Consider the following 72,089-nt stretch of genomic DNA (forward strand, 5'->3'; position numbering starts at 1 on the left):
TAAATCCCAAAACCCGACTTGATGGACATCCATTGATTTTAGGTAGACCTTGGCTTGCCACTGCCGATGCTTATATCGACTGCCGGCAAGTAAATATGACCATAACCAGAGGACCAAATATCAAGAACTTAATTCTATATCCTCCAGCACAGCCAAGTGTCACAATAATCAAAACTAATAGGCACCTTGTATCATACCTTACTGATAACATTAGATCTCCATTAACTATACAAGAGGCACTTGATTTCAAAGACCAAACAGAAGACGATGCCATTAATAATTTTATTAGTCAAACTAAACTCACATCCCGTACACAATGTCACATGATAAAGTAGCATTTGATAATGAATTAGAAGAAGATCCTCTTAAAGATACACATGATCAAACAATACCTGTTACTTTTGTTGCAAATAGTAAAATTGTGGAAATTGAACTGGGAAAAACCTTAAATATTAATGCCAACCTCACACCCGAACAAGAAATGAAGCTCATCCACTTGTTAAGGAAATATAAAGAAGCATTTGCATGGGACTACCCTAATATGAAAGGAATTGACCCTCAATTATGTACCCACTACATTTACATAGAAAAAGATGCGAGACCTGTTTGCCAGCCTCAGAGGAGACTTAATCCTCATCTAAAAGATGTGGTAAAAGCTGAACTTCAAAAACTTTTAGATGTCAATTTCATTTATCCTAACTCTGATAGTAAATGGGTCTCTCCGCTTGTGGTGGTACCAAAAAAGAATGGGAAATGGAGAATCTGTGTGGACTATAGAGAGCTAAATAAAGCAACAAAAAAGGACCACTTCCCTCTCCCATTCATCGACCAAGTATTAGACACTTTGGCAGGAAAGAAATTCTTTTCTTTCCTGGATGGCTTCAGTGGATAAAATCAGATTCAGATTGCCCCTGAAGACCAAGACAAAACTACTTTTACTTGTCCTTGGGGAACATTTGCCTACCGAGTTCTACCTTTTGGCTTATGCAATGCTCCTGCCACATTCCAAAGGGATATCCTTATCATTTTTGTAGATTTAATAAATGAAGGACTTGAAGTATACATGGATGACTTTACACCATACGTAGATGATTTCAATCCAGCATTGGATACCCTAGAAAAAGTCCTACAACGCTGCATTGCTACCAGGCTTTGTTTAAGCCACGAAAAATGCTATATGATGACGATTGAAGGACTTATCCTAGGACATTATATTTCAGCAGCTGGGATTTAGGTAGACCCAGCCAAAATCCAAATAATTTTTCTTATTCCCACTCCTACCACTTAAACAAAGGTACGCAGTTTTCTTGGATTTTCTGGTTATTATAGGAGATTTATAGAACATTATTCGCACATTGTTGCACCTCTGTATGCACTAATTGGTAACGTTGATTTTTTTTGGACAAAAAAATGTGAACATGCTTTCCAGGATCTGAAGAAACTTGTGTCCACGGCCCCAGTCCTTCGAGGACCAAATTGGGATTTTCCATTTCAGATATCATCTGATGCCTCAGATACAGCCATTGGAGCAGTCCTTGGGCAGGAAGAGGATAAAAAACCATATGCAATTTATTACATCAGCAAAAATTTATCCCTTGCTAAATTAAACTACACTATTACTGAAAAAGAATTTCTAGCTGTAATACATGCTATCAATAAGTTTAGACATTACATTACTGGATATCCTGTTATCTTGTACACAGATCATTCTGCCATAAAATATTTAGAAAACAAGCCTATCACAAATGACAGAATAACTAGATGGTTGATTTTATTGCAGAAATTTGATATTGCAATCAAGGATCGACCTGGCAAACAAAATCCTGTAGCCAATTTTCTCTCAAGAATGCCAAAGCCAATCGATGCAGAAACAGTTGAAGACCAATTTCCGGACGAGCATCTGTTCACTGTGGCTGTTCAAACACCCTAGTATGCTGATGTTGCCAATTACCTAGCAGTAGGTAAATTACCAAAGCATCTAACCCCTAATGAGCAGAAACAGATTGTTCAGCGGAGTGCTCGATTTTCTTGGATTGGGGGCTATTTGTTCCACACAGGGGCAGACATGCATATCAGGAGATGCGTTCGAGAAGATGAAATCTTTGACATTTTAAAATCTTGCCATGACGGACCATGTGGTGGACATTTCGCCGATCGCAGAACTGGACATAAAGTGCTGCAGACAGGGTATTATTGGCCCATGATTTTCAAAGATGCAAAGAAATTCATCCAAGCCTGTGACAGTTGCCAGAGAGCAGGACACCCTGGTCAGTTCGATGAGATGCCTCTGAAACCACAACTAGTCATCGAACCATTTGAGCGATGGGCCCTTGATTTCGTTGGACCAATTAATCCATTATCAAACCAGAAAACATATATTTTGGTGGCAACAGAAAATGTCACCAAGTGGGTTGAAGCAGAGGCATTGCCAAGAGCTACAAAGGACTCTGTCATACAGTTCTTGTTCCATCTATTTGTACGTTATGGCCTTCCAAGAGAAATAATTACAGACGGTGGACCATAGTTTCTGGGAACAGAATAGCTGCAACACTCAACAACTATCATGTCCAGCATAAATCACTACTCCATACCACCCACAGGCAAATGGGTAGGTAGAAAGCAGCAATAAAATAATAGAAGCAATCCTAACAAAAACCATTGTGTCACATAGACGTGATTGGGCTGCCAGACTACCTGAAGCACTGTGGGCTTATAGAACAACATGGAGAAGCACCACTAGTTACTCACCTTATCAATTAGTGTTTGGAAAACAACCCATTTTCCCCATAGAATTCGAAAAACATTACGAACAGCACAGGAAGTTGGCTTAGATCTAACCGAGGCACAGATTAATCGATTGCAGCGGATCAATGAGCTAGATGAAATTAGGCTCTCTGCACTTCAAAACACTGCCCTGATCCAATAGCAGCGAGCTAAATGGCATGATGCTCTCATTAAAAATAAAGTCTTCCACGAAGGAGACTGGGCTCTTTTGTATGACTCCAGGTTTCAGGACTTCCCCGGTGTTAGCACCTAAATCTGCCTTAGGCTGAAGGAAGGCAAAATTCAGGGTAACCACAAACCACGCTCAGTCTGGTAGCTAGCCCTACCAAAACAGGAGAGGGCTCTCTTCAAGTCACACTCAGCGAATAAGTAAACGGAATGGTCTGAGATGACTAACAGTGAAATATTGATCTTAGGCTAGTAAGTAAATATGGATACAAGAAGCAATTTTTTATGAATGACTGAGTTTCTGGGATGGTATGGGACCAACGGACAGCAATGAGCAGAGAATTTAATACAAAGGCACAGATTACTTCGTGAGGCAAGACAGGCGGAAAGTCTAGCAATTTAGTTTGAAATAACACGGAATGGAGGAATTGCTTAGGAGGGTGAAAAGGGCATAAGTACATGAATCCTTTTCAACAGAAGAAGAACACTGAACATGAAATTTTCCCACAGGCAGAGCAATAAAAATGAATTCTACCTTATCTAACTTAGAAAATTTCACTGGAAATGAATATGAAATGAACTGTGAAACATTACGAAATGCATATGAAACATAAGAGACACATTTGCTACACTCACAACCACATGAATCTCATGAAACAGAGCCACTGCCTTTCATTAATCCTCTGTCAAAATATACAATGAAGAACTGAGTTTCTCTCCCACAGTCTCCCAGAAATTACAAGCCAACCCTTTGCAAATGGTTTGCATACAATAAATAGACTATGCCATGAGGAAATAGAATGACCAAGAGTTTGGGAGTTTTTCGAATCATTACAAAGTGGAAGTGGAAAGCCAACCATTAGTTACAGGTGCAGTGTTACAGAAATGACAAATGGCTTGGGTGACTGCTCGCCTTCCTTTGCCACTTGGATAGGAGCCCACCTTTAGTGAAAATATTTTTTAAACATTGCCTTAATTGCTGAGAAAAATATAGTGTAAATGAGCGGGCCCACTTGGAGAAAATTGCGAATCGAAATTTCACGAAGCGGGCGTGATTTTTGCCTTTTTCTCTATATGCGCCGCACCCAAATTTATACACGTCGTGCCACTTTGGAGGTGATTTTGAGGTACCTGCAGGAGTCCAAATTGTACCCAAGTGTGCTTGTTGGAAAGCCTGGCCTGTCTACTTTCCAACCCCAATGGAATTTCTGAATTTGGTGCTCATTTGCCCCTCCAAAACTTCATTCTCCCAAGACTGCTTCCTATGTGTCAAAATAGGGGCAGAGAGGTCATTTTTTGAGTGTTTTTGACCTCATGGGGACTCAAATCATGCCCAAATTTCTTGTCCATGCACCAACAGGCATGATTTTTCATGCTAAATCCAAAAATGAAAGCCATTTGTGATTTGGAGTTCCCAATCCTAAGCGCCGCGCCAGTGGCGCTGGCACGGCGCACAGGGAGAAAAACCCTGTTTTTTGCACAAAAATGTCTAGGTCCACAGTTTTTCTTCACATTACCTGCGGTCCCGCACCTAATGGTCATAGATCCTGTGGACCTGAGCACACCTTTTCTTTGTGACAGGTGCGGACCCCTAAGTGCGCCGCACCTTTTTGAAGATGACTTTTGGAGGCCTTCTCGGTGTCCAAATTGGGTTCAGGATAGCTCGTTGGAAAGGTATTTGAGTCTACTTTGCAACCCAACTAGAACTTTTCAAGTTGGAGTTCATTTTCCCTATAAAAGTTCAAATATCCCAAGACTGGTCAAAATGTACAGAATGAGGCTGCCTCAAGGCAGAGTGATGTTGCAGTCAACTTTTGAAGGTCTTCCTCAACTCCAAATTGAGCTCATGATAGCTCATTGGAAAGATATTTGTGTCTAGTTATAATTTTACTCATCATGCAAGTCATTATGCCAACCAAGCTAGGAGAAAAATTGATTTTCCCAAGGTCACTTCAGAGGTGCATCAATTCTCCCAAGGCAATTGTAGTTTTGACATTTCTATAACACCATGACACTTGTGTAAAAAGTGAAGGAGGTTTTTCTTCCTTGGCCTAGTTTAGACAAAAACCTCTCTCAGTTTTCCAAAATGCATCTTTTCTTGCTCAGAAACATCATTTGAGTGAATTATTGAACCTTCCTCTAGCCTGCAAGTATTATTGAAGCACTTTGAGAACAACAATTTGCAAACCCTAGACCTAATGACTGAAATGAGTCTTATCCATTAAAATATCAAACATTGACTATCATGGATTTTAATAACTTTGATGAAAATACCTAAGCCAGTAGGTACAAGACATGAGGGGAATGAACTGACCATACCCTTCCGTCAGATTATGGCATGCCTCTAGCAGAATGCAGCTGAGTGAATGGAGTGATACACCTAAAAATGAGATGCAGAAAGAGTTTTGATCTCTGACGGAGGACTGATGAGACCGACTCTAACACCTGGGAAACTCCAGACTCGTTGGTTGGGACCATACGAAATCTAGAAAGTACATGACAATGGTACCCTTACTCTAATCACTATTGACGATTCTGGATATGCCTTCAAGGAAAATGGCCACCGAGCTCGTCTCTACCGCAAAACACTCACTCGGGAGTCCTTCTACCAGCAGCTACGCTTAGACTCTGATATGGAGATTTTGGGGGAGAAAGAGAAGTCTTCCTCACCTGTAATTCATTAAGGAATTTATTTCTTTTTACAGTTTGTACATAATTTTTTTGAATCATTTTTGTACATATTTTTGAATCAACGTTTTGCCGTTATTATTTTTGTTGTTCCTTTTTTTTCAAAAGAACAGCATTTTCTTCTGGCTGTTCCTTTTTCAAAAGAGCAAACCCCTTTGGATCAGCCGTCATTTTGTTGTAATTTGGTTCTTTTTCTTTATTTTTGTGTTCTGCTGTTCCTTTTCCAAAAGAACAACATTTTTTATTTCTGCTGTTCCTTTTCCAAAGGAATGACATTTGTGTGTTTTTGCTGTTCCTTTTCCAAAGGAACAACATTTTTTATTTTTTCCGTTCCTTTTCCAAAGGAATGGCATTTGTGTGTTTTTGCTGTTCCTTTTCCAAAGGAACAACATTTTCGATTTCTGCTGTTCCTTTTCCAAAGGAACGACATTTGCCTGTTTTGTTGTTCCTTTTCCAAAGGAACAACGTTTTTTATTTCTGCTGTTCCTTTTCCAAAGGAATGACATTTCTGTGTGTTTTGTTGTTCCTTTTCCAAAGGAACAACATTTTCGATTTCTGCTGTTCCTTTTTCAAAGGAACGGCATTGGTATGTTCTGTTGTTCCTTTTCCAAAGGAACAACGTTTTCGATTTCTGCTGTTCCTTTTCCAAAGGAATGACATCTGTGTGTTCTGCTGTTCCTTTTCCAAAGGAACAACGTTTTCCATCTTTGCTGTTCCTTTTTCCAAAAGGAATGGCATTTGCGTTTTCTACTGTTCTTGTTCCAAAGGAACAACATTTGTGGTCTTTTGTTGTTCCTTTTTCCAAAAGGAACACCACTTGCATGCTTTTGCTCTCCCTGTGAAACAGTTTATTCCTTTTACTGTTCTAAATTGAGGATGCTTATTGCTCATGTTCTTTCAAGTCTTTTAGAATACAACTATGCACTTATGCAATGGATACAAAATCACAACATACTGAAATCAGTCAATCGTAAATCGCTATCTTTATAAGAAATTGCTCTGAATTGGTAAGAGGACAGAAAGAAGGACACGCTTATTTATCATCTTTTGCTGTCATTGTTCTACTAATTTTGCTTTGATTGGTTATCTTTATCATGTTGATCCCTTTTATTCCTCTTTGATTATTATTTAGGAATAAGAGCAAAGGGTTTATATATTCCTATTGAGATGTTAAGACTTCTTCCACCATTCCTACTCTTAAGGAGTGTTGAACCACCCTTTGTGTATAAATGGGATAGTGCTTTATGAAAAAGAAAAGAAAAGAAGAGAAAAAAGAACAAACAATGATGTCTTAATGACTTATAAGTTGTCAAATGCAGGATAGGGGGTCTCATCAAGAGCCAGCCTACCATGATCATGAGGACGAAAGTGAAGTGGCATTCCCACTATGGCCACCACACCAGGGATATGGTCCAAAAGGTATATCAAATAAAGAACCCTTGGAACAGGAGGTCTCATCATGAGCCGGCCTGCCCACCTTTCGCTCCTTCCTCGTGAATGGCATTATGGCTAACTGGTCACCAAGCCAGCATAGTGGCCTACATTTTGACATCACACAGCACTTCCTAAGCATACACACAGGATCATGGTTCCATGGGTGAAATAAACAACTCTTCCAAGGTTATGGACACCTGTCGGCAGCAGAGCACTGTTAATGGTATCGAAGTCACATTATTTACACCAATAGGTAGTTATTACCACCCTTCTGTTTCTTATACCTTAGTAATTAATCATATAAGATGAATGCATATTATTTTCCGAACCATACAACGCATGAAGTCTATTATCACCAATCATGGCAGAGCAGTTGACAATGACCGCATGAGACTCAAAATGTATGGCAGATGTCCTATCCTCCTAGCCTCGCATCATATCACAGCAGTTTCTTACGTATTAAGCGATCCAACTCTACGCCTCGATTTCGGTAATTCGCTGCTTTTGTAAACATGACATATTGCCACATGCTGTTCCTTTATGACTCTGCTTTAGAGCGGGCACTGCTCCTTTATTTGACGGCTGGGACAACCTATCACATTGCGGGGGGGGGGGGGGGGGGGTGGAGGTTAACCTCATCATTCCCTGGATTATGTGTTAGCTCACTATTCGGGAAGTTGTGTACTAGGGTATAGCACGACTCAACGGTATACTATTTTTTATTTTTTCTGCATGACTTGCTGTTCATAAGCCATTTCTATTGTATACTCTGCAGCATTAGATTTTGAACAAGTCTTGCGTCTATCAGCCTCTCTGTGTTTCAACAACACGAACAGTTGTCATTCCATTGAGAGTTTACAACGAAACCATGGGAGGAAGATCGATTTGGAGAGAACCGTAGGTGTTAACAATCTCTGCTGCTGCCCGAGAAATCCTGGCAAGAGCAGGGTGGCTGACTTATCTCAACCGCTTGCAGGAGTCTAATGAGACTGTGGCAATTGAATTCTTATAGAACTTGCAAGAAGATCACTCCACAGTGGGGGGGAGACGCATAGAAGTCACCGACGACATAATCGCAGAAGTCTCGGGACTGCCAGCCACTGGACCTGTATGGACGTTAAAAAAGGAGAGACTGTAGAAGATTATAGAAATCTTCCAGGACGAAGGCCAGAGCCTGGCAATTGGAGGAAAGGGGGTTTTGCCAGAAACATTAGGAGAGCCATGGGCGGAATTGGCAAAGACCTTTCAAAGCTACATCACCTGTGAAGGCAAAAAAGACGTGGTAAGACCACGAAATCTCAAACTCTTAGCTGTACTAAAGCAAAAATTCTCTGTAAATTTACCTGCATTTTTGAATTCGTTACTTCATGACATTGCTCGGAGCATAAAAAAGGCATAGCATGTAGAGTCAATTGTTAGTCATCATGGGTTGATTCGGTTAATAGTCAACCACAGCCTCACCCAGCAGCAGAGCAGCTGGGAAAAGCTAATTGCCATGATAAATGGGGGATTGACTGCACCATCCCCAAAATGTAAACATGCCACCAGTACACCCGAGCATCCAGAAAAACGCAGGAAATTAGCAAAGCGTAAACATGCCACCAGTACACCCGAGCGGCCAGAAAAACGCAGGAAATCGGTCCAGCTAGCACGGCTACGAGGGAGGCTGGAGAAGCCCCAAGAATACACCAGCCAGCCATTAGAAATAGAAGAGGAGCAAGCCCCACGGCCAGAAGGGGAGGACGATGAGAAAGGAGTCCAAGAAAAAGAAGAAAACGAAGAAGAAGCTGAGCAATCTGAAGAAGAAGAAAAAGAAGAAGAGGCCGAGCAATCTGAAGAGGAAGAAGAAAACGAAGAAGAAGCCAAGTAATCCTAGTAGGAGGAGGAAATAGAACAACAGGAAGGTAGCTCATTGCAGGACCCAGTGGAAGAAGATGAGTTGGCTGAAGTTTTGGCCAATATGGGTGAATATGGCCAACCTTCTAGTCCATCAGACCTCCATGCTGAAAAGAAACCCCAGGAGGAAAATGCACCTGAAGAATCACATTCAAAGGAGGCATAAGAAGAGAATCTGTCTGTTCATGATGAAAATATGACAGGAGATGCTGAACAGGAACAATCCGTTCCTAACCAGAAGACACCAGAAGAAATTCCGGAGGAAACAGGGGCAGAAAGAGAGGTCACCCAAGAAATAACAGAACCAGTTAGGGTTCTTGCCCTGGAACAGCTAGAGCAGAACAGTGAAGAAACACCTCAGAGAGAAAATCCAGGAATTAGTCACAGTCCAGGCTGCAGTGAACAGCTTGCTATTCCTTCTAAGAAAATTGCGGAAATTAGGGAATTGCGAAAGGAACAACAGAGATTACTAAATATAATAGTCCAGCTCCACCAGCAGATTAGGATTCTAAAAGCAAAGTAAAGGGTAAAAAGGACTTCGGGAAGGAAAAATGTGACCACTCCAGCAAAAACCCTCAAGGCAAAGGGGCGGAGGACCAGAATCCATCCTGCTGTTCAAAACCCTGTTGAAAACCAGGCTGTTGTTCCAAATGATGCTGAGAAACAGACTGTTGTTCCAATTGAAAAGGAACAGCAATGGACTGATGTCCACGTTAAGATAGAAATGGATGAGATGTTGACCCGTGATAAGGAAATTTAGACAGAGGCACCACTTTCGGGAGTGATAAGGGTTATGAACTCAAAGCAATGCAATAGGAAAGTTCAGGTAAAACTCCCGGCCTCCACTGCCACATGGAGAAGAGATCCAAAAATGGTAACCCTACGAAAGGGTTTGAAGCAAGCTCAACAAGAAGCAGAAAAGCTTAGAGAGCAAACGGTCCCTCGAGAAAAGTATGAAGAGCTACAGCAGCAGCTTAGGAACGTCAATCTATCCGAAAGCCAGGCCTTTGAAGGGTGGCGAAGGGAACAAGAGAAAGTCGCGAAGGTAACTCGTAGGTTAGATATAGTTATCAAGCAGATGGATACCTTGTGTTCTTTATACAATGACGTCCTAACATGTAGAGCCCTTGCTAAGAATTATGCCTTGTTTTTACTAGAACGGTATTTGCAATTAAAAATAAATGCTGTTAAAGCAGGTGCTCCCATACAATTTAACACTGTCAATGATTTTATAGACTGCTGTAAGCACTATGGGGTAAAAGTCCAGAGACTACTGTGTGAGTTCTATTTACATAACCTTGTATTAGACCAGGAGACCGAGCTGAACCCTAGCCCTTTTGCTGGGGATATCCAATTGCAGGCATTTATTTCATTTGGGGTTAATCAAATTAAATGGTTTAAAGCCTATAATACTTTCCAAAGGCAAGAAAATGAATTAGATTTGTGGGTAAGGGTTTAGCCTAGGGACCCAGTACAGTTGTGGAGAGCACATAGAAACCTCATGAAGACTCTAGGTGTAATTGAAGCATTAGGACCCATGCATGAGGCACTCATTCGACAGGGATTATAATACTTTTTCTCTATCAAAGACCCTACCATTGATGCAGCTAAATTTTGGTATCAAATCTCTAATCTGAATATCCAGCTCAGGGAACCATTTAAGTATGAGAATTTTAAATTAGCTTCCAACCGCTTGCACCTCTATGGCGAAATCATTTTGAGGGCAGGGCCATCCTGGTTAGGATATAGGTTCTAGAGTCCAATTATTTGGCACCCTGTACCCAGATACCAAGCCCTGTATGAGATGCCTGAGGGCCAGACAAGCCATTTCTTTGAATACCTAGTTACGCATCATGGCTGCAGGCCTCCACATGAGATTCCATCTCTAGCCTATTCTCTCACTGCCTTACATGTCAACTACAATGTTTTCATGAGGGCATGAAACAGGGTAAGCAGGGGGGTGTGTGGAGTACTAAAGGAGGTATGTTTTTGATGATTATTTTAGTATCTTTTCATTAGAACTTACAAACCTTTTGGATCATGAACTAGGAAAATGATAAAGAATTGTAATAAAACATGTGAGATTAATATGCAAAACGAAAACGCTGACAATTGTCATTTCCTTATGCAGGAAGGAGGAAAAACGAGAAGTTGCCGTTCCATAGGAAAGGACAAGGATGGGTTAACCGCTGTCCCTTTGACGGGAGACCGTATGCAAACAAGGCAAAGCAAATCAAAGCGAATCCACCCGGGAAAGGAAGTGGAGATATCAACTCGGTGCAGGAGAGACAAGAAATGACTGAGGACTAACGGTTCGGTGAATCCCTCAGGATCCTTGATCTTGAGGGATCGCTGTTTTATCTATTTCTGCACTTAGATATCTCCGCCATCACCCTTATAAAAGGGGCAGCACTGTTAGCTCGAGAGAGAGTTAGATACTGTTATGCTTTTATGTAATTTCTTTTAAGATCAAAACTTTGATCATCAAGTCTCGTTAAGAACTGGTTTATTGTAATTCTACTCTATGCATTAATACAAACTTGGTTGATATTTCATTTCTGAGTCTGGAATAACTTCAAGCGGTGTACCCCTGGAGGCTAAGGGCTTGGCCCTGGAGGAAACTTGCTCCTGTATTATTACGTTTGGTTTATGCGTGGTTTGCTTATCGATGTTATTTGGTAATCTGATGTGTTTTATAAGTTTACATCAGATGCTTTGTTATGTTTAATTTATTAAGGTTTCTACAGACAGAACTATTGTATTAACTCTACATCATATTACTGTTCTTTTAGGAGTTGATATAATACTGCTAGTCTTTACAGAGTACTGTTACTGTTCCGTTACAGAGCCTTTGTGCTGTGCACTTGTTCATTAACATTACGAAATTCATTTTGGAAGTTATGTTCTTTGCAATTATTGGATTTATGAACAACGCTGTTCTATTTTGAAATGTAGTCGTATTCTTTCTAACTGAGATCAATACTTGGATCAGATTACTATTTAAGTGTGTTGTGTGTGTATATGGTTTTCAAGCACTGTTCCATAATTTATCAGTAATCAGTGTTGTTCCATTGGTGTGCGTTATTCAATCGGCCCTTAAGAGTGAAAGATTTCCGTTTGATTCCTGTAGATTATGATTAATGCATTTGATCTGATAGACTAAGATGATACTGCCTGTGAGACTTAGTTGCTGTTCTATTTCTTAGCTGCCGTTCCATTTCGGATTTGCTGTTCCATTTTAGATTTGCTTTTCGATTTCTTAATTGTTGTTCCATTTCTTGGTATTGGCGTGAAGAACGATCTCAGGCTGTAGTGAGCATTGACATCTACTGTCCGGCTCCCAGATCCACGATTTATTCTCTGATTTCTTTTTCCATCAGTTTCCAAAGGGATGGGTTAGTGCTACCAAACCCTTGACTGATAAGTTGCTTAGTATTTTGAATGTGTGATTTAATCTTTTGAAGTAGTTAAGCTGTAGACAAGCATCCATTTACTCTTGTATTTCTGAACACTGTACTACCAGCATTACTCTGGCAAATGATAGCCTCAAACTGAGACACTCTTTGAAATAATGAAACGTTCCCAGATTGACATATTAATGTGAGGTAATTAGAGGTGAAGAGACCCTTTTTATAGCTCCACAACAATCTCCTCGAGTGCTGTGTTCGGTGTATCACAGTGTACAAAGCGGCCAACTCACTTACCTAAGGATGGATAGAAACCTAGTGTTGTCCTCCCATATATACCAAAAAGTACGTGGAGGCCCAATCTGTATTGGCGCTATCTAATGCGAAACTGCACAGTCAGAGCATTCCCATATACTTTACGTACTGTAACACCGCCCCATATACCCGAATGTACGTGGATGAGCTATGATATACTCACATAGGTGGAATGAGGTATCACACTTGGAATGTATCGCAAACAAGTTAGCGACAACTGCTATGTTTTACGACACCAGAATACGTCTCTAGCCTAGAACCTCTAAATATTTTGTGTTAGGTGACAATGCTCCATTAGGTTAATTGATGTTAATTTTAATTTGATCTTGATTAAGAATTTTCCTCTCAAGGTTCACCACGTGATGTATTTTCAATTCGTCGAATGCAACTAATATGATAAGCATTCTTTTCATTCAATTTTGATAATGAAAAACCTTAGCTAATAGGGATAGAGCAATTAGATTTCTTTCAATCAAAGAGCAAAGAGCACAATCTAATGCAATTTCCCTAAACTATTCCTATGAGCACACAAAAAATATTTCAATGCACAATGCAAGTTTTTCTTTTCGATTCCCTTAATGTTATGATGGACAAAGCAAACTAATGCACATACAATCAATCAATCTTTTTACAAGAATGAAGACTTTATGACAATTACGTTTCGAAAGAAAAGAAGACTTTTACGACATTTTCTTTTGAACAAAGATCGATTGACTATAAACTAGCTTTGACAATGAATTGATAGTGATAAAGAAATCATCTAAGAAACACTAAAAAATCATGACAAAGTAGGGCTGGCAAAGGAAACACAAATTGATTTTAGAGACACAAGCATCATTGACCTTTCAATAAGAAGAAACTGAAGGAAATTTGGCAAAAAATCAACTCAAAGGAGGGATTTTTTTCCTAAGAGGGATCAACGTAGCCTTGAATGGGAGATAGTGTGCTTCAGAGCACTGTACTCAAGCAAGGGGTGCTCTGCAATGCTCTGTCTCTAGACCAAGCCTGTGCTAGTGCGAGAGAGGCCATCCTAGGGGCTTACAAGCACAAATTTCACCAAAAAAACACTTTAAAAGGCTGAAGGAAACTCAATGGAAGTAAGTAGAGTCTACTAGAGGGTACTAGGATGAAGGTAAACTACTCGGAACAATGATCGTTCCCTAGCAGAGTTGCCAATTTGTTATGAGGAATTTGGTATCTACGGATAAATACTAATTCCCTAGGTAGGTAGCTATACCTAGAACAACAGATTTAAAGTGCTTATCCTTTTTCTATAAATGATAAATAAGACAAAGGGAATCAAATGACCTACTTGTTCTTTCGCTTTCCTTTTGTCTCCTTTTTTTGACTCTCGTCACTCCTTCTCAAACTTAACTCACTCAAAAAGTACCTGCAAGCATAAACAAAAGACAGAGAACCAATCAAAGCAAGAGATCTATCGAATACAAGTAAATGGAATCAGATACATTCACACATATAAACATCATATATCAAGATAAGCATATGGAAAAAGGTGTAAACAACTTTATTAAGTAGAAGGAAGAATTACAACCATGAAGTCCAATCCATTGTCACTCATCCAGCTTGGGTTCCAACCAAAATCACATCAATAGCGTAGCACTCTGGCAGCATAACACTACTCACTTACAATCTCAATTCTCACTTCAATAGTATCTCCTTACAAATTCTCAAATTCCAACCCCTGATCACTTAGATGAGTGCTCAATTTATAGGCAGATGGAGGAGATTTTTTCATAAATGAGGGTATTGAATGGCCTTCCAAACTTAGAGTTAGTTTCCATGGAGGAAGGGATGAGAGGGTAGGAGGTAACTTAACTCATTCCTCATCCATTTTCGAGTTCATAGGAGATGATAATTATGGGAATCTTCTATATGAATCTAGAGGATAAGAATATTCCCAGAACCCTATGTGAATTTCGCTCAATCTTGCCCAGCGTAGGTCAAAGTGGGCCTAGGTGCTCTGCAGAGCACCCTAACATGGCCCTACTTGCACGAAAGTGCACGTACCCTTGTCCAAAACTGTGTTGGTCCCTCGAGGAGGCAATTTCGGAGGGTTTCAGGCCAAATAACTCTCAGGGAAGGAGGCATTCAAAGAGGTGACTTTTTTAGGGCATGTAGCAGCTGAATTAGGGTTTGATGAGCCCTAATGACAATGATATGAATGATGAGAGTGATGTGCCCAAATGGATCTGTAACAATGCCTTTGCATGGGGTTATGAAGATATGAAAGGCATCCCTCCTAAAACTTGTACACACCATATCTATATTCAGGATGGAGCTTGAACTGTCTGACAACCCCAAAGGCGAATGAACCCAGCTGTAAGAGATGTTGTAAAGGAAGAATTACAAAACTCTTAGATGCTGATTTTATCTATCCCATTACTGAAAGTCATGGGTCTCTCGATTAGTATTAGTCCCAAAGAAATATGGGAGATGACACATTGGTATTGACTACAGAGAATTGAATAAAGCCACTCTCAAAGATTACTTCCCCCTTCCTTTCATCGATCAGGTACTCGATACCCTTGCTGGTAAGAAGTAATTTTCTTTTCAAGATGGCTTTAGCAGATATAACCAAATACATATAGCACTCAAGGATCAGGAAAAAACCACTTTTACATGTCCATGGGGTACATTTTCTTATTCACTGCTTGCCTTTGGGCTATGTAATACCCTGGCTACCTTTCAAAGGGTAGTATTGGTTATTTTTTCTAACCTTGAATGCATAGAAATCTATATGGATGATTTCTCTATGTTTGGTGATTCATTTAAGGAAGCCTTCAAGAATCTAGAAAAAGTTCTTCTTTGTTGCCAAGAATCTCATCTCGCTTTGAGTGACAAGAAATGCAGATTAATGTGCAAGGTAGGAGTGGTTCTCAGCCATCTTATTTCTAACAAAGGTATCTATGTTGACCCTGCAAAAATAGAAGTCATTTCGAGTCTTCCTATACCCAAAAATCAAAGGGAAGTGAGAGGTTTTAGAGGACATGCGGGCTACTAAAGGAGATTCACTGAGAATTTCTCAAGGATAGCGACCCCCCTTTTCTGACTTTTGGCTAAAGATAGAGAGTTTTCTTGGTCCACAGCTTACCAACAGTATTTTGAGACATTGAAGGAAAAATTAGTTCAGGCACCAGTATTGAGAGGACCAAACTGGTCCCTACCATTTCATATTTCCTCTGATGCCTCTGATATTGCTATAGGCACAACTTTAGGACAAGAAGAAGACAAACAATCTTATGCTATTTATTTCATTAGTAAAAATTTGTCACCCGTTGAACTCAATTATATGGTTACTGAGAAAGAGTTTTTAGCTGTAATTTTTTCCATCAATAAATTTAGACATTATATTACAAGATATGAAGTTTTTGCACATATTGACCATTCCGCTATAAGATATTTGATGAATAAACCATTAACTAGCGGTAGAGTGACTAGGTGGTTGCTATTATTACAGGAATTTAATATTACCATTGTTGATAGAACAGGAAAGTCAAATGTAGTAGCAGATTACCTTTCAAGATTAAATAATCATGGTGAAGCAATCCCTGTTGTTGATGATTTTCCCAACGAACATATTTTTGTGTGTCAACAAAATCTCCATGGTTTTCTAACATAGCTAACTATTTAGTCACCGGAAAATTACCACCTCACTTATCCGCTCATGTAAAGCGGAGTATCATTCATAAAAGTGCTGCATATTCCTGGATCCAAGAAGACCTCTTTTACTCTGGAGCAGATCTCATTATCTATAGATGTGTAAGAGAGGACGAGGTGTTTGATATCTTAAAATCTGCCCATGATGAAACCTGTGGAGGTCACTTCGTTGATAAGCAGACTGCATACAAAGTGTTATGAGCTGGCTATTTTTTACCTTCCTTGTTCAAGGATGCCAAACAATATATCAAGCGGTGTGATAGCTGTCAGCAGATTGGACAGCCTAATCAGGCTAATGAAATGCCTTTATGTCCTCAAGTTATGATTGAGCCTTTTGAAAAATGGGCCATTGATTCCATAGGACCAATAAATCCTGCATCATCAAATAAAAAGCATATTTTGGTTTGTACAGATTTTGTTACAAAATGGGTAGAAGCTAAAGATGTTTCTTTTGCTACTGAAAGAGTTCTTGTTGATTTTCGTTTTACTGAAACCTTTACTAGATTTGGTGTGCCTAGAGAAATTGTTTCTGACAATTGATCGCAGTTATTTCTAATCTGGTACAGGGTGTGATGGAGCAATACAAAATATGACATAGGAAATCTACACCGTATCACCCGCAAACAAATGGTTAGGTGGAGTCCATGAATAAGGTGATTGATTCCATCCTCACAAAGACGGTAAACATGCACAGAAAGGATTAGGCTGACAAATTATCGAAAGCATTATGGGCCTATCGAACCACTTGGAGAAATAGCACACACACCATATGAGTTGGTGTACGGGAAACAAGTCCTCTTGCCGCTAGAATTCCAAATCAATACTTTTAGGACTGTAGTCTAATTGGGACTAGATCTCTCTGAAGCACAATAGAAATGCCTTCTACAATTAAATGAGTTAGATGAAATCTGAAGGGATGCTGTTCAACAGAACATCTTGGTTCAACAATAGCACAAGAAGTGGCATGACAAGTCCATTTAGAAGAAGTAGTTCCAAACAGGTGATTGGGTAGTCCTTTACAATTCAATGATGGATGGAATTTTGTGTTCCTGGTAAACGAGCATACACTGAAGGTATATTTTCAGCCCCTTACTAAAGGAGATTTTATGTAGCAAGTCCAATAGCCATTTGAAAAGGAGTTGGTAGGTGGTAACACCAACCTGTTGAAGAATTGATTCCTTCTTGTCCTTATTAAGAAAAAAATAATCAAAGAAAAATTAAAAATAAAAATGACAAAAATAAAAAGTATAAAAAGAAAAAAAATCCTGTAATTATGAAAATCAGTTGACTAACATGATTACAGAAGGATCAACCTGAAAACCAACATGCTGGTAGGAAGATCAAAATTTTAATAAAAAGGGAATGTTACTTGATTTTTAGATATGCTGGCTGCCACCAAGAAGAAACAAGTTCATGAAACCGAGTTCTTACCCAAGTTTCGGGTAACTAGTGTGGACATTTTTATCCAAGTAAACACTTACTTCCCGTTGTAGTTATTTTTTCCTGCACCAGTGTAGGAAGATTTCAAGGTAAAAATATTTTCTTTCTTCTATTTCCCATTTCAAAATTTCCCACTAGTTTCTTTTCTAAATTCCCCAATGAATTACCTTCCTCTTTCTTCCGAGAAACTACCCTTACCCAATTTCGTAAAATCCCTCTTTTCCCTTGAATTTTTTTCCACATCCTGTTTTGTTTATCCCTCTTGGTGATATTGTTTCTGAAATCCCTGTTGTAATATTCCTTCCCATTCTAAAATTTTTACCCCTTTCCCACTTCTTTATTTCCTCATAAATTGATTGCAGAATTTGATGCAGTCAATCCAGAAGGCATGTTCAAGAAACACCAAAGGATGGCGAATAAATTTTTCTTGTATAATGAGGCAATTTTTTTTTTTAAGTCCAGCTATAGAAGTATGTCCTATCAGATTCTCTATTTGGTAAAAGTCTCTGGTGCAAGCACAACACAGTGCAATCATAGCGCAATGCAAGCACAGCAGTGCAAGCAGGTTTGGTGCAGAAACACAATTGACTGTGAAAGCAATTTACACAGTCTTGGAGTGGTTTATCAGGGATATTTATGGGCCTGTACTTTCCTGCACATGTGTTAATATGTTATCTCATTCCATGTTTTAATTGATGCTTTGTTTCATTATTTACTAATCTAGGAACAAATCTTTAAAGTGAAAGATGTGTAAGGTTTGAAATCTAATCTTTTTAATAAATGCTGAAGTATGTCTGATTGAATTATGATGCTGACTGCGGGATGGTACTACTGTCCAATAACCTACACACCCTCCTTGAAATGATTCCGCACTGCCTGACCATTATTAGCTTACCCGCAATCCGATCATTGTAGCCATTGCGCCACCGCCGCCTATACCACCATTGCATCCAATCATTACGATTCACCCATAGCGGGCTGACATGAATCAACACCTGATATGGGGGGTTGTTCCATCATAGTTGGGTGAGTGGGTCTGAAAAGACGGAGGGCGATGAACCTCTGGCATAAAACTCTCGGTGAACATTGGAGTCACTCAGAAATTCCTTCGAGGGTGTGAACAGAGTGAAGTGGAGTGTGGTTCAAAATGGCACCTGTGAGGAGTGAACCGTTGTCTTTGCAGGAAATTGAACAAACCACCGAGTACAGGAATAGTCTTGCACTATTGCAAGAATCTGGGTTCCTGCCATTTCTACAGAAGTTTGACGGGTTCGACATGGTGGTGGCATTAGAGTTTGCAAGGACATTCAAAGAAGGCCAAGTCAGGGTCAGGTCCTTAAAATTCAAAATTATAGAGGAGTTCATTGTACAAGCCACAGGCTTGCTACTTACAAGGGAGCACTGGTTTAAAAAGGAACAACTCGCGAAGAAGCGTTGGTACCGTTTTGTGGTTGACAAGAAAATTAAGGTCGATTAGAAAAAGGGACTTCCACAGACTGCCATGATCAGGAAGTGGCGAGATCTACTATTTATATTACAGAAGTTTGTAACTGAGAAGGACACTATATGACAGCAATTGTATACCACCTTTGATTGTCGTTGCATTTCAAGGCAGGAAAATTGATCAATTTTCCTCACTTCTTTCTCAGAAGCCTTGAGAAGATGGCAAAAAACGTGTAGAGTGGAAGTGCAAGCTAGGTTGCGAACAAGCTCTGCCATCACAGGCTTATTACGATTCTGGTCAAGAAGAAGTTAGAAGAAAAGGGGATAACGTGGGGAGTGTTTCTGAAAGAATTCCAAGGGAGGGGTGCAAAATAGTCTGCTAGCACAAGTATAGGTAAGAAGGGAAAGGTGGGGACATTCTCTCCTGCCAAGTCTCAAGGTAAAAGTTCACCAGTGCAAGCAGAGAAGAGGGTCATTGAGAACACTCCACCTACAGAAAAGAAGATGAAGACCAGAACCTCAGTGAGGAGGAAGACTGTCACCCAAGGGATGAACCAGTCGAGTTCTCCAATCATAATAGATGAAACACCCCAAGTTTCCCCCATAGTTCACAATCTCTCGGTACTTGCAGACACCGTGGAAGATGAGGAGAATGCAGAAGACAATGTCCTGTTGTCAACATTTGTCAGCAGGCTAAGGAGTAGAAAGACAACGTCGACACCGCATACTGGTGAAGTCCAAGTAGAGGAGGATGAAGAGGAACAACATGTAGAGGGTCTTGATAATTTCAACGAACCAGACGTAGAGACCCTTAATGATTTCGAGGAGTGGGGTACTGAAGACCCTGCAATTTTTTAAGGTCAGGGTAAGGAAAACCCTACGACTTTAGAAGGTCAAGGTACTGAAGACCCTGTGATTTTTGAAGGTTAGGGTATTGAAGACCCTGCAGTGTTTGAAGGATAGGGTATTGAAGTCCCTACAGTTGTAGAAGAACGGGGAATCGAAACCCCTACTCATTTGGAAAGATAGGGTGTTGATCCCTTGAGAAGCTAGGAGAACAAGGTGTTAAGAGCCCTGGATAATTGAGTGCACAAGGAACGAAGATTGGTGAGGGCATCAAAACCCTCAGTGATGAGAAAACCCTGAGTATAGAAACCCTCGGTGATGTCATAAAATAGGCTTTCGACAGCCTTGACCTTGATGATGATGGGACTTGTTTCAAGTCCGTGGTAGAAAATACATTCACACCCGAAGATATTAGCACAACACCCTCCACTCTCTTCCTCAATAGCAGAATAGTAGATCTAGAGCAACAAGTCCATGACCTGGAGGCTTTGAACTAGGTCATGAAAGAGCAGAGTTGGCAGAAACAGAGCGAGGTGGAGTTACTTGCAGAAGTAAAGAGGTAGAAGCAACAAGTAAAGGTATGGAAGTATCGGGCTTCCAAATTCTATAGATGCCTCAAGAAGGTGACTAAGTAGCTGCAAAAAGCCTGAGACAAGAAGCCAAAGATAGTAAAGGTAGGAATAAACATTGAAGTTTAGGACTGAGGAGCTAGCCATTCATTTTTGAAGGTTTTTTGCAGAGGTAAAATGTTGTGTGAGGACACACAACAAATTAGGTATGGGAGGATGTTGGTATCACAAATTTCCCTATTTTCTACCACATTTCCATAAAAATCAACCTCTGGTTTATCTCAATAAAAGACCCTTCTTTCCTACACTAGTACAAGATAGTTACCCATTCCTGCACATGCTCATATTTTATATTAAGATTTATTACAACACTTTATTAATCATTTTATATGGATTTCATGCCTATTTACATATCTCTTGTAACTCATATTAATTTCCTAGAGTAATCATGGAACTTAGTATTAATTATGAATGAGTGTGACTAGTGCAGGTAGATTCCTGCACCGCCACGAAGACTGTCCGAGATTTCCGAGAAGCCAAATCTTCCACAAGGATGGGTCTTGATCCTTGACTCCGAGTTTAGCTGTTGATGAACTGAAGCAAGATAATAGGTGGCACGCAATCAGGGAATATTTTCCAAAGTTAGGTTATGGCCAAGCGAAATTCATGTGTATTATAACTGCTGGCCAAGTTTGTAATTTTGGTTTCTAAGTCTGTTCAGCCAAAAGGCCTAAACAAGAAATGTCTGTAATTAGTGAAAACGGCTAGAGCCGAAAGGATATATAAGATATAGATTATAGGTAGGAGGAGGCTAGTGAGCAAACCATCGATTGTAATTTTGTTTTATGTAATCTGGTTATCGCCTCAGCTCTGGGGCTGGACTGCTCTGTTATGTATATTTGCCGAATCGAGTAATACAAGAGAACTTCCATGATTTGCATACACAAAGTCTAATTTCTCTTTGATGTATACTTGAAGTGCTAAGATTTTTTGTTCCTTAGAAGGGGAATGAGCAGGTTGGCTAGGGCCCATCCAACCTAGCTCTTTTACCCCTCTCACTTTCGTTATTTAGAAAGAATGTGTGGATATTTCTTTTGCAGTTGTGTGATGTTATAGTTTTAATCATTCTTTTTCAAGTTCTGATTTAAAATACCTTTTGTAGCTAATATGTGAAACGAATCTGTGGTTTGAGACTTAGCTGTGTTTACTTTGTTTATGAGATATCTTTCTTGCATTTCCTTTATTCTCCATCTTTGTTTTAACTCGTTTTTGATTGGATCGTGCAAGGAACTCATTCCTACACCAGTGCATGTGGTTTCCTGCACTTTGGTTTAATCATTCGGTTGCAACGAACAATGAATCACTTCTCTGCATATTATTTCTAGTTATTTTGCAAGTGAATGAATCATTAACTTAGTAACTGTCTTCAGTATTAAAAGTACATCTTTAGAGGATTTGGAAGCAGTTGCATAAAATTACCATAAACATATTATACTTGCAAAGAACATAAGCATTTTGAATGGATTACTAAAGTTAGTTAACGCATGCAAAACACTTAGACTACTATTTGATTCTTTTGAAGTGATTTTTGAAGTTTATTTCCTTTGCAAGGTTTAATGAATTGAAGCATTTCCTTTTTCATAGATAATTTACTTCAGAATTTCATTTATAGTTGCAATTCTTTTTTAGCACATCTTTCAGTCCTTTCGAAATTAATTTGGAAACTAGGTGAAGGAAGCTCTGCCTCTGTGAACGAGCTGGTCTCTTGTCACGAAAACAGAGTGCTATAAGCCCTTAGGCTTAGAGCACCTTCACTAAGACATAAGTCTTCAGTAAGGAAGGCCACATATACTTTTGCACAGAGATATTGTACCTACACTAGTGCAAGTAGATTGCAACAATGCAAGGATAGGTTGTTTGTGTGGAAGGAAGATCAGAAGGAAGACAGAATTCTGCAGGGGCCCACTTGTTAGATTGTTAGCCATCCATTTGAAGTTGAACATAGCATTTCATTACAACATTTAAGATTGTTTCCGTTGTGTGGAATTTCTTTACTTGATTTACTTGCAAACTGTCTTTTACATTGTAACACTAGAGTTGCTTTGGTGTCAATTACCATTCCGATTGTCTTCTGTCTAATTCTGCAAAGAATTTCCTTTAAGAAGTAGGATTAGAGATAGGAAAAGTTCATACCATTTCTGGCATTGCATGTGCTTCGTCTCTAAGTTTACGAAACCCTCGGGTTGAAAATTAAGTGTTGAGGATTTTGGTCAAGCGCAATTCCTACGCCCAACGGTAGGATAAGATAGGATTCGAAGTTCTTATCTAAGGTAAATAGTTGTAACAAATCCTTGAAGCTACTGGAAGAGGAATCCTTGAGATTCTTTTTATTTTTCCCAAATTTCTAGAATCAACGCAACCCCAATAAGGGACAACATGATGTTGATCAGCGCTGATGCAGAACTAGGAAACCTGCTGCTAAACGCAGGTCCCTAAAGGGTCTGGGTGTGTTGGGCCTTAAAAACACTGAAATGAAGTAGTCAAACCCAAAAATTTAAAGTTTGTATGCCTATTGACTAGATCCGCCAAAATGGCCTATAACACTCATGGATCAAGAAGACAAAAGATTAAGATGGGGTGGAAACTCAGGGGGTGTTTTTAACCTCAAGGAGGCTTATGGATATCTGGCCAACCATAATCAATTGGAACAACATCCTAGGTGGATTTCTCTATGGAAAAAACAACAATGGCCAAAAATCACCCTTTTCCTATGGCTAGTCCTCCATGGAAAAATGCTTACCTTGGATAACCTCACAAAATAGGGCTTCCCGGATTTTTTGTGTTGTTGCTTATGTGAAGACTAGGAGGAAACCATAAACCACCTTCTAAACTCTTGTTAAACCGCCTCTACCTTATAGGACTGGGGGGGAAAGCTTTTTATAACCTCAGACAGAAACAGGGCATCTATCCAGAGCACTCTTGAAAACTAGAGACCTCAAATCACCACTTACCCCATTGTTAACAGAGCTAGGAATTTTCTTCTGGGGGCTCTCTGCTGGGCCATATGGAAAGAAGGAAACGAAAGAATATTTAGAAATTTTGAGGTAATAGGGGAGGTTTTACTTACTAGGGTGAAGAGGATAATTCAAGACTTAGTCTCTATCTCTTGTCTCCCCCCTTTGCAAGGCCCCTCTCGAGCTTCAGACATTTGCATCCTTCAACCCCTTGACCTAGAGAAGATTCCATCCATTGTCACAAAAAATCCCTATGTCTACCCAAAAATCCCCAACATATGGTCTCCCCCAAATATCAATATATTTAAGTTAAACTATGATGGGGATTCCAAGGGAAACCTAGGATCTACAGGCTTGGGAGGAGTATTTAGGAATCACTATGGTGAAATCCTCTGGATTCACCATGGAAAATTAGGAATCAATACAAACAATGTGGCTGAGCTGTAGGATCTGGAACATGGACTTGATCTTTCCAAGTATCACCACTTCATTTCGTTGATAATGGAAGGGGTTTTAGAATTGGCCACTCATGCTTCTTGAAAGCTACATAATGACACCTTGGACTACAGAGTGACTGCCAACTGGCGGCTAGAAAATACTCTACAACATATTCATAACCACATCACATGTATCAGTGGGGTCCACTTCCACACTGTTAAGAGAAAGGTAAACTCCTTGGCTGATAGGCTTGCGAATGAGGGGATGAATAGAAATACCATGCTAAGCTCCCATTCATTGAAATAATTACCTAAGGGAAAGTTGCATCACGAGTGTGAAGCTCTCCATTTAAGAATAGGGATAGTTATAGTCTTAAGGAGCCTCCAGACCATTCTTCCAACCAAGAACTCTCCTCATGATGGAATTGTACATGAATTTTTAAGGAATAACTATGAAATATTTCACTCGCACCTCTCAGCCATATTCTCTTAATGAGCCCTCAAACCCTAAAATTATGAATGATTGGAATTTTCACCCACCTCATCCACCTATTAGCACTATGAATTATTTCAATTTTTCAATATATATCATTATACATGCGATGAATTGCCACACTAAAATTTCCATTATTATCATCGGCCTTTTAAATACCATAAAGCCCGACTTTTTGCCTCACTCGAGCCCTCTCAACTTTCCATTCCTTCTCACTCATGCATGGTTTTCTACTAACCACCCATTCTCCTTGCTCTACATTCCCCTGTATTCTCATTCCCTTGCTGGACCCCAAATGGCTCGAACCCCACAATTCTGCCAAAGCATTCTCTTCAAGCCATAGATGGAGAGGGCATAGCTTGGACCAATAAAGGTAGGTTGATATGCAACCCAAACCAAGAGCCAAGACTGCATCCCATCAAGCAGCCTTCAAGTTTAAAAACACCATCCTTCCTGAGGTTAAAGAAAATATCAACTAGCTGGAGGAGAAAGTGAATGAAATGAGGTGGAACATAAGCATTGAAGATGTGGAATAGAAATTCCTGTGGATCTTAGACCCAGGATTGACTAGAGGTCGTTAAAATATTTGCAACCTCACTATCAAGCTGGCTTGGGACATGAAAACTCTCATGGGTCTGGAAATGCAGGAAAACAGTTAGTCTAGGAAAGCTCTGGAGGAGAAGATGGACTTACTAGATGTGAAGTTCACCATCTTTGTAGAGTCTGTACATCATAGTTGTTAGAAAAATATTATATATGACAGGGAAAAGAAAGACATATAATATGCAGAAAAGCACAAACACATAAAACCAGAGAGACACAAATATACGTGGTTCACCTAGTTTGGGCTACATCCACCCCGAACAACCAGTCCTTCCTTTCTATTATCCAGCAAAATGAAGAGACACAACCTACAGCAGATTTGCTGTAATATCCTCTATTTTCTCTCACAGTCTTGCCTCTCTGTTTCTCGCTTTGAGAATACACGTCTATTACACAGCCTCAATACAATGCCCTCATACAAAGAGAGGGGTTTCCTTCTAGGGAAAAAAAACCCTAAACTAACCATGAGTTCTACAGTCAGATCATCTGCCTAATGAATGGCCTAGATTGACTAGAAATTACTATATCTTTACAAGGCAATTTTACATTTGTTTTTAGCTTCAGGGGCACTACCCCTGAAACCCTCACCGAGGGACCGTTGGCCCCCGAACCCCCCAACCAAGGGGGTTAGCCCCCTGAACCCCCGTGGGGGGAACAAGTCCCCCCCGCACCCCCCCGCGTGGAGGGGTGTACAATCTTCCTGGGGTATACATCCAGCTGAAACAAAGACCTCTAAATAATCATGCTCCACACCCAACAATAATAAATTTGTCACCAAGGACTCATCATATTATGAATGGCTCAAACAAAGTGCCAACAAGAAATAGGATGGGGATGGTTTCTCTCTCCCCAGACTAGACAAGGTGAAGCAATATGGAGTTCAAGAAACTGGGTCACTAGCTGAACCCATCACTATCAGTGAGGACTAGCCCTGCTCAATTAAGTTTAATGCTTTGGAAATTTTATTTCTTTTTTGTAATCTCTACCTAGAGGGAATTATCATGCATGTCTAAAGAACATAATCAGGATATGGCTATCGCCCAAAATTATTATCAGTTTCATAGTTGTTCCCTGGGCATCTCCATTAAGCAGTGTTTTTCCCCTATGTTTGTACCTAAATCTAATTTCCAATCAAGTATAATAGCGAATCTCAGACAATACATAGTATCCAAGAATGAAAACTTATGCAGATGATTTGTTTTCTAGTTAGGCGGACCATGGAAAAATAAAAATGTATGTTTTTTGGATTTTCAATTATAATATAATCTCTAACTTACTTACAATATATAAATATTAAATATAAATTATATATTTTTCTAGAATTAAAGTTCAATTAAAAATAGATTAAAAATACATATTATCAACTCAAATAAAAAATAAATAGTTATTTTTTAAAATCAAACAACCAAGAACACCCTATCAATACAATATCCATACAAATAAAATTTATAACTCTCATATTTAATAATATATTAATTGTTATTTTATGTGATATAGAATAACAAAATTAAATAATTATTTTCAATTAAAATATAATAAAAAATAACATATTTTGAATTATCTCGGAAAAAAACATAACTTAAATTAATATATCTATCTATCTATCTATATATATATATATATATATATATATATATATATATATATATATATAAGTTGTATCTGCCTTTCAAAGACGATTATAGGCTTAACCTTCGCTTTGAGAAACCACGACCCAGGGGCACCTAAGCCGTTAAAATCATTCGAGGATCACACCGGGCCTAGGTCACAATATCCCTTAACATAATTTTTTTCCCACGAAGTTTCGAAGTGGTGACCTTCACATCACAAAATGGCTTAACAGTACACCCCATCATAGTCTATTCTACAACCAGTGGGTTATAATGCAATATAATTAAATAAAATATATTTAGATAATATTATTTATACTGATAATTTAAATTTAAATTAGTAATATATGTTAAATTAATTTGTGTAAAGGGTTTTTTTTGGAAATTTAAAATGAATATTCAAAATCATATCTTATCAACAAAAAGATAAATATAAATACAATAATATAAACATAAATATTAATGATTATAAATGGGAAATAATGTATAGTTTTTAATAGAGTATTAAATATTGTATAGAATTGGATATGCACTATTGGACTTAGAGTTAGTAATATATATCTTTAGTCTAACTATTTTAGGTTTTGGAGTTTTTTTGCCATATTTTTTGGTTGAATTTGTCAAAAATCTAGTATAAATTTATTGAAATCACAAGTTTGATTTGTGAAATCAATGCAACTAAAGAGGTACAAGAGTTTTTAGTGGAATTAAATACATTTATTCATTCAAAAACATATTTTAAATAGCAAAAAAACGCATTCCAACCATAAATTGTTTCCCCGAATTGTAGTGAAAAACTCCAAAAGTAGAAAAGTTAGACAAAACCATAATATATTTGTTATCTTGTACAACATTTATTACTTTGCTTAATAATATAAATATTGATTTCTATTTCAATAATTATTCATTACAAATATGATATGATGAGCGTGATGCTTCCAATATTAGAACCCAAACAAAAACCTCTTACACCCCAAAGCATAATTTCCTCCACTGCCCCTCTACTACTCAATCTCTGCCTAGGAGGCATCACAACAGCAAAGAGGAAGCGTACTATTGAAAAACCTGTTGAAACTATTAAAGAAAACCTCTGAGTTGGGAGAGGTCAGTTCCTAAGACTTCTTAGAGTGTTCAAAGGGTTTATCATTAACATTTAGAATTTGAAACAAATTTTGAATTAAAATTTGGTTAAGATGTCTATTCCAAAGGCAGATTCAATTATAAGCACTCATTGAATGCTCTCTTAGAGGACCTAACATTCAAATATGATGGCATATCTACAAAAAAAAATATTTGAATTGGTTGTTGTAGTTGTTATCAACTGGGCTGGTGGGGTTCGGGCTGTGTCAACCCTTCAACTCATAGTAACTATTCCAAACCAAGCTTTTGATTGGAAGTTAGCCCTTCCAATCTGAGAGGGCTCTCTCAATATATTTTAAAAAAAACACAGATGGATAACTCTGGTTTTCTATTTGATTTTTCGGGTGAAAGAGTGTGAGGCAAGCTACCATTGGGCATGGAGTTAGTTAAAGAAAAACAACAAAAAACAACACTATTTTATGGAAGCTGAGGCATCTTTGGTTTACTAATGTGGAAATGGACATTCACATTAATCACAACAAATTGAAGGAAGTTGGAGCAATGCAACATTGAATTCCAAGTAATCAAATAAGCTCTAACAACTAATAACAAAGGAGCATGAAAGGATAGGAATGAAATTAGAATGAATATTAGGTTAAAAAAGAGTATGCTACAATTGATATATCTATTAACTGAAAACAATACTACAGTGGTTCTCACATCATCGATCCCTGTTTCCAGGAAAACTAGTGTCTTTTCAATCTGCTAGTCCCACTAAGATTGGTAGCTATCTTAGAAACAAACAATCAAAGCAATTTGTGAGTTCCTTTATGTATGATAGATAAGAGAGAAGCAAAGGGACCAACCTGGATCTTCTACTTGACTCCTTGCTTGATTTCTCTCCTCCTTGATAGAGCTTGAAACTCCTCTCCTACTTGTCCCGCTTAGAGAATACCTGTAGAGACAAAGTAACAAAACACCATCAAAGCATCTCGATCTATAATATCATAAACAATGCAAAATCAGAAATACATTGAACATACAATTGCATTCACAAATAACAAGATTCACAAGTACACAATTGTATGGAGGAAAACTCAAAGCACTTTATTAAAATAGAAGGGAGAATTACAACCCAGCTGTCTGATCTAGCATCATCCTCCCAGCATCAAAGCCCTCTTCACCTCATGAAAAGCAAGATCACCCAACAATACAATGCTTCTTCTCAAAGACAAACTAACAACACTTCCTTACAAATTACAACATTCCAGCCTCTAGATCTCTCAGATGAGGGATACATATATCGATGCCTGCAAGGGTGTGAGTCATCTCTGGGTTTTTGATTAGTGTCATCCCACTTGTAGTTATTGGTTCCACTTGGAGATTTCATTGATCTCTTACTCATCCCCGGGCGAATTCAGAGAGGCAAGTTTCATAGGAGAAGTTTCTAGAAGATTCCATGAGCATCCACTTAGCAAACTTCCTCAGACATTTGTCCATTCTCACTCATCACACCGCACAGAAGGCCTCTTCAGTATGCATCACCCCTGGCTAGTGTAGGAGTCAGTATGCATCGCACCCTGACAGTGGAGCAATCAGTATGGTCCAGTTTTGGCCAGTTCTGAGTGGGTTTTTAGGTGGAACTTCTGGGGAATGATGTAATCAATTGAATATGATCCTTTAAAGTATTAAACAACACTTTTAGGGGTTAAAGAGCCCTTGGTTTATCGACATATAAGATTGGGGTTGCAGTGCCCAAATATGTCTATAACAATCCCCCCTTTTGTAGAGTCAAAAATCTACCTATTTATAGGGAAGAGAACCCATTACATAATCTGTCACCTGAGCTAGATCAATCGACCACTATGAGATCTAATCTTATCCGATTAATAAAACTTCGAGCTTTCATAGGAATTTATTTTACAATAGAGTTCAAATACAAATGGGAGTCATATGGACTGTTACAATAACTTAAAGCATGACACTGTGTTTGTGGAAATTCATACATCCGGCACTTTGAATCCTTGCTATGTTATTTTTTGTTGAAACGTATTGAAAGTGCCTCATTGTCTCTGTGTCTTGTTGTCTCTTTGTTTCATTGCCTTATGTATCTTATTGTCTATTTCTCTATGTTCCATTTAATAACCATGATGCTGAATAAACGCTGAGAAATACTCTCGTTGTCTCATGGAGCAGAAGCAAAATGGACGTGTTGATCTGGGTGGTTGATTTAACTTGGGATGTTGATCCAGGCCTTTTAACATTGCAATCGAAACACATGAAGAGGTTCCCTTAACACTGATTCATGGTAATTCCTCGACGGTCCGGACATGACAGTTTATAGAATGTGTCACATAAAATTTCGCATCCGGAGAGAGTTCTTGCACACTGCAATCGCAAGTAGGAGAGGTATTCAGTGATAAAGAACTAATGACTGTGTGATGTTTGATTGCGATATCACAATCGATGGGAAAATGGATTATCACAATTAGCGACAGGCAGGAAAGTTTTGGGATATGCGATATCGGTAGAGGATGGATATCACAATCGGTAGGGAGGAGGGATATCGTAATCGACAGGCAGAAAAATATTGCAATCAGCAAGGGGTGTGGTGATATGTGATATCAGCAGATATTTAAGTGATGTGTGATATCAGCAGCGGATGGATATTGTGATATACAATATCGCAATCGCAATCGGAAAGGAGGACAAGCAGAGATGTATGCAAAGGAAAAAAGGGTCGATTGCGATATAGACTGTGGGTCCCAGCCTTTTAAAAAGGTTGTGACATATTTATGGTATTTTGAAGTATTTCAAAGGGGAATGTGGAAATGCAGCTAAAGTTAGAAATGGATCTGCAACTAGAGTTTGAAAGTAGGAAATGCGACTAGAGTTGGAATGGGAAAACGACTAAAGTAGGAAGGGATGAAATGGGATAAGAGTATGTGAATATGAGAATTTCTCCAAAACAAATAGAATGGACCTGTTCTTCCTCCTTAATCTCAAAATATAAAGCACAACAACCTCTTTCATAAAAACAATGTATAGATGCGAAGATCAGTGGTGGAAAAACTTGACTAATAAAACTAAAAATTTATTTTAGTGAGTTATCATGGATAACATCGGCTCCAATGGGGATGTGGCGCCCCTGTGGTGGAATAAAGAACCAATAGACCAATTTCTTGATCATTGGGTTGATCCCAATATGAAGACCACATTCAAACCCACTTCACCAAACTAAAAAGAAAACTGCAAACTATAACCTAAAGCTGAGTGAAATACTTGCCCAACAAGCTTATTTATGTCCTTCTCTAATATCTGAAAATCTACCTGTTTAATTCAAGTAATATAAGATATCCAGTATAACCAGTCAAATAGCCGATTCGACGCCTGGGTTGCTTAACTGTGCTTGAAAAAAATTAGTAGTGGATCATATATGGGAAACTCAGAATAAAAACTGAATCCATCACCTGAGCATGTAAATGGAAGAGACTTCACCTCCATTGATGACTAGAATAGACTTGCGGTAGAACTCATCTTGAAAATATTCAAGCTACTGATCTAAAAGTAGTGGAGTCACCATGAAACTTCGATCTTCAGTATCTTTAAGAGTGGAGTCACCAGGGTAATATCACAACCTTCGGAAGTTATGATTTCCTGTTACCCTCAGGAATCAAAAAGAAGAGACTCGAAGAGAATCCTGGAAAGAGGAGATTTTTAGCTCCCATCAGATGCACCAAAATGTTATCACCTAGGCTGGTGGGGGTCGAGCTGTGTCAACCCTTCAACCCGAAGTAACTATTTCAATCCAAGCTTTTAATTGGAAGTTAGCCCTTCCAATCTGAGAGGGCTCTCTCAATATATTTTTAAAATACACAGATGGCTAACTTTGGTTTTCTATTTGATTTTTCAGGTTAAAGAGTGTGAGGGCAACTACCATTGGGCATGGAGTTAGTTAAAGAAACACAAGAACAAAAAACAATGTTTAATGGAAGCTAAGGCACTTTTGGTTTATTAATGTGGAAATGGACATTCACAGTAATCACAACAAATTGAAGGAATTTGGAGCAATGCAACATTGAATTCCAAGTAATCAAATAAGCTCTAAAAACTAATAACAAAGGAGCATGAAAGGATAGGACTGAAACCAGAATGAATATCAAGTTAAAATAGAGTATGCTGCAATTGGTATTTCTATTAACTGAAAACAATACAACAGTGGTTCTCACATCATCGATCCCCCCTTTTGTAGAGTTAAAAATCTACCTATTTATAGGGAAGAGATCCCATTACACAATCTGCCGCCTGGGCTAGATCAATCGACCACTATGAGATCTAATCTTATCCGATTAATAAAAATTCGAGCCTTCATAGGAATTTCTGTTACAACAGAGTTTGAATACAAATGGGATTCATATGGACTATTACAATAATTTAAAGCGTGACACTGTGTTTGTGGAAACTCATACATCTAGCCCTTTGAATACTTGTGTTTTTTTCTATTGAAACATGCTGAAAGTGCCTCACTGTCTTTGTGTCTTGATGCCTCTTTGTTTCGCTGTCTTCTATATCTTGCTACCTCTTTTCTCTATGTTCCATTTAATAACCATGCTACTGAATAAACGCTGACAAATACTCTCGTTGTCTCACGGATCAGAAGCGGAATGGACGCGTTGATTTGGGCTTTGGTTCTGGGTGACTGAGTTAACTTGGGATGTAGATCTAGGCCTTTTTACATTGCAATCATAACACATGAAGAGGTTCCATTAACAATGATTCATGGTAATTCCTTGACGGTCCAGATGTGATAGTTTATAGAATGCGTCACATAAAATATCGTATCCAGAGAGGGTTCTCGCACATTGCAATCACAAGTAGCAGAGGTCTTCAAGGAACAAGAACTAATGATTGTGCGATGTCCATTTGTGATATCGAATCAGTGGGCAGAGGGATTATCGCATTCAACGATCAGAAGGAGGAAATTTATGGTTTTGTGATATGTGATATCAACGGAGAACAACGATATCACAATTGGTGGAGGATGGATATCGCAATTGGTGGGGAGGAGGGATATCGCAATCGACGGGGAGGAGGTATATCGCAATCGGCATGTGGAACGAGGGATATTGTGATATACAATATCGCAATCAAAATCGGAAAGGGGGATGGGTGGAGATGTATGCAAAGGAAAAAAGGCTTGATTGTGATATAGACTTCGTATCCCAAAATTTAAAAAAGGCTATGACATATTTATGGTGTTTTGAACTATTTCAAAGGGGAATGTGGAAATGCGGACAAAGTTAGAAATGGGTCTGCAACTAGAGTTTGAAAGTAAGAAATGCGGCTAGAGTTGGAATGGGAAAATGGCTAGAGTAGGAAGGGATGAAATGGGATGAGAATATGTGAATATGGGAATTTCTCCAAAAAAATAGACTGGACCTGTTCTTCCTCCTTAATCTCCAAATATAAAGCACAACAACCTCTTTCATAAATACAACAGATATATGCGAAGACTAGTGGTGGAAAACCTTGACTAATAAAACTATAAAAATATTTTAGCGAGTTATCATGGATAACAATAGTATAGGTGAAAAACAAACCAAGGGAGAGAAGTTTAGTGTAGAGGGTTGGTATGAGATTCTCGTGCATCAAACTTCAGCACAAAAAATATTAACAAGATGATGTAAATGAAATTTTAGAGGGCATTGAGTGCATATTAAGGATATTATACCTCATACATCACAAGCATCCTTCATCAAAATTTTGACATAGATGAATCCATAACTCTGAGATTAGATCATGCAACTGCAATTACATACCATCCAAGAAGAAAGAAACACATATGGAAATAAATGAAGGAGATATCACATAATACACATTTCATTCATTCAGAATCACCATAACTCCTTTATTAATCCTAAAAAAGAGCATACATTTGCATTTCTTCAAAAACTTGCGAAATTCAAAGTTAGAGCCACCTCTGGAACAAAAATTTGAAACCATTTTTATGAAATTTTACATAGTTTTATAGGGTCTCATAGGTGAGTACCCTTTACAAAATATTCCTTCTTGATTTTCCCTTAACTTCCTACCATCTAAAATGTTTTGGCGTGCTACTAGCACAATTGTCCTAATTATCATATAACGATTTTGATTATATTCTTCAAATAAAATATTAAAAAACATAAAAGGTGTGAGGTGTCATGATTGACACAGAAAGATATCCTCATTGTGGGACTATAGGTTGCTTTGGAAGAGATCCTGGATCAATGATTTGAAATTGAGTTGGATTAACGACTTGATCACACTTCTGCCACAACGTGGGGTTTGGTAAGGGAGAGAGAAAATATTTTTGATATGTTATCTTCAGGTTGCTGAGTTCAATGAAGTTTGGCTTGTCAATGAACCAAGTCTTCACTAGCCAAAGTAACTCGAAGTCCTTCCTCAGAAATTTAACTATAGTCTTCCCTTTGAGGGTGACAATCTTCTCATGATAAGAGTCTTCTTTGCTATTTGCCTCCACCAATGATTGATAATATTACTCCCATGTGATTAGATTCCCTTGAGCATCCCAATAGATGGAAAATCTGGCTCTAGTCCTTTTATCAAATTTCGAATCAAATGCAACCGCATATTTCAACAGGTCACCTAAACACTCCTCGTCTTTGGCTCTGGCTACTTATTTATGAATCATCTTGGAGATTTACATGATTGCCCCAATCTCGTCAACAATATCCATGGACCAGTTGGTTTTTCATTCAGGTATCTGATAATGTTCTTTGTTTTCTTAGTTTTTTTTCCATCCTCCTCTTTAGCTGATATGATAAAGCACTCAGTATCCTTCAATGCAATATTCTTCTCTGCAACTAGGGTCAAGTGCTCCCAAATATTCTTCACTTTGGAAATGATTTCATCCCAAAGTTGTTTCTTGGCCTGAATGAGGGAGATGTTACCCTTTAACTTGTCTTTCAACTCTGTGATATCCTCATTTTCCCTCTTCAAGCTACTACTCATATGTTCCACATTCCCCTTGGTTTCCTCTAGTTTCCTCCCTTTCTATGTGAGAGTATGTTTAGTATTCTCTAAATCAATTTGCACCTTCTTGAGGTCACCCTCTAAAAGCTACAACTCAGGGAGGGTCTTGATCAATTGTTCGGTGGGATTCTATGGGTCCTCTAGCATGATTACAATACAAATATGTGAATCAATCCTTTGCTGGATATCTTACACCTATTGCTCTAGGACTACCACCTCACTGTTTTTGTGTATCATCTCCTTAGTCAGGATCTCTTTTTCACTTTATACGTGGGCCAACTCCTTGGATTGTACATGCTCAGATGCATGCCATTTTAGCTTTTGCCTCAACTCCTACATTTCAGGTTGTTAATTCTGAGTGGTGACCTCCACAACATTTTTATCCTCTGGGTTTACACCTAGTTTGATAATCAACTCTTTGTAATATTCATTTAGCAAATGAAGGGATCTAGAGTTGGCCTTTTCTTGTTTCACCCTAGCGTAAACCTTTTCAAGAAATTTTTCAGCCTTGCTAACATTCAAGGCATTTTTTGTGAACTCAATGTATAACATTTCTCTAGCCTACCTATGCCAATTTATTTTTTCCTCCAAGGGGATGCTTGCCATGTCTAAAGATAGGTCTATAGTCCTGAATTGTGACCCTGATGGGAGGGACTGTGTTGTAGGGTGATGCAAAGAGAGCTTCATTTTATTCCTTTCCAAGTCCATGGCATCTAGGAGCTTGGTCTGATAAGGGACTGAGTGTGAAGCCAACTGTTGTTGCATCTCTTCTCTAACCCTTTTTTTCATTTCCTCATCCATTTTTCCTCCTTCTCCTTTTAGGCTTGTTTTGGGTGAACTTCCTAGAGAGCCCAAGTGAACTTGGATCTTCTTGTGAGAATCCATGACACTCAAGCCCAAGTATTCAAATTTATCTACATGAGTGTACACAAAAAGATAAACCAACAAAGAATAATATTTGAAGTAAGAAGTAGTAGGAAAATGGTTAAACTGGAATTTTATAGATTCGACCAGAAATGAGGGTATGTCAAGGATGAGGTCTAGTTGCATCATTGTGTGCAAGAGCCCTATGGCAGCCTTGGTAACATTATTTGTTTCTTCTTCTCCAAAAAGTAGGGAAATAGTAGTCAGAATGGGTTGTATTGCCTCTGAAAACATAGAAACAGGGAACCTATCAGCAATGGGGAGGGATTGATTGCTAGGTGTTAGAATTAGTTGGAGGAAAGTTTGTTGTGCTCCAGCTGAGAGCCCATTATAAGTATAAAAAGGAGTAGCTTATGTTAGCCTCTTAGGGTTGGAATATTTTGGGGACTAAGAGGGCATTTTGGATCAATTCTTGCATGAATTACGAATTTTTCTCTCCAGCTGAGGATACAAAGTAATTATTCTCATTGATGTAACCAATTGTGAGCCAAGAGATGAACTCAGGGAAATGGTACACTATGGGAGAAACCTGGTGATACAACCCCAACTCAACTACCCTGAATGGGTCTTCTCTCCTCAAATATCAACCATATAAGTCAAAATGGAATTTTGATAGGTGGTAAGAACAGGAGGGGTTGTGGATTTTAGCCTTTGTGTCCATAAAAGTTTCAGTGTGGCCAGAGGGTTTCATTTCCTGAGATTTAGGGGTTTTATGCATCAACTTCGTCATTTTAATCATAAGGGAAATGATTAAGCAGTGGGGATTGTGGATTACCCAGTAACCAAATGAAATTGGGCGTGGAGACAATAGAGATGCCTTGTAATTAGTTGGTAGGTCGTACAAAGTTAAGTATCATACAACAACATGGGGACACAGTTGACAAAAAATAAATTTAAAATGACAACAGTTGGCGTGGGAAGGTTTTATAGGCGGGTAGAGTGGTGGAGTGACACATGGATGGGATGATGGTGTGGGGAGTTTTGGGAAAGACACGTGGAAACACTTGATTGGATAGGAAGTGGATGGGAGAAGGACCTTGGCCCCACAAAAGTCTCACTTGCTTGCAGACGTCACTGTTGTTTTTTCATGTTGGTGGTAGGTGTGGTCCCCCTACTCTGGTGAGGTGAATGAACAAGGTCAGGAGTGAGGCTTGACCCCCCCAAAATCAATCCTGGCCATTAATCGGCTATTTTCGCTTGTTGAATTTGAATTTATGGGGGCTAGCATTAGCTTATCTGCTACACTAGTTTACCCACCAAAGTGTCTTCCAAGACCTGGCAGCCTTAGAGCCGGTGAAACCTGCCAACCATTAGTTTTTCAATTAGTTTTCTCATTCAATGTGGAGGTGGACCCTCCCATTCCATTAAATTCTAACATTTCATGATTTCCCCATGCTCTCTTACTCTAGGATGCCACAGTTGGGTGGACCCCACTCGCTCAGTGTCATCTCAACGCTTCAATTATGTGTTGTTTATAAACCTTTCCAGGATGTTATTGCCGGGTGGACCCCACTCGCTTAGCTTCAACCCAATTCTTCTCTTTTATATCATTTAAAGGTTCTTTCAGAGTGCTCTTGTTGGGGTGTCACTGTCGGGATGAAATCATCTTGGTACTCCTCTCCTAGTGCTCAATTTTTTTCCCTTTTAACATTATGCCGGGAAAACTCCAATGAGGCAAGCCTGTCGGGTGGGTTCCAACTGTGACCAATAGAGATGTTTCCTGCATCTAATTTTCTAGCCACGTCTTCCTAGAGCTTAACATAGAGGCTCTACCAATCTTGTTGCAGATTTTGGTGCTTAAGACAACTTTGGCTATGCGCCAAAGGCTCGTCCAAGGAATTTTCAGCTCTGTAATGACTTTTAATCCCCTTTTCCATTTTTTTGTCTACCCTTCTTTGCACATAAGATTGGATCTCCCTCTATATGAATAAAATTCAGGAAGGGGTATAACATCGGCTCTAACTAGGGGCAGTGCCTTGTAAGTAAGGCATTGAGAAAATATAGATTAGTGCCTTGAACTTGGGCATGGAGTCAAACTAATTCGGACATAGAAAATAAAAAATGAAAATAAAATCAACTCTCCAATATTTATAGCGGCTCACCGATATTTACAATGGAGGGGAAATAAATTATCTAGTGTTGGAAGTAATGTTTGACAGGTAGCTCAAACACTTCATCGTCAATATTTTCCAGTAGAAAGGTGTTGTTTCCTTTGGCTTCAGCTATCTTGAAAGGCCAAAACCACAGGAGATCAAATGTCCTATGCTTTTAGTTTTCTTCTCTCCTGATATCCCATCTAAGAATGAGGTCACTTGACTGAAAAATCTTATCCTTAGCCTTCTTGTCAAAGAGAGCCTTCATCTTATCCTGATATTTGATCACACTTTGAGTTACTTTTCCCCTGCTTTCTTGGAATTCCACCAACTGGTTTATTCTCCTGGTTAGAGGGTTTGGCTCCTCCTTTGCATCTTGTAGGCGTTTATCCACTAGCATAGCCAATTGGGCAGGACATACTGCAACAATCCCATATACCAACTCAAATGGGGATTTCCCAGTGGACCTCTTAGTAGTGACTATGTTAGCCCATACTACAAACTTAAGTTGAGAGTCCCAATTCTTCTGATTCTGTGTTATGGTATTTTTAAGGATTCTTACTAAAGTTTTGTTGGATGATTCTACTAATCCATTTCCTTGTGGGTAGTAAGTAGTGGAGTATCCCAAAAAAATTATAATCTTGGCAGAAACTGATGAATTTGGCTAATTTAAATTCCTGTGTGTTATTAGTGACATTTTTTTAAGGGACAACCAAATTTAGCTAGAATGTTCTCCTCCATAAATTTAATAACCACTACATCAGTTGCATTCATGGCAGGGATGGCCTCTACCCACTTTGTAAAGTAATCTGTTGTTGTGAGTATCCATTTTTGTTACCCACCAGATGATAGATTGATCTCCCCAATAATATCTAGCCCCCACTGCTTAAATGGTTCATCCACAAAAACAAAGATCAAAGGGAGGGGTGCTAGCTTCTGTCTTTCAACAAAAAATTGGTACTTTTTACATGCCCTCACTTGTGCATGGACATCATCAAATAAATTGGGCCAATAGAAACCAACCTGTAGAATTTTATGGGTTGTGACTTTCCAGCTATAATGCTCTCCACAAACACAGCTATGAAACTCATCTATTAGATTGGGAATTTCTTCTTCCACCAAACATAATAGTAAGTGTTAGCTCTGCTACAGTTTGCAACATTTGATGGATTAAATCAGGTCAGGCAATGCTGGTTTGGGTTGCAAAGGGTTTGCAGCTGTTTATTTCATCTTTCCCTTTCATTTTCCCATTTCTCCTTATAACTCCCACACCTACGTTTCATCCTTCCCTTTCGTTCTCTTTATTATCCTTGCCTTTTTTTTTTAAAACCCCAATAACCTTTATAAACCCCATTCCTCCGTTTTACTCAAAACCCCTCATAAACCCTTTTTCGAGCTCCCGGGCTTCTTTTTGTGTTTTAACATTATTAAGCCCCATATAACCCATTTTCCTTTGGTCCCAGGCGCAAAGCTAAACCTTTTAACCTTGCATTATATAACATGCGCATATAATAAAAAATTATAACTCGACGGGCCCGTACCTGTCACATCACTCCAAACATGTGTGTTAATTCTCCGCTATCCGATCATCCCGCGGAGATCCAATGATTGATGCTTCCTTCGCTCCCTGAACCTACTCGACTGATAACCTGCGAGGAAGTGGTTTCCCGCCGGCCACATGTCGCTGTTTGATTGCGTCGCGCCTCCATGTATGTAAACCGCCTCTCCCAAAAAGTGGTGCGGGGAAACCACTTACCGCCCTTTTGGTATGGTCCCCCGCTCGCTAACTGGTGTGCATCTTCCTCATGCGATGGCCATCGGATCGATTGCGCCTTGATCTAACGGCTCTCATCTATCCTAATTTTCTAACCTCCCGATACCCCTCATTAAACGATCTCCGCCATTGATTTTTGCGATCTGACGGTGGAGCTTCGTTCATCCATTCTTTTCTATGCCCGATATCTCCCTGGATCCAATCTGCACCGTTCATGTTTCCGATCCAACTGATATTGTCTCTGTATCTTCCATCGCCTCTTGACAGTTTTCAATGCAATTTTGTGTTTTGAGAAGTCCTGCACACCTGAAGGAGAAAGAAGCCCATGTTCAATACTCTGCGCAGTTAATATTTTAGCTGCCACATTCAAAGATAGCACGATCAAGGATGAGAAGGATGATCATTTTCAGCTCAATGACTGCAGCAGTAATTGAAATGCATTCAAATCATACTTCATATGTTCAGGAAGGACAAAAAAGTATAGAAAGAGCCATTTTGTTCATTAAAAACAATCAAACTGTTATCAGAGACCCATATCTAATTGTAAATGTGGTTGGTGGTCAGTTATGACCCCTCCACGCATGGGGTTTGCAGATCAATTTTGTGGTCAACCTCCATATATACACAGAGAAAAGAGGTAATGAGGTTGATGAGTGTGATTCTATTGTAAGCTTCAACTTCTGGAGACTGTAACTACTGTGAGACTTGTAGCTTCTGGTCTTCATTTTCAGCTAATGCAAACTTCTTTTGCTGTCAATTGCTTACTTTCCACTTCTTCTTCTTGTTTCAGGCTGTGCCTGCTATGTATTTATTCATGTGCTGTTGATGTTTAGCATTAGAGGGGCTGTCATCCCACCTCTATGTTTGAATCTAGCATGTATCATTGAATTTATATGCAGGTTTCTGTTGTTTTAATGCCAGAGAGCTATCATCCTGTCTGTGCATTAGAGAATAGATTTACATACCTCTTAACTAGTTGCAGTTGGCCATCACAAGGTCCTGTCACACGGGTGACCTGAGTTCGATCCCTGACAACGGCGCCAATTAATGTTATCACCCCAAGAAACTCTCCTAGGTTGTATATCAGAGATGCTCGGGAACATTATAAACTCAACAAAATGTTGGATAAATGGTGGATGAATGAAATAAATGCTGCATATTCAAGCCAGATAACAACTTCTACTATGCTTAACCCCAGACATGGGTGAATAACCCCAGACTACAAGGCTTTTAACCACCAATTACTCACAGTTTTAAAGAAAATGTGATGATGGAGAATGCTAATCACACCAGCAAATGCACAGGACCCTGTGATGGCCAGCTGCAACTAGTTAAGAGGTATGTAAATCTATTCTCTAATGCACAGACAGGATGACAGCTCTCTGGCATTAAAACAATAGAAACCTACATATAAATTCAATGATATGTGCTAGATTCAAACACATAGGTGGGATGACAACCCCTCTAATGCTAAACATCAACAACACATGAATAAATACATAGCAGGCACAGCCTGGAACAAGATGAAGAAGTGGAAAATGAGTAATTGACAGCAAAAGAAGCTTGCATTAGTTGAAAATGAAGACCAGAAGCTGCAGGTCTCACAGTAGTTATAGTCTCCAGAAGTTGAAGCTTACAACAGAATCACACTCATCAACCTCATTACCTCTTTTCTCTGGGTATATATGGAGGTTGACTACAAAATTTCTCTACAAACCCATGCATGGAGGGGTCATAACTGAACACCAACTGCATTTACAATCAGATATGGGTCTCTGATAATAGTTTGATTATTTTTAATGAACAAAATGGCTCTTTCTATACTTTGTTGTCCTTCCTCAACAGATGAAGTATGATTTGAATGCATTTCAATAACTGATGCAGTCATTGAGCTGAAAATGATAGTCCTTCTCGTCCTTGACCGTGCTGTCTTTGAATGTGGCAGCTGAAATATTAACTGCGCAGAGTATTGAACATGGGCTCCTTTCTCCTTCGGGTGCGCAGGACTGCTCAAAACACAAAAATTGCATTGAAAACTGTCAGGAGGCGATGGAAGATACAGAGGCAATATCAGCCGTTGGATCGCAAACATGAACGGTGCAGATTGGATCCAGGGAGCTATTGGGCATAGACAAGAATGGATGAACGAAGCTCCACCGTCGGATCGCAAAAATCAATGGCGGAGATCGTTTGATGAGGGGTATCGGGAGGTTAGAAAATCGGGATAGACGAGAGCCGTCAGATCAGGGCGCGATCGATCCGACGGCCATCGCACGAGGAAGATGTGCACAAGTTAGCGAGCGGGGGACCGTACCGAAAGGGTGGTAAGCGGTTTCCCTGCACCACTTTTTGGGAGAGGCGGTTTACATACATGGAGGCGCGACGTAATCAAACAGCGACACGTGGCCGGTGGGAAACCACTTCCCCGCAGGTTATCAGTCGAGCAGGTTCATGGAGTGGGGGAAGCATCAATCGTTGGATCTCCGTGGGATGATCGGATGGCGGAGAATTAACACACATGTTTGGAGTGACGTGATAGGTACGGGCCCGCCGGGTTATAATTTTTTATTATATGCGCGCGTTATATAATGCAAGGTTAAAAGGTTTAGCTTCACGCCCGAGACCAAAGGAAAATGGGTTATACGGGGCTTAATAATGTTAAAACACAAAAAGAAGCCCGGGAGCCCAAAAAAGGGTTTATGAGGGGTCTTGAGTAAAATGGAGGAATGGGGTTTATAAAGGTTATTATGGTTTTAAAAAAAAAGGCAAGGAGGATAAAGAGAACGAAAGGGAAGGATGAAACGAAGGTGTGGGAGTTATAAGGAGAAATGGGAAAATGAAAGGGAAAGATGAAATAAACAGCTGCAAACCCTTTGCAACCTGAACCAGCATTTCTTGACCTGATTTAATCCATCAAATGTTGCAAACTGTAGCAGAGCTAACAGTAAGACTCCCATAGGGTCCTTCCAATACAACTAACCTTTGGAAATGAAAAACTTTTGTGCTTGTAGCCTTAGAGCTCTATATTTTATCTTGTCAAATTTAGGTGGGCATTCCATAATTAACAACAAATTTATACCACTCCAAGGCCAAGTATTTCATTTGAATTTTTTGTGTTTCCCTATTGATATCTTCAAGTTATCCTTGATTCTTTGCTTTTGCCTCATTAGCTAGTAGGTTTATACCTAGAGCTGGATAATTTGCTTTTGACAAAATTTTGGCCAATCACTTCCCCTTGATAAATTTAGTACGCTTGATATCCATGTCATACTCCTGCGTCTTGGCAGTCCATTTAGCTCTCTTGCCTTCATTGTCTCCTTGTATGAGGATCTCTTTCACAAAAACTATAGGGACACAAGCAATTACCCTAGATTTAAAAATATAAATTCAGAAAGCTTTCAGAGCCTTGACTAGGGTGTAGGCCCGCTTTTCCATAATGTTATATATTAGTTATGCATTCCTTAACACTTGAGTAGAAAATGCAATCAGATGCTACTTCCCTTTATCATTTTTCTGTAACAGGACAACTGCTAATTTGTTAGGAGATGCAAAAGAAAAAATGAGGAATGGCTTTTCATAATCAAGGTTGGCTAAAATGTAGGCTTCTATGAAGGCGTTCTTGATCCTAGAGAATGATTCTCTAGCTTCAAGAGTCCACTTGACTTCCTTGTCTTTCTTCAGCATATGATCGATCTCTCTTACAATCCCAACATAATTAGGTATAAAGCTCCTAAGAAAATTGATTATTCTTAAGAAGACTTGTATCTCCTTTCCATTCCTTGGTAGGGGGATATTGTTGATGGCATCCACCCTCTTGAGGTCAGTCTTGACTCCTTCCCTTGCCACTATGTGACCCAATAACTTGTCTTTGCTTAGATAAAATTGAGACTTCTTGGGATTTAAAGACAAGCCATAATTCTTGTACTTTTTGAAGGTGATATGCAAATGTTGAAGTTGTTATGTCATCTAGATATATTACTAAAAATTTGTATTTCTCACCAACGAATTTTATATCCATTTCCTTTTGAAAAGTGGATCCAAAATTTATGAGACCAAAGGGCATCTTGATGTACATGAAGGTTCCCTAAGGTGTAGTAAAATTTATTTTCTTCTTATCCCTAGGATGTACAAAAACCTGATTGTATCCAGAGAACCCATCCATCATGCACAACTAGGATGATCCCACCACTTTTTGAAAAATGTAATCCATCTTGGCAAATGGGTAATTATCCTTCAGATAAGTTCGATTCGAGTTTCTAAACTCCACACATAATCTGATCTCCCCATTTTTCCTCTTGTCAGAGACTAAATTTTCCACCCATTCTGAGTATCTTAGAGGCAAAATTATTTTAGTCTGGAGAAACTTCTTAACCTCCTTTTCAATCGAGGGGAGTAGTAAGGGGTTTATTAGCCCAAGCTTTTTCTTGTAGGGCTTCATTCCAACTTTCAAAGGAATTTTGTGTTGTATGATACTAGGATCAAAGGTCTTCAAATCATCATAGGACCAGGAAAAAACATCCAGATAATTTTTAAATAGATTAAGATATCTTTATTTATATTATTTTGAAACTCCTTTAGCCAACATAATAATTGTAGGCTCTTTTTTTGTGCCAATATTATATTCCTCTATAACCTCCTCAAGCTCCTATTTAGTTGGATTGATAGCTACATCATTTGCATTAAACAATCTTTATATTGGAACCACCCTCTCAGAATCATATTTCCCTTCAATTGGAAAATTTTATGACCAACAACTAATTCCTCCAAAGTTGCATGTTGTCCTTCCATTGCATCTTCATCTTCCTGGTCAATCATTGAATTAGAGAATGCTAGAAACTAATTAATGGAGCAATGAAATACAAAAAATATTGCCGAAACACAAATACATAAATGCATAGAAAAAAGAGAGACACAAATATACATGGTTCACCCAATTTGGGCTATGTCCACGGAGAAACAACCAATCCTTCCTTTTATATTATCCAAAAAAATGAAGAGATACAACCTACAACAGATCCGATTTAATTTCATCTTCTCTCTCACACTAAGTCTCCTCTCTCTTTCTCGCTCAGAATAATGATACACATCTACAATACAATTCCCTCAATATAAATTGAGGGGATTTCCTTATAGGGAAAAAAACCCTAAATTAAACATAACTTATACTGTCATATCATCCGCCTAATGAATGACCCAATTTAACTACGAAATTACAATATTTTACAAGGTAATGTTTTTTTAATCTATTTTTAGCTTCAAGGGCACTGCCCCCGAACCCTCCCTATGGGGGGGATCCAAACATGCACCCCCTCCCTGGACCCCCTAGGAAACAATAGTGGGGGGGAAGCCCCCGCACAACCCCCCATTAGGGATTAGGATCCAAGCATGATTAAAACAAGACCTCTAAATGAATAAGATAATAAAGATCCACATCCAACAATCTCCCACTTGGAGACTGATTATATCAACTCCATCACTACTTCACTTGCTAGATAGTACCTCCACTTTGGACCTGGTTGTTTCTCATCTTCATCATCATTCTTGAAGGCTAATTGAAACTGAGTAGAAGCTCAATTTCTCCCTAGTTACAACCTTTGTCAAAATATCTGCGGGATTCTGGCTAGTGTTTACTTTTTCCAGCTTCAACCATCCATCATCCAAAACTGACCGTATAAAATGATACCTAAGCTATATATGTTTAGTCTTAGAATGAAAGGATGAATTATTTTCAATATGAATGACACTCTGGCTATCACTATATAACCTTCTCATCCATTTCTACTTGCCCAACTTATCCATAAAAATTTGTAGCCAAATCATTTTTTTACTAGCCTTTGTAGCAGCAACATACTATGCTTCCGTTGTTGAAAGTGAAACAATGTTTTGCAATTTTGAAACCCAACTAACAGTTGTTCCACCTATAATAAACACATACCCTGTGGTGCTCCTCCTGTTATCTCTGCCACCTACCATATCTGCATCAACATATCCCTGTAGAGCAATGTTTGAACATGTTGTGCTATTCAACAATCCCCCCATTTATTGGTATAATAGATAATATTCTATTAATAAATGGGGACCCTTGATTAAAAAACCCTTCAAAAAAGAAATTTATCACTTAGACTTTTTCTTTTAAGCTTTCTAAAGAATAAAGCAAGATATCAAGCCGAAACCCTTTGAAAGCTAGAAATTCTCGCCTTTTGCATACCGCTAGACCAAGTGTGTCAAAAGCCTTATTAAGAAGAAAAACCTATGAATTGAGATCAAAAGGATCCCCACTCTTAACTTAGATATCATTGGAATTTTCATTTAAACTAAGACTTAAAGAATTTCCTATTAAATTAAAGCCTATATTGCTATTGCATATCGTCACTCACAAAGGGCGCACACACACAAGGCATGATGAAACGTGTGAAGTGTGATATCGTGATAGGAAAAGTCATCCTTATCGCATCACGTCAAAATATTTAAGAAAGTTATAAATGTGATGAACTGCGCGATCTTGCGAAATTCGATAAAAGCCCGAACCTAATAGAAGCCAATGTCAAAAATTGGTAATTAAGTCCACTGCGTAATGAAAAGCGCTTTATGAGGTAAATACTCCATAAAAAAAAATTACACTTTAAACAAAAAAGAATATGCTGCTTATCCCACATCTCGCATCCCATAGGAACCTAAGGAACTTTAAGAAAGTGCACAATCAAATATGCAATGATGTGATTTGTGATATTGCATTGCAATCACAAAATCAACATTCTTGCAACTAAGCCCACCACCTCATAAGTTTTCCTTCCCATATTGCGATGCGAAACATTAATGAGCAGTAAAGGTAGCGATAAGGGACCATTAGTGGATATTTAATATAGGTTAATTGCATTTATGTTGAAAAGCAGATCGATGTGATACGATATCTTTTCATCTGCATTTGATTAAGACTCCTTTCTTGTCACCTTTTCAAGGTTATCTGCAACATTCGTTCTCATTCTCATTCTCATTAAAACTCCTTTCTTGTCCACTTTGCTCCATTTCAAGAAAAATCCACAGGAAGCATCGTCAGAAGCAATGGGAAAGAAGGGAAAGGCAGCTGCGTCTGTTGGATCCCTATAATACTAGTGATTACCCCATTACTATTGTAGTTGCATCCCTTATTAATATTGTTGTGCCCCTATTATCCCCATATTGTTATTACTGTGCCCCATAGAATCCCTCTATTGTCATTTTTTTGGCTTTATATTATTATTGTTAGGTTGGTTGGGTTATATTGTGACTCCTTAGACTCCTATATATAGAAAGAAGGTTTTGTCATTTGAATCATTGAAGAATTGTTCATTTATGTAAAGTAAAGGAGGTTGCCCCCTCGAAGAGGCTGATTCTAAGCTGTTGATCTATCTTTTCTATCTTTTCTTGAGCTGGTTTCATAACATTTGGTATTAGAGCTTTGGATTCTAGGGTTTCGCTGCTCCAAATAGGTCATTGTGGCATTTTCGCTATAACTCTTTTTCTACAATGTTTCAAAAGCTAAAAAAAAAACCGTTTGAGAAGAAATCGCGCTGAACCTTGGGTCCGAAGTTCAAAGCTTTTCACGCTATATTTGCGGAGATATGATCTGAGGAAGTTGGTCTTTTTGCAGACTCTTGAATTACATTCCAAACAGGTGACCTGGGGAAAATCATCATAACTTTCTCTCCGAGCATCGGATTGAAATTTCGTAAGAAGTTACAAAAAGAGGATGGACTGTAGTTTCTTGTACATATTTTTAGAGCCAAAGGTCGAAACAGTGACTCGTGGCACGTCGTACAAGTTTGATCTACTGAACTAATCTATAATCAGGTCACTGTGGGAGATTTCACATAGCTCTTCCTTGGGGAATCCAATTTGGATCAGACTAGTGGCATTGGAAAGAGGACACAGAGGGCTACTTCAGGTCGCAATTTCATAATTGGATGATTTGAAAGTACAGAGATACATCAGAGGAAATATCGAGCTCCTACAAAGTGAAAAAAGGTGTGTAGATTCTTTTAAATTTTTGCTTAAGATTGGTTTGAAAATTTATTTTGAAGGAATTCAAAGGGCATAGTAGAGCATTATTATTGGTAACTAATTCCCCGAGGAAAGAAAATGCAAACACCTAGTAAGCAACCTGAAATCTCTAGCATGACTCATGAAGAAGAGGAAGAAATGCTACATGATATATCAAAATTACAAGAACAAGTGCAACAAATGTCACTCTCACAAAAGCTAACAGAAGCTAAGATAAATGGTGTGGAATCTAAGATAAAGGGCATGGAAGCTAAGATGGATGATTTGAAGATAGATTTGAAGAGAGACATGGCAGATTTGAAGACAGATTTGAAGACATACATGGCAGATTTGAAGACAGATTTGACAAATTTTCTACAAGAAATACTTACTAATGGTGAAAAGGTAGTAAAGGAAACTCATGATGCGAACAAAAGAAATGTTAATCATGATTTCATAGACTCTAATGTGGGATCGAAGACCCACCATATTCCAAAAATCGATATGAGGAAGTTTGATGGCAAGGATCCAGCAACATGGATATTACAGATGGAGCAATTTTTCGATCTCAATAATGTGCAAAACACACAAAAGGTACGTATTGCAACTTTATATTTGGAACCAAATCAGTTTGTATGGTATCAATGGATTTTCTCTCGTAAAAAAATTATCACTTGGGCAATTTTTACGGAAGAATTGATAGCACATTATGAGGATACAAAAAGCAACACTTCTTTTAGCCAATTGATAAGTCTCAAACAAAAGGGTTCAATAATGGAGCACATTGAGGAGTTCCAAAAATTGAACATAAGGGTAAAAAATATTCCAGAGGAGCATAGGATTGATGTGTTCATAGGGACTTTAAATGATAATATCCAACATGATGTTCGCCTTTGGGAACCTAATTCATTAGAGAAGGCATTCAGGTTAGCAAGAAAAATGGAAAGAAAAATTATGGCAACCAAGAAGCATACCACTCACAACTATAAAGATGGAAGTGTTGTTGCCCCTAGTCTTCCACAACCTATAAGGTTGACACCACAACAATTGGAAGAAAAAAGAGCAAAAGGGCTTTGTTATAGTTGTGATAGCAAATACACTAAAGGTCATAAGTGTGCTGAGAAGAAATTATTCTACATAGATTGTGAAGAGGAAGAAGAAAAGGAGCAAGAAAGGTCAAAAGAAGAGGATATACTCCAGGAACAAAGCCTATATGAAGAAGAAATGAATCCAACCATATCTTGTAATGCATTGGTGGGAATTACCACTCCTCAAACCATCAAGATAGAAGGACAAATCAAGAAGAAAAAGGTAATAGTGTTGATTGATTCAGGAAGTACCCACAATTTTATTCATTGTAAGGTAGCAAAAGAATTGAATTGCTTCTTATATCCAGCACCAGAGTGTCAAGTGATGCTTGCAAATGGAGGAACAATAAATTTCTCTGGAAAGTGCCATAATATCAAGCTATCCATGGGAGAATATGTATTGACTAGCCCAATGCTTTCCATTCCAATGGGAGTTGTTGATGTTGTACTAGGAGTCCAATGGCTACAATCCTTGGGTACAATAGCTTTTAATTTTCAAGAAATTTTCATGAAATTTTCTGTGGAAGGAAAGGAAGTTGAATTAAGGGGTATTGAAGGGAAACCGGGAAAGATAATCAGCTCTAACAGTATGACAAAGCTTCTAAAAAATAACAAAGGGGTGTAATTGCACAATTATGTTCGCAATATGTTTCCACATTGGAATCATCTATTTCTCCAGATCTCCAAAAATTCTTGGACAATCATTCCAAGGTATTTGAGACTCCCAAAGGTCTCCCACCTATTCGTGATCATGATCATGCTATTCATCTGATTCCAGGAAGTGTTCCTCCAAACATCAGGCCGTACAGATATCCCTATGCCCAAAAGAGTGAAATTGAATGTATGGTTGCAGAAATGCTAGAGGCTGGTATAATTCAACCGAGTCAAATTTCTTTCTCTGCTCCAGTAGTATTAGTGCACAAGAAGGATGGATCATGGCACATGTGTCCGGATTATAGGGAGCTCAACAAGCTCACTATTAAAGATAAGTTTCCCATTCCTGTCATTGATGAATTACTAGATGAATTGCATGGATCAATTTACTTCACCAAGTTGGATCTTCATTCAGGATATCATCAAATCAGAATGAAGACTGAAGACATTCCGAAAACATCATTTAGAACTCATGAGGGTCATTATGAATTTTTGGTCATGCCTTTTGGCCTTACTAATGCACCTTCAACCTTTCAAGGTTTGATGAATTCCATTTTCAAACCATTCCTTAGAAAATTTGTGTTAGTATTTTTTGATGATATACTAATCTACAGCAAGTCTTGGAAGGATCATGTTGAACATGTTGACAGGGTGCTACAACTATTGGAGGAGAAACAATTATATGCAAAAAGATCCAAATGTTTCTTTGGAGTATAAGAGGTGGAATATCTGGGTCATATTGTATCTCATGAAGGAGTTAAGGTAGACCCTAGCAAAATTAAAGCCATTAAGGAATGGAAAATCCCCACATCCATAAAGCATCTGCGAGGATTTATCAGGTTGACAGGGTATTATCGCAAGTTTGTTAAGAATTATGGGAGAATAGTAGCACTTCTAACAACATTATTGAAGAAAGATGCATTTTCATGGACTCCAGAAGCAACAAAGGCCTTCGAACATCTTAAAGAGGCAATGTGCCAAGCACCGGTCTTAGCTACACCGGAATTCACAAAAACCTTTATTGTGGAATGTGATGCTTCAGGAAATGGAATTGGTGTTGTTTTAATGCAAGATGAAAGACCCATTGCTTTTGAAAGTCGTCCAATCAAGGGAAAGTTTTTGCACAAAGCTATTTATGAGAAGGAAATGTTGGCAATACTCCATGCACTTAAGAAATGGTGACCCTACCTAATGGGAAGACACTTCAAGGTAAAAATGGATCATGATAGCCTTAAATACTTTTTAGAACAAATATTATCCTCTGAAGAGCAACAAAAGTGGGTCACAAAGATGTTGGGTTATGACTTTGAAATCATCTACAAAAAAGGGAAGCAAAATGTGGTGGCAGATGCACTCTCAAGAAAGGATGAGGATGTGGAAGCATTGTTGTGCGCCATTTCTATTATCCAACCAGATTGGATAAACAAAGCAAGGGAGGAATGGAAGAATGACGAAGAAGTGTGGGCACTTATTCGAAAGTTACAACAAGATTCCAGTATGTCTGATACATTTAGCTGGCAAAATGATTCTTTATGGTACAAAGATCGCTTATACCTCTGTAAGAATTCCCAACTAAAACAAAAGATTCTTATGGAATTGCACACTTCTCCCTTAGGAGGGCACTCAGGATTTTTAAAAACTTACCACAAGGTTAAAAAGGAAATTTTTTGGGATGGCCTTAAATCAGATATTCAAAAATTTGTGGCGGAATGTTTGGTTTGCCAACAAAATAAAGTTGAAACAATTAAGACACCGGGTCTATTACAACCTTTATCCATTCCAAGCCAACGTTGGGAGGAGGTTTCAATGGATTTTATCACAGGTTTACCCAAGTTTGAGGGAAAGAGTGTCATCATGGTGGTAGTTGACAGACTTACCAAGTATGCACACTTTTGTGCATTATCACATCCATTTAAAGCCAGTACAGTTTCTACTGCATTTATGGAAACAATTCAAAAGCTACATGGAAACCCAAAGATTATTGTAAGTGACAGAGATCCCATTTTCACTGGAAATTTTTGGACATAATTATTTTCTTGTCTTGGTACTCAGTTAGCTCATAGCTTATCTTATCATCCTCAATCTGATGGGCAAACTGAGATAGTAAACAAATGTTTGGAAGGATATCTTCGTTTCTTTGTATCTGATAAACATACACAATGGGTCAAATGGTTGCCTCTGGCTGAATGGTGGTATAACACTTCCTTCCATACAGCAACAAAAATGACCCCATTTATGGCACTTTATGGATATCAGCCATCATCCATCACATCATATTTAAGAGAAAATTCTAAGGTTCAAGCAGTGGAACATCACATCGAACATCAACAACAAGTCCTCCAACTCTTAAAGGATAACCTCGTGTTGGCACAGAATAGAATGAAACAACAGGCAGATCAACATCACAGCGAAAGAAGTTTTGATGTAGGTGATTGGGTATTCCTACGGCTACAACCATATAAGCAAATGTCCCTCAAGCAAGCTAAGAAGGATAATAAATTATCACCAAAGTATTATGGTTTGTACAAGGTGTTGCAAAAGAATGGTACTATGGCATACAAATTGGAGCTTCCTGCAGCTTCTCAATTGCACCCAGTTTTCCATGTTTCATGTTTAAAGAAGGTTATAGGCGACAAGCTCCCAGTTCAAACAATATTGCTAGAACTTCATGAGGAAGGAAAAATTATATTGGAACCGAAGCAGTCACAGAAACAAGAACTCGATAGCTACGAAATCGATCAATTTCGGAGTATCTTATCAAGTGGAAGAACTTATCCGCTGAAGATTCCACATGGGAGGATGAGAATTTTATACAGAAGCATCCAGAACTACTCAAGCGTTGAGGACAACACTTTTTTGAAGGAGAGGGGCATGTTGGGTCCCTATAATACTAGTGATTACCCCATTACTATTGTAGTTGCATCCCTTATTAATATTTTTGTGCCCCTATTATCCCCATATTGTTATTACTGTGCCCCATAGAATCCCTCTATTGTTATTTTTGTGGCCTTATATTATTATTGTTAGGTCGGCTGGGTTATATTATGACTCCTTAGACTCCTATATATAGAAGGAGGTTTTTACATTTGAATCATCAAAGAATTGTTCATTTATGTAAAGTAAAGGAGGTTTCCCCCTCGAAGAGGCTGAATTCTAAGGGGTTGATCTATCTTTTCTATCTTTTCTTGAGCTGGTTTCATAACAGCATCTGAGAATTCAGAAATGATTCCTTGTTTCTATGATACTACGTGCAGTAGAGATGGAGGAATCTCAACGTGGGAGGCCATGTATGAATTTTTAGAAGAAGAAAACCCAAGGCCATTGCTGACAAAGGGCACGACAGATGGTCATGTTTCCTCTGACACCTCCTACTTTGAAACAACATGTTCGTCACTGCACCGCATAGTTGCACGGCCAAAAATAATCCCATACATGGACATGGTCAAATGGGTAATTGACGAGGTAGACATCTCAGACAGAGAGTTCAAAAATCACAAATAAGAGGTCATGGGGTCTTTCTCAGCAGACAACCTACGACTGATGTACCAGTTACTAGAGTCGCAGAAGCTCTACAATAAACAGTTCCTTGAGAAATTTTCCAAGGAAAATGAAGACCTAGAAAACGTCTCAAAGACCTGGACATCAAGTGAAGGCAAGCTCAAATGGGATAAAATGGGTATGTACTCTACAACATCCATTTCCCCCCTCATAGTTTCGCAGCAGCAATGCTATGTAGATTGTTCAGTAAATCCGATAGCACCAAGTTTTCCCTGAAATGGCTCCCGTTAATAGATGTAGCAGTGAATGCAACAATAATGAACTAGGCTCAAATTTTATTAGATAATTTGGCAAAGGCAATTATGGAATATAGGAGAAAAAGAAGTTCCTCTCAAAGAGTTTAGCCCCCATTTTTCACGAGTGATTTTGTAATAGATGCAATCTGTTTTAGTTCTAAATTTCCCAATATGGGATGGAAGTGGACTGCACAGGACCCGCTTCCCATCCATATGTACCATAAGATTTTGTGGGAATTTCAGTTTCACCCCCATTTTTATGAAATTTATCAAGGGGTTATGCTACCTATCCATAAAGAAGTGTATAACAGAACAACCCCTAGGTTTTCTAAAGATGCCAAAGTAGATATCTTTCCAGTCGCCATATGGTTTGGGGAAGAGACATTTACCTATATTAGATTATTTGGGAGCATTACTTCACCGTATGTTCTCCCATATTATGTCCCTGACAAATTAATGGCCAGAGAAGTAGCCTACCAAACATCAGGGGAATGCAGATTGAGCAGAGGATTGAAAGAGCAGAAGAAGACCATTTGGCCTACATTTCTGTTACAATGTGGTGCATTTGCGCTACATTATTTGGACATGCATGAAAATAAGTAGAGATCATTAAGTCTCTAAAATTAGCTACAATCCTGGGAAGGCAGTATGACCCAAATGGCACTGTTAAGGACTTCACTGCTATGGTCAAAGTAAAGCAATTCACCCACGAAGAGGATTCCTTCAATGACCTCTTCCTACAGGCATAAAGATTTTCACAAGTGACTCATATGGCATCACTACTTTTGACCCCAGATGATGTTAAGGCTTTCCATGAATACAAAAAATTTTGATTATTGAAGGTCCCATTAGACCTACTACAAATTGAACCAATAAGGGAGCCAACTCCCAGTGTAAGCTTGGAGGAGAGCTCCAAAGAAAACTCCGAAGAAGAAACCCAAGAGAGATCTATGCATGAATTAGAGCACTTAGAGCATCAGTCTCAAAATGCGGGAGGAAATACAAATAAAGAGTCCGAAAAAGGACACATTTGGAACTACAGAGGAAACGATTGAGAAAACCTTAATGAAGAAACAAGCAGAGATTACCTCTACATCAACTCAATTAGGAAAGGCCCCAATTATTGATTTTGAACAAGAATGGGAAAAGTTCAACAAGAAGCTTCACACATATTCAAACCCTGAGCGAACAGCTGAAATATAGAATCCTAAACAAACCCAACACAGGTCAACCCCAGAGACAACAATGGAAAAAGTTACGAGCAACTAGGATGTTGAGATCATTCCTGCTACCCCCACTTCAGAAATTGTTTTGAGAATTGAGGAAATACCTCTGCTAGATGTATTTTGTAGTCCTGCCCATAAATTTGTAGTTAAGGGATAGAGGAAGAAAAGAAAGCTAGATGCTGAAACTGTTACGACTCTAGATAATGAACCAATGGACATCGTATGGAAGGACTCACCCATGGACCCATAAGAAAATCTCACAAGATTGTCGCAATTCACTGGAGCCTATGCCATAGTAACTATTAACAAAGAAACAGAGGTCCAAATGCTGCTTAAGGAAAAGGAACAAAGAATTTTGCTGTTAGGACAACAATTATCTCAGGAGAAATCCAATCAACAAGCAGAATTACAAGTAACCCAGACCTAACAGGAATTTGAACAGATGAGAATACAACATCAGGCCAGCTTAGCAGAAAGAGATGCGCAGATTCAAACTATGACAGATAAGTTTAAGGATAATCCACAAATTTATGAGTTCATAAAGGAAGTGCTCAGTCTTAATTCCCAACTAATGCAGCAGAAAGAAGTACTTTGCCAGAAAATCTCGCAAATGAGTCCTTATTATGAGATCAATGATAAGTTAACAAGTCAATTTGTTGACATGAGACTTGAGTATGATGAAATCCATAAACGGATTTTTGACTTTATCACCTGCAAAGAATTAGAGGATGGGAGAAACGCTGACCTGCCTAAGCTGGAGGAATCTCAAAAAGAAATCTTGTTCATAGATTAGGATTCTCAGTTAAAACAAGAGGAAAGGGAAACAATGATAGCAATGACAGCATCAAACAACATAATAGAAGCCATCAAATAAAATCTTCATGGCGTCAATCTGGTTATGGAATGTATACTAGGATTGCTTATGAATGTCAAACAGTTAGAGCAGTAGCGGAGACAGGTAGCGTAGGAGAAGGAAAAAGCAATAAGACAGGTAAGAAGGCTGAATTGGGAAGCATACTGGAAGTTTTTAGTGAAACCACATAGCCAGTGGATGACATTGAGGTGCTTAACAACATCCACACAGAAGATGGTGCTAGCACTAACAGACGCTATATTTGTTTGGCAGTTAAAATCTATGATCTGCCAAATGACTCAGCTCAATCCTATGACAGATATTTGCGATCATGGAGATCAAATGAAAAGGATTTAGCCATTTAGTTTATTTTTATTTTAGTTTTATTTTTTCATATTCTGAGGAAGGTCATTTAAACCTCCTCGGATTTTTTTTTGTAATAATCTATTTTAAGACTTATAGTTTAGTATTTAAACCCCTCTCATGCATTTAGAGAGGGGTCCATAAATTTTATCAGAAACATTCTTTGAAACATTGAACTTCTGTACTTTTGAGGAGGTTCTGATGAGATGAATGGAACATGATCTATTTTGTCTAAATTATCTATAATGTTCTACTGAAATTCACTTTTGTACTCTTAGAATGTGTTGGATTGATTGAATTTCGGTTAATATTGCTAAAGCACATGAGCAGGACTTATCATATATGGTACTTTTATCTTATGATCTTGTTTTACTTATGTATCAGACAATACTTCTTCTTTCAATTGTTTTACGTGTGAAAGTCTGAATTACAGTTAGCATTATTGCACTTTTGTATGATGTTAGCTTTGACTTTATTATGAATATATGAACGATTTTATATGCGATATATCTTTCTTAATCGTTTTATCTAACTATTTATCCAAAAAGATTATTGTTAAATGATTTAACTTCTTACTACAGTTGAATGATCTTTATTACCAATTGTTGTAGGACATCATTGTAGATCGCATACTGTAATAAATTCCTAGGTATATTTATAGTTAAATAGTGTTAAATTAGGATATATGCATGTGTTTAGTAGTTAGATTAGATTACACTTAGCTTAATCATTTCCCCGTTACATCATATATCACCCCACCAACACTATCAAAATCTCTTATGGGAAACTTGTCCCATTATCCCCAGTTAGAGCCATTACACCAAACAGAAAAGAAGCTGCTAACCAAGGTTCGAACTGGGTGGTTTTCCCCCATGTTATCGCAACGATTTTCGAGGCTTCAACATAACCTCCAAAACATAAAGCTTGATTTGAGGTACATCTCAAATACCTAAGAATCTACTTCACTACCATCCAATGCTCTTTTCCTAGATTTTTCATATACCTGCTTACAACACCCACTACATGTGAAATATCAGGTCTTGTGTAGACCATTGCATACATTAATATTCCAACAACTGATGTTTATGGAACTTTACACATATAATCCATCTCTTCCTGGGTCTTGGGGCACATCTCCTAACTTAGTTTGAAATGGATAGCCAAAGGTGTACTGACTAGTTTTTCATTCTTCATATTAAATATTTCCAACAACTTTTCTATGTACTCGCTCTGAGATAATGTTAATTTGTGATTTTTCCTATCTATAGTTATTCTATTACCAAGGATTTGTTTTGTAGCACCCAAATCCTTCATTGCAAATGAATTTGCCAATTTTATTTTGAGCACATTTATTTCCTGCATGTCAGACCCTGAAACAAGCATGTCATCTACATACAATAGAAATATAATATAGATTCCATCATTTTTCCTTTTAAATTAAACACAATGGTTAGAGTGAAATCTATTATAACCTAGTTTAGACATAAACCTATAAAATTTTAGATACCACCTGACTTAGAGCCTATTTTAATCCATACAAGCTCTTCTTCAATTTTCACACTAATTTATCCTCCCCTTACCTCATACCCTTGTTGTTGTGGAATATATATTTCTTCCTCCAAATTCCCATGGAGAAAGGTTGTCTTTACATCTAACTGTTTAAGATGCAAATATTTTGCTACAATTAGACTTAAAATAATTTTGATTGAAGTCATTTTAACAACAAGAGAAAAAATTTCATCAAAGTCTATACTTTTATTTTGTGCAAATCCCTTCACCACAATTCTAGCCTTATACCTTTGTTTACCTCCATCTTCTTCCTTCAACTTGTAAACCCATTTATTCTGCAATGTTGTTTTACGAGTAGGCAACTTAACTAACTCCCAACTCTGGTTTTGCATCGAGGAGTCCATCTCTTCCTCCATGGCTTGCTACCACTTCTTCCTTATTTCTAGCTGTCGTGGCAGAAAAAGTCGTTTGTGCGGACACAACTGACCTCCCTAGGAGTCTAAACTCTCTAGCGACAAACAAGACAAAATGGAGCAATCTTTCTCTAAATACACCTTTTACAACATGAAAACTACAAGTGTTTAGGCTTACCTTATCCCAAAACGCTGTTGTTGTAGTCCGTCCTTGCCGATCCGGATGAGCTCCTCCTTCACATCAATTCCTGCAACCACAAACAATCAAACAATTACCAAGCACTTGCATCTCATATAATAAAACATATATTCAACATGCAGACCAAGGAACACATGAAATAACTCATTAACACAAGCTATTGAGAAAAATGAACCAGTTTGTATTAATAACGAAACAAAGAAACTCTTACAACCTGGCCTTGGTGTTGTGCAAGTTCCTCCCAGGGTCCATCAAGGGTTTTCCTCTACTTTGACAAAGCTCACCCACTTCCAAGTAGAATCAAGCAAAGACAATCTCTCCTCACAAGGTTCTAAATGGGAGTCCTAATTCCTGCAGCATTTACCCAAAGAAAATGTATAGCTTCAACCTCTCCTCCCTCTGGCTCAATGCCTTTATTTATAGTGCTGTAAAGAGGTTATTCAGGTCCACTATCAATGGGATAATCCCCCTCTTTGGGTGGGATAGCTCCCTTATTGATGGGATAAGTTCCTCCTTAATAGGGATACATGAACCAACTGGAGGCGCATCCATTTCATCAAACCGACCTCTAGAAAGTTCTAGAAGTAACCACAAGTAACTTTTTAAAGATGAAACTTGCGCATTTTGCCTTTTACAGAAGGACGCACCTGTCCCTTAACATACAGAGCGTCCAAAGACGCAGCCTTTGTGAACATTGTGAGCGTCCCCGCAGGTAAGGCTTGAGAGAACCTGCGACCCCAGAGATAAACACATTTTTTACAAGACTTTCTCTCTTCTTTGAGTTTGAGATGGATAGCAGAGGCATAAGACTTGCCTAAGAGGGTAGCATGACTGTTGATTGAGCCATACTAACTGTAAATAGTCATGGTGACATTTTTTAGTGTAACAGATTGCCCCCTAAAGTGCGAAGCCTGGAATAGATTAGGGTTTTGTAATTCTAGGAAGGGTGAAGCGCTTTATCATTTCAAGGATTGTCTTGTGGATGACCTGGTTGGAACCTGCAATTTTCAACACAAAATACATGTATAAGATTATATCATCACTGAGGTAGGCATTCCCATACTCAGATTCAAAACTTTAACTAATGGACTAAACTACTCTGATACAGGAATGATCTTGCAGTACATCATTTTTATAGACTTTTGTAGACACAGTATGGACGCAGCCATCTGTTTATGATTAGTCTACATAGATAATGAATACAAAACTCCTCGCAGCCTGGATGGTAGAAACTAGATCCAGGGTCTTCACTTCTACTTCCCGAATTGGTACGATTCTAGCCATGTGATTAAATGATTTGATGTCGAACATGTTAGAAACCACTTGATTACCAGTCGATGATGTAAACTGTTAACAAGCGTGAGAGAGACCACCAGTAATGTCAATGGTTCTCAAAGTACCAAGCACAACCCGTGAAATGTGAATAGATGTTTTGATGTCGAACACTTCACGGAATCCTTTGATCGAAAGTCAATGATGTAAACTGACGTCAAAGGCGAGAAACCTGCCATTGATGCATGCAGACTTCAAGGTACTGTCGATTCCTAAGTCATCTTTCTAGATAATGTGTCGATGTCGATAGAAAGCGACCCGTTGCAGGCAAGCCCGCAACACGAAATCATTGTTCAAGTTGAAGAAATGTTGCTGTAAGGACTGACTCAGGGATGGTCAAATGGATGACAAGTATTTTGCAGATGAAAGTTTTGCTTGCAGACCTCTTGAACACATAACGACACGACAGATGGCTTGGTGACGAATAACTCAAAGTTAATCCCCGGAACCCGGTTAAAGACTTTCAAAGTGGTTTGATCAACTGTGAGGTAAAAGATTTCCCAACCCAGGTGAATGAAAAGTGTCGTGTTCAAGAGTGGTAATAAAGTTTCTTTTGAGACAAAAGGTAACAAACAGGTTCATTCTTCTCTCTTTTCCCCCACCATTTCTGGCAAGTACCTCTTTATTTTTAACAAGCTTGAGGAGGATAACATATGCTTGATTATAAGCTCATCCTTCGGACGAGTCCAACCTAGTTTAAATTCGAACCCTAGGAAGGAGTGGTTCGTTCCTGTTTGTAATTGAACAGGTCCTCTACTGTAAAAGTTTAACGAGCCCAGTATAGGAGAAACTCGGCGTTTTTCAATTTTAGAGAGTCTGAAAAAACTAAAGGAGACTCCACGTTGAACTTTTTCGTATATTTGTGTCCCTCAAGCCCGAAAAAGTATAAAATAATACCTGGGGGAACCGCTTGATCTTGCGACCAAGGAGTACTTTCATAATAGTGTCGTTGACCTGAAAAGTAAAAAGCGATCAAGGACACGTCGTTTTATTTCCTTATCGAGTTTGAAACGACAAAAACCCGGCAATCTTTTCCTGATTTTGCGGTCAGAAAAGAGCTAAAAGGGGACCGTCTTTTAATTCCGTTTTAACGAGTGTAAAAGAAACGCTCGGCGATCTTTTCATGTTTTAGGAGTCAGAAAAGGGCTTAAAAGATGACTCTGATATTTTTGTTTGTGAAAAATGACAATTTCCCTCGAAATCCCTTTGTCCTGCACAAAAGCAACACATTACTCATACCTGTTTAAAATAGGCAAAAATACATCGAAAAACATCTTTTCATGGTAAAAAATGAACTAATTCATCCAAAAAACCTATAAAAAGACCTTTTACCATGTCATTTTTACCGTTTCACTGTTGAGGTTGAAAAAGGAGCTTTTGACAAGAAACTTCCCGTGGTCGCTGCGGAAAATCCGACCGTCGGAATCGAACGCCGTCTTATCCAGGTATTTTACACATCCTACTCTGCATTTCTATCCGTTTAGAATTAATTTTTAGGTCTTAGTTTCATTTTTTGGGGGGGTTTTGGTTTTGGAATGCGCCTCTCGGCGGACGCAGGTGCCCTTCGGGTGACCCGCGTCCCCCGACTTTTTCCTATACAGGAAAATGGTCGGAAGACGCAGCCCGCCTTCAGGCCAGCCGCGTCCGGGCGCCCTGTGCTGTAAAGCCGGGGTGCGTCTTCCGAGAAACGCGCATTTCAAAACCCCAACTCCCTCAAAAAACTACCAAAAATTCCCAAATCAATTTCTAATGCTATTTCTGATGTGCAGGGCATTAACCATGTTAGATTGGAGAGAAAGAGAGCATGTAGAGGATGATGAAGCTGCAATAAATCATCAACCTTCCCTGGATGCCCTAAGAGCATGCGGATTATACAAATATTGGACCATACCGGGCATGAGGGGCCAGGTAAGATTCTTGGAATGGCTGGTTGAGCGATGGAACGTTCAAGAACAATGCTTTTACATAGGAGGGCACCAGCTCGAGATAGAGCCCTCGGATGTATACTTTCTCACTGGCTTGCCGAACAGAGGTGAGCAACTCAGTCTTGCGGGGACTAGGCCGGGTGGCCAATCCCTTGATAGTCTCCGCGACGAGTGGTGCACACCTGGGGCTCACCATTCGAAAGGCATAGAGATAAAACACATCACTCTGCGTGAACTCAAAGTCATAGCGTTCACGGTTACCAGAATTTGCGGCGCGGCCGCTTTACACATTGCTTCCGGATCCCAAATGCGGATGGCAATTGACTGTTACCAAGGCACCATTTTCAACTGGTGTGAAGCTGTGTCGGCTCATATGAAGAGCCAACTGACCAAGGCAAAGAACGGACGACTAAAGACTTTTGGATATGGGCCTCTAGTCGTGAGCTTTGCCTTGGAGAGAGTTCCAATGCTGATCCCTCAGCAACTCACTGTTGATATCTTGGGTCCTCGGGAGCCAAAGCTGATACGATGGGTTGCGGTGATGGCCCGGCATCCTGACGAGGGCGCGGCAGTGGTTCGATTCTCAGATAGTTACTTTCACTGGTTAGAGGACCAGGTTTTTTCGATACAGGACTTTCCGTATGCCGGAGTGGATTTTAGAGGTGATCCGGACATGGTTCTTCCACAGGGAGAACAATGGGATGACAGAGGTACTTTATTTTTCACAAGTTTTCTAATTATGTATTTTTTTATTTTTCATATATATCGTCTCAAAACTAACAGTAAAATTTTCAAAATGCAGATGTTGGTCCACAGCGTCCAGCCAACCTCCGGCCTTTTGATAGACTACATCCAGCTGCACCGGTACCGGCCCCACAGGACGCGGCTGCAGAAGTACTAGCTGAGTTGGAGCATGATCTAGAGCGTCTCACGGCAGATATACCTGAGACTACTATGGATGACATTCCTATCAGGCTTCAGCGCTTCGTAGTCGCGGTCCCTGGACCGTTTAGGAGATTTTTGCGTAAGGTAGCCCGCGCAGTGGTGTCATACAGAGAGCACCACCAGTGATTGACTAGTCACTTTTGTAGTCACATGTGACATTTTGACTTTTTGTACTATCATTTTGCCGATCATAAGGTGTTTTCAACCTATGATCGAAGACGATGTATATATTTTTTGACACACTTCTATCTATATATATATCACTATTACCGGCTTATCTTGTTTAACATATGTGATGAAATGTTTTTAAATTTACTTGCATGATTATCGTAAATGTCTGTCCAACATTCGAGAAGCAATTGCATCTGCTAATGTATTTAAAGACCTTGGAATATGTTGATATTCAATGTAATCAAATTCACGTTCCAAGAGACGCACTCTCAAAAACAACCTTAATAACACAGGATTTCTAATGGCATAAACTCTATTAAGCTGTAATACAACAAGTTCAGAATCTAACCTCACTATCAAACGTCGAATTCCAAATGAAATAGATTCGGATAATAATTCAACCACTGCACTGTATTCTGCAATGTTGTTCGTTGTTTGACCGAGGCTTACCCCATGCATAGAAACTAACTCGTCAGAGGGCGAATAGATAACCCAAGCTGCGGAAGAGATATTCCGTGTACTACGACAAGCACCATCAGCAAATCCAATGTATGTTTGGAGAGGCGTCGACATCTGCAATATCAAGAGTAAAACCAAGATAAGCCAGAATAACGACGAAAAACACACTCTCTAAGCTAAGCACACTGACTAAACTAACAAACACGCTAGCTAGAAAGAAAATCTAACCTATCTAAAAATTTCTCCATACCCACCATTTAAGCATAATACCTCTTTAGGTAAAGTCCATTTCTGGGTTTACCCAAAGAGTCCCCATCAAAATCAACTAGCTCATAAGCCCCTTTTGCTAGCTTTCGCTTTACAATGTAGGGTCCATGCCACATAGGAACGAATTTTCCAGCACCTAGCTTATCGTTAGCTTGATCATATAATAGTACTAGGTCTCCTTCCGAAAAACTTCGAGGGGTTACATTTCTATCATACTGAGCTTTCATTCGTTTCGCGTGAGTCTCGATTGCCAATGTAGCGTCACGTCGAGTCTCATCTAATTTAGCCAAGTACAATAAACGTTTCTCCTCTTCGGAAGTAGCTGGAAGTAATTCGACAGCCATTTGAAGTGATGGGATTTCGCATTCAATGGGTAACACAGCTTCCAAGCCATAAACTAGCTGGAAAGGAGTGAACCCTGTTGAATTTTTCACTGAGGTTCGGTATGCCCATAGCGCTGAAAATAACATGTTGTGCCAATTCGACCGATGAATACCAATGGTTCGTCGGATCATGATAACTAGAACTTTGTTGATAGACTCAACCAAACCGTTGGCTTGCGGATAATAAGGAGTAGAGCTATCGTGGCGCAAACCAAGCTGGCTTGTAAGCTCAGTCATCATGATGTTTCGAAAATGGCTCCCATGGTCAGTAATGATTGCTTGTGGGACACCAAACCTAGTTATGATATGATTGAATACGAAAACTGCAGCTGTTTTGCCGCTTGCGTCGAATGTAGGCATCGCCTCGGCCCATTTAGTAAAATAATCAACCGCAAGGATGATATACGCATGCCCCCCGGCCGAGTGAGGGTTACAAGTAATAAAGTCGATACCCCATTTGGCGAATGGACCAACGGCAATTATAGGGTGGAGAGGAGCAGGTGGAGCGCGCATCTTGCGATCAAACACTTGACAGTTGTGGCACTTCCTGACTGCAATGATACAATCTTTAAACATAGACGGCCAGAAATAGCCAGCGCGCAACACCTTCTGAGCTGTGGCATACCCAGACATATGACCGCCACATGCTCCAGAGTGACAATCATTCAAAACCCTCTCAGCCTCTTCGTGAGTTAAACAACGTCGAAAAACTAAGTCTGCCCCCCGGCGATAAAGTGTATCTCCAATAATTTTGTATTGCTGGGATTGAAACCGAATTTTTCGACGTTCCGCTTTGGAAGCTTCAGGCCGAAAGGTTTGGGTTTGGAGATAGATGATTATATCCCCGTACCACGGATCTACAAGTACTGATAAGAAACAAAGATTCGTCCGCAATGGACTCCTCTGCCACAGTCTCTGTGTCAGCACTCGGGAAATCACACATCAATTCCGCAAAAACTAAGGATTTCTTAGACTTGGACTTCTCGAACTCCAAGTCGAACTCTTGCAGGATAACGATCCATTTAGAGTACTTGCCCCCTAGCAGTTGTTTTGTCAAAATATAAATCATAGGGTTGCAATCCGAAATAACTGTAGTTTTACGGAGAAGAATGTAGTGACGAAAACGCTGGACAGCTTGAACGGCTGCCAGGGCCAATTTCTCCACATGCGAATATTTTAGCTCAGTGGGATTTAAGGTCCTACTAAGATAATATATCACATGCTCCGCTCCGAATTCATCTTCTTGAACTAACACCATTCCAATGGTGGAATGCGAAGCTGCGAGGTATAAGAAGTAGTCCTGGTTGTAGTTGGGAGGATGCAATAACGGTGCATGGGTCAACGCGTGTTTAAGTGCATCAAAAGATTGTTGGGCAATCTCGTCCCAAAAGAATTGTGCGTTCTGTTTCAACAACCGTGTAAAACCTTTAGTGACCTCGGCGTAGTTTGGGATGAATCGGCGTAAAAAGTTCGCTTTCCCTTGCAAACTTTGGAGTTGGCGCAAACTCGAAGGAGGAGGCAATTTGATGATAGCCTCGACTTTCGAGGGATCGACGCGAATGCCGGCTTTTGAAACAACAAATCCCAGCAATCGACCTGTTTCTATACAGAAAACACACTTGTGGGGATTCAACCGAATTCGATAATGCCTACACCTCATAAAGATTGCTCGTAGGTGGACAAGGTGATCAGCTCGATGTAAAGAATGAGCAGGCAAATCATCGAGATAGGGTTGCACAATGTGCTTGATGTCATGAAATGCATAAGACATCGCCCGTTGAAAAGTGGCCCCGGCATTCTTAAGCCCAAAAGGTAATTTGCAATAAGCAAATGTCCCCCATGGACAAATGAATGCCGTTTTTGGTTGGTCGGCAGGTAGAATATTGATTTGATTATAGCCCGAAAAACCATCCATGAAGGAAAACATTTCACTTCCGGCACAATCATCAATAATTTGATCGATATAAGGCGTAGGATAGTTGTCTTTTGGACAAGCTCGATTTATATCCCTATAGTCGATACAGATTCTTATTGTTCCTTGTTTCTTGTTGACCGGAACAATATTCGATACCCAATCCGTTAACGGGATCGGATAAATGAAACCTGCTTTCAACAGCTTTTCGACTTCTGCTTTAATCGCAGCCGCTTTTCGAGGGTGAATCTGACGCAACCGTTGCCGGACGGGTTTAGCATCCGGGTAGGTCTTTATTTCATGAACAACAATGGCAGGATCGATTCCCGGCATTTCCTCGTAAGACCAGGCAAACACATCGCGGAATTCTTGGAATAGGGCCTTGTAAGTTTGGATTTCTTCTTCTGTACATGCGGCACCTATATGAATGTTCTCCTCGATTCCGGGCTTCACTGAAATATCAATGGGAATAGTACGAGAAATATTCCCTAAATTCAACTCTGAATCAGAATGTTTCGTTGGATCCTGAGCGTCTTTGACATATTCAGCGGTAAAGATAGATGAAAAATCATTTTCAAATGCATCATCCTTAGGTAAAAACGAAGATCTGTGATGGAGATCCTCCCATGGTAGATCGTCTACACTTAGGATTTCGCGAAGTTGTTCGTCAGATGACACGACTTCGGGAAACGCTATCCGTTCTAAGGGTGAGGTGAAAAGTGATTCTTCACTGACCACATTCATTTGGTCGATTTCGGTTGAATGAAAGTCGGTAAAAGACATGAGAGCTTCATAAGCAATTTCATATGGACTCAAAGGCATAGCATCACCGAATGAGTCTATCTCAGAGTCAGATGGGACAATCCAAGGATCATCATAAATAATGTTTTCTGATGTAATCATATGAATTGTTGCAAATGAAGGGTCTGCGTTGAGTGGAGGGAGAGGAAAAGTTCCCAGTAAACCGGAATCCTTAACTAAACCTACACCAACGTCCCTATAAGGGATTGTCGTCTTACCGACATGCTGGATACTCTCTGAAGAGGCTGGGTCGGATGAAAAGTATGTCAGCTGATCAATAGTCACGATCTTACCGTTATGTGGAAACTTAATTACTCTGAAGACCGATGAAACGACCGCTGTCATAGCATATGACCAACTTCGACCCAAAAGAAGGTTGTAGTCTAGAGGGGCATCAACCACTTCCACATCCAGACTAACGGTTTTACCTTCTACCCCTATAGGCAATTCTTGTAGAATACCAAACGGACGGAACCCACGGCCATCAAAGGCCTTAAGGATGGTGGGGGATTGGTTCAACGAAGGAGAACCAAGCGATCTCCAACATTGAATCGACATAATACACGTAGAAGCTCCCTCATCAATCACAGTCCGATGAATAGGCCTGTTTTTGACTATCACTGGAATTTGGAAAGCCATTTGATGGGGGAGACGCGGTGTACTATTTTCTAGATCGAAGATCATTAGGTTCGGGTCCTGAACATCAACAGCTCCGATAGCCGACAAAAGCAATTTTCGTTGTGCTGGGCATGATTGCAGCACTTCTAACGCCGACATTGCTGAGGGTGAAACAGCTAAGTCCTCAACAATGTTGTAATTCTGGGCTGCTCTCGCATGTGGATTGAAAGCAGACCTTCGAAGTACACCCTTGGCGGGCGGCTTAATCACTAAGTCTGGGTTAGGTTTTTCGATCTGTAGTGGATCGGAACCAGGAGCTGAGGTTGATGGGTTAGAGTGAGAAGATTCTGCTTCCTTACCATCAACAGGAGCCTTACTACCATAATCTTGCGATCGAGTCGCAATCCTCACATGAGACATCATCAAAATGGGTTCTTCACTGGCATTCGAAGAAGAACCTATCATCTTATTCTCCTGCTCCGGAAATGGATTTTTTAACACAGCAGGAGTGGGAGAACCTTTGACTATTTTCACAACCTCGGCCCGATGAGGGCAATCTCTCGTAAAATGATCCTCTTCACAAATAAGACAAGGATATCGAGGTTTGCGCTTTTCGTCATTGGTTTCCGACTTTTCTGTTTTCTCCTTTGGAGCCTTGTCTGCTTTAGCCTTCTTCTTTCCTTTCTTCTTTCCACCGTTTTTTGATTTGGCCGTAGATGACTCTACAGCGTGAATATCGGCGGTAAGTTCAGGAGGAGAAGACTCTCCTGTCGGAGAATCAGGCAAAGTGATAATTGGAGTAGTTGAAGCCTTGGAAGACTTCTTCTTGCTCTTCGTAGTCACGATACCAATCATACCATCAGCGGCATGAGATCCCGAAGGAGCAGCAGCGATTTGATTCGACTTTGGAAGATCCGGAATCTTCTCGTGTAACGTACCCGACTGAGTGTAAACTAAGTCAAGGTATTGTGCCTGAGCAATGACTTGCTCCTCAGTAACTACTCCGGCCTTAGCTACATCTTCAGTAATCTTCGGTAATAATGATTTGACAAACCATTCAGCTAAGATTTGGTCCGGGATAAAAACTTTCACTAACCTCCTTCGACGTCTCCACTCATGAATGTGATCAGAAATATACGTGGACGTCGATTGTTTTAGTGAAGTTAATAACTCCGTGCCGTTATCGTATCTGACCGGCAACTGAAAGTGAGTTAAGAACGAGGTAGCTAACTGGCTAAAGTTGTAAAAAGAGGCCCGTGGTAACTCAATGTACCACTTGGCCGCGAGACCAATGAGTGTACGCTGGAAAAGACGTAAGCGGATGGAATCATCTGAGATAGAATTTGAAGCACACCAGAGGTGGTAAGTCATCACGTGATTGGACGGATCCTCTCCAGACTTACCTTCGAACTTGGGTATATCACTGGGCAACTTATTTGGCATTGGCGGCCAGAACGGAAGATATTGAATTGGATCGTTCGTTAGGCGCGTCAAGTCTGGTAAATCCAAAGTTGCGATAAACGGTAACTGCCGGTTAGGATCTCTAAAACTCTGGGTCACAATACCAGCCCCAGGAGGAGGATATCCAGGATAACTAGGAACAGGAGTCGCATTTGGGATATTATATCCTCCTGGAAAACCAGGATTAACCGGACCGTACTGGGGTTGTTGAGGTTGTTGATAAGTGTACCCAGGATACGGTTGATACTGGTAAACCGGTTGTTGGACAGCTTGCCCAGGTTGGTACTGTCCCTGGTACGGAGGTTGAACAAATTGAGGTTGAGTAGTAACAACCGTACTTATACCAGGCTGACCTACAGGCATCTGGACCGTGGTTTGAATCGTAGATCCAGACAACGGTAAAGATGTCTGAGGTGTGGTAACAGGGACAGTAGAAACTGGAGCCGTCGATACTCCAGAAGTAAGTATGGTAGATGTAGCGGTAGTTGCAGCAGCCGTTTGAGATGGAGTACTAGGTGCAATTGGCGGCTGAGTAACTACCGAAGTTACAGAAGTTTGAACATTTGACTGGACAGGTTGCGGTTGCTGGGTTGGACCAGAAACTACGGGTTGTCCAGCTTGAGGAACCATCTGTATACTTGGCTGCAACACCTGTTGACCCTGTGATGGATCCCACACTAACATTCCAGGGTATTGACCCGTAACAGGTTGAGGATACTGAGATCCATAACCGGATTGAGGGTAGGATTGATAATTGTAAGGTGCAGTTCCCATACTTGGAACATATGACTGACCTTGAGGCGGTTGATAACCTTGACTCGAGTATTGACCTTGAGGTTGATAACCTTGAGGTAAATACTGATACTGGGGTTGACCTTGACCTTGAGGTTGGTACCCTTGAGGTTGATAACCTTGGGGTTGATACCCTTGAGGTTGCCATCCTTGAGGTTGCCATCCTTGAGGTTGATATTGATACTGAGGTTGACCCTGGGGTACATATTGAGGCTGGGGTTGACCTTGAGGCATGTATTGCACCATAGGTGCATACTGACTTTGAGGTTGCCCCCCAGACACGATTTGTGTACCTTGAGGTTGCCCCCCAGGCGTTAACTGCGGTTGCCCCCCAGGCGGTAATTGGCCACCTTGAGGTTGGGAAACGGGAACTGAACCTGACATCATGTAAATGTCTCCTACACCCAATGGTACATTACCACTGTTTCCAACTAATAACCCATGATCAACGGGTTGAGGAGATGCTCCCGCAAAGGTACCAGAAAGTGATTGATACCCAGTGGGAACAGAAGGACCGCCGTGTAAAAAAGATTCAGGACTTTGAGTAAACACGGACGACTGACCAGACATATTTACAGGAGTATAAATACCTCCAGGTGGAAAAGGAGTACGAGGTGTAGAAAAACCTACTGAGTTGTCTAAATAATTGGTTAACGAAAGGTACCAAGTAGTACTTCTAGGAGGACTGTAAAAGATGGATTCACGCTCCCTTAGATCAATAGTAAGTTGACCTTCAAGGTTAGAGACACCTATATCCTCCTCTGGAGCAAGTTCTTCTATAGCAATCAAACCAGTAGGAAGATTTTCGGTGATAATTCTTTCTATTCTCGGTGAATCTGGAACACTAGAAGTTGGAGTAACAGGTTCAGATATTTCAGGTTCTTCGCCTGTATCACTGGCAGATGAAAAACTACCAGCAAGCTCGGAAACTGTAACAGCTTCGGGATTATAACCTGTCTCTAAACTTTGGTAATCTGGATGGACTACCAAGGAAGATTCTCCTTCTTCAGGTGAACCTACTCTACTGTCACTAGGAGGAGTTACAAGGACCTTTAACCCTTCTACTGACCCGGAATGTCTTCAGGAGATTCACCCCGCGATTTACGGAGTTTTCTTAACAAATCTATTCCGGTAACAATCTCAGGAGACTTGCCCCGAAGTCTACGGGACTGTCTCGGTAATTCCGCCACAATTAAAGATTTTTAACTACAACACACGAAAACAAAGTAAAAATTTCAAATCAAACCACCTAAAGTCTTCTAAAGAAGCAAACAAATTTGAAGCACACGCCTAAAGAATCTAGAGCGTCAAACCAAACACAAACAGTAGTCTTCCGGACCAAAAGCGCTAGTTGGTGATTAGGCCCAACCTCGCAGGATTCAGTACAGAAATGGCGGGTGGAACAGTTACCCCGGCAACCTGCTTAATGAATAGACCGGCACAAGTTCCTCCACTTTAACCGTCTCGAAGTGAAGTGAACCCCCCGGAAAATCCAAGTGAGTATAACCGACGTCTGCTCCAGGTACAGTGGGACCTTCCCTCCACCGTCACCTCGGTAGAACCCTAAAGATTATGGTCACTAAAGTTACCAATCACAACAATTACACCTGGGGGAACAGTCTAAACTCCGACAGCACGCAAGGGCAGAGTAACAAGCTCAATCCCCTTACCGGCTCCTTGACAATAATCCAAGGTTTACCGATAAGTGACCCCTGGCTCCTCGACAATGGTTAATCCGAGGTTTACCGTTTGTAATACGTACTGTCTGGCGTCGTTCCCAACGAGGGGGGAATGATCCCCTCACTGGTTCGGACACGAGCTCGTGCTTCTCCTTTAAGAGGAGCTTTCCCAGAGTGCAACTGAAACAATTGGATTTATTCTACTCAAGATAAACTATCTGTTTGGTTTTGTAGTCTTGGAGAGTTAAGTACTCACCTACTCCAAGACCCTAGCCTAAGCTATGTTGGTGTTTCAGAGCCCTAGAAAAATAAAAATTACTAGATTGATTTTAATTTAAGCGTTACTTTTAAGGTTGTTTCTTAAGTCAAAAGGTGATGGAAGTGAAACCAGTGGTGTGTTGACTCGACTCGAAACCACTACAAAATGCACCTAGGATGATTTACCCACTACTTTACTTTTTCGATGAATTGCTTAACTAAAAAGTTGAGAGAATGCAATTTTTATAAAAGCAACTTCTTAATTGAAGACAATCAAAGAAACAATTCGTTTGTCTTTTCCAAGCATAAAAACATGACCGCTCTTTACATGCACGAAAAAACTCTTTTTCTTTCAAAAACAAAAAGCTACTTGAAACAAAACTTTTAAAAGAAGATGTTTTTGTATTTTTTTTATTTAATAAAAACATAAATCTATTTTAATAAAAATCAATTGCAAACTATAAAATCTATGAAAATTCACTCAAAACAAATCAAAAGGAAATTACTCTAAGCAATCCTAACGAGGCAAAGCCAACAATGATTATTCTAAGGTGTTTTACTTGATCACAATCAAATCAAGGACTAGCTTATTGCAGAACCAAAAAACTAGTCAAAACAAAACTCTAATCTTTTTGTTCTTTTGTAAAATGGAAATCAACACTTTATAAACAAGTAATTCGAAATTTGACCAAAAACAACTTAAATGGCAAGCTGCTCACACAAGGAGACTTTACGACAGGCCCGACTTCTAAGAAGGCTGACAAACCAGAGAGATCTAAGGCTGGACAACTTTCTACCGTCAAAGTCACTACAGGACCTATCCAAAAATCAAACCCTAGGCCTAAACTTCGTTGAAATCCACTAAAACACTCAAAGCTCACAAAACAAGTTCAGGTGAAAATTTTTGACAGGGTACTAAAGGATCTGGGCAGAAAACACTAAGAAAAAACAAAATCTAAAAGCAATTAAAGCAAAAATGGAATTTTCCTAAATTTTTACAGGAAGACGCAGGCAACCCGTTATAACAGGCGCGGGCCCGCTCTGTGCAAACGGCAACAGCGCGTCCAAAGACGCACTGTGCAGTACTCAGAGGGTGCGTCCTTCTGGAAAAGTTAAGAAAAACCAAATCTAACTAAATCTAAAGCTAAGCCACCCAAATACTAATTCTCACAGTCAAAAACCAGAAAATAAAAATGATTTTCTCAGAGCAAAGTTCACACAAAGGAAAAGACTTTCA

This window comes from Pinus tabuliformis, chromosome 1_2 (assembly GCF_031772625.1).
Source record: "Pinus tabuliformis cultivar Carrire ecotype Pingquan chromosome 1_2, CPIR1, whole genome shotgun sequence".
NCBI lineage: Eukaryota > Viridiplantae > Streptophyta > Pinopsida > Pinales > Pinaceae > Pinus > Pinus tabuliformis.